We start from the raw sequence: 71428 nt of genomic DNA on the forward strand, positions 1-71428 counted from the left end.
AGCGCCATCTGAGCTACCCGTCTGCCCAGCGCCATCTGAACTACCCATCTGCCCGGCGCCATCTGAGCTACCCGTCTGCCCGGCGCCGCCTGAGTCGCCAGTCTGCCCGGCGCCGCCTGAGTCGCCAGTCTGCCCGGCGCCGCCAGTGCCGCCAGTCTGCCAGGGGCCGCCAGTGCCGCCAGTCTGCCAGGGGCCGCCAGTGCCGCCAGTCTGCCAGGGGCCGCCAGTGCCGCCAGTCAGCCAGGGGCCGCCAGTGCCGCCAGTCAGCCAGGGGCCGCCAGTGCCGCCAGTCTGCCAGGGGCCGCCAGTGCCGCCAGAGCCCCGAGGCGCCAGAGCCCCTCAGCCCGAGCTTCCGCCCCTCTGTCCCGAGCTTCCGCCCCTCTGTCCCGAGCTTCCACCCCTCTGTCCCGAGCTTCCGCACCTCTGTCCCGAGCTGCCGCCCCTCTGTCCCGAGCTGCCACCCCTCTGTCCCGAGCTGCTGCCCCTCTGTCCCAAGCTGCCGCCCCTCTGTCCCGAGCTGCCCCTCAGTCCAGTGGGGTCATTTAGTAGGGTCGCCGTGGTTAGGAGGCCACGGAAGCGGACAAGGTGGCGGACTAAGACTATGGTGAAGTGGGGGCCACGTCCAGCACCAGAGCCACCACCGCGGACAGATGCTCACCCAGACCCTCCCCATTAGGTTCAGGTTTTGCGGCCGGAGTCCGCACCTTGGGGGGGGTACTGTCACACCCTGACCATAGTTTGCTTTGTATGTTTCTATGTTTTGGTCAGGGTGTGATCTGCTTTGGTCAGGGTGTGATCTGAGTGGGCATTCTATGTTGGATGTCTTGTTTGTCTATATCTATGTCTGGCCTGATATGGTTCTCAATCAGAGGCAGGTGTTAGTCATTGTCTCTGATTGGGAACCATATTTAGGTAGCCTGTTTGGTGTTGGGTTTTGTGGGTGATTGTTCCTGTCTCTGTGTTTGCACCAGATAGGGCTGTTTTGTTTTTTTCCACATTTCTTGTTTTGTTAGTTTATTCATGTCTAGTGTCTATATTAAAGAACCATGAATAACCACCACTCTGCGTTTTGGTCCGCCTCTCCTTCACCACAAGAAAACCGTTACACTGTGTAACGCTTTGTCATCTTCTACACATGCCCGCTGTCATGTTTTGTCATTTATTATCATGTCTTGTCCCTGTGCTTCCCATTCTATTCGTTTCCCTCTGCTGGTCTTATTAGGTTCTTTCCCTCTTTCTATCCCTCTCTCTCCCCCTCCCTCTCTCACTCTCTCGCTCTCTCTTCTCTCTATCGTTCCGTTCCTGCTCCCAGCTGTTCCTATTCCCCTAATCATCATTTAGTCTTCCCACACCTGTTCCCGATCCTTTTCCCTGATTAGAGTCCCTATTTCTCTCCTTGTTTCCCGTACCTGCCCTGTCGGATCCTCATATATAATTCACCGTGCTGTGTCTATGTTTTGCCCTGTCGTGTCGTGTTTCCCTCAGATGCTGCGTGGTGAGCAGGTGTCTGAGTCTGCTAGGTTCAAGTGCCTTCCCGAGGCAACCTGCAGTTCTCGATCAAGTCTCCAGTCTGTTCTCGTCTTTACGTGTAGTATTATGCTTTTTGTTTTGTAAAGTTTATTCTGGATTAAATACTCTGTTTTCGCCAAGTCGCTTTTGGGTCCTCATTCACCTGCATGACAGAAGGATCCGACCAAGGAATGGACCCAGCGACTACAGACGCTCGTAACACTGCCGTCGAGATCAAGGAGCCATGCTCGGCAGACACGAGCAGGAATTGTCTGCTGCTCGCCATGCCGTGGAGAGCCTGGCCGCTCAGGTTTCCGACCTCTCTGGACAGTTCCAGAGTCTTCGTCTCGTGCCACCTGTTACTTCCTGGCCTGCCGAGTCTCCAGAACCTAGGGTTAATAACCCACCTTGCTACTCCGGGCAGCCCACTGAGTGCCGCTCCTTTCTCACCCAGTGTGAGATTGTGTTCTCTCTCCAACCCAACACATACTCTAGAGAGAGCTCGGGTTGCTTACGTCATTTCACTCCTTACTGGCCGGGCCCGAGAGTGGGGCACAGCTATCTGGGAGGCAAGGGCTGATTGTTCTAACAATTACCAGAACTTTAAAGAGGAGATGATTCGGGTTTTTGACCGTTCAGTTTTTGGTGGGGAGGCTTCTAGGGTCCTGGCTTCCCTATGCCAAGGTGATCGATCCATAACGGATTACTCTATAGAGTTTCGTACTCTTGCTGCCTCTAGTGACTGGAACGAGCCGGCGCTGCTCGCTCGTTTTCTGGAGGGACTCCACACAGTGGTCAAAGATGAGATTCTCTCTCGGGAGGTTCCTTCCAGTGTGGACTCTTTGATTGCTCTCGCCATCCGCATAGAACGACGGGTAGATCTTCGTCACCAGGCTCGTGGAAGAGAGCTCGCATCAACGGTGTTTCCCTGCTCCGCATCGCAACCATCTCCCTCCTCTGGCTCTGAGACTGAGCCCATGCAGCTGGGAGGGATTCGCATCTCGACTAAGGAGAGGGAACGGAGGATCACCAACCGCCTGTGCCTCTATTGCGGATTTGATGGACATTTTGTTAATTCATGTCCAGTAAGAGGCCAGAGCCCATCAGTAAGCGGAGGGCTACTGGTGAGCGCTACTACTCAGGTCTCTTCATCTAGATCTTGTACTACTATGTCGGTCCATCTACGCTGGACCGGTTCGGGTGCTACATGCAGTGCCTTGATTGACTCTGGGGCTGAGGGTTGTTTCATGGACGAAGCATGGGTTCGGAAACATAACATTCCTTTCAGACAGTTAGACAAGCCTACGCCCATGTTTGCCTTAGATGGTAGTCATCTTCCCAGTATCAGATTTGAAACACTACCTTTAACTCTCACAGTATCTGGTAACCACAGTGAGACTATTTCTTTTGATTTTTCGTTCACCTTTCACACCTGTTGTTTTGGGTCATCCCTGGCTAGTATGTCATAATCCTTCTATTAATTGGTCTTGTAATTCTATCCTATCCTGGAACGTATCTTGTCATGTGAAGTGCTTAATGTCTGCCATCCCTCCCATTTCTTCTGTCCCCACTTCTCAGGAGGAACCTGGCGATTTGACAGGAGTGCCGGAGGAATATCATGATCTGCGCACGGTCTTCAGTCGGTCCCGAGCCAACTCCCTTCCTCCTCACCGGTCGTATGATTGTAGTATTGATCTCCTTCCGGGGACCACTCCTCCTCGGGGTAGACTATACTCTCTGTCGGCTCCCGAACGTAAGGCTCTCGAGGATTATTTATCTGTGTCTCTTGAGCCGGTACCATAGTGCCTTCTTCCTCTCCGGCCGGGGCGGGGTTCTTTTTGTTAAGAAGAAGGACGGTACTCTGCGCCCCTGCGTGGATTATCGAGGAGCTGAATGACATAACGGTTAAGAATCGTTATCCGCTTCCCCTTATGTCATCAGCCTTCGAGATTCTGCAGGGAGCCAGGTGCTTTACTAAGTTGGACCTTCGTAACGCTTACCATCTCGTGCGCATCAGAGAGGGGCTGGAAAACGGAACACTCCGTTAGGGCATTTTGAGTACCGGGTTCTGCCGTTTGGTCTCGCCAATGCGCCAGCTGTTTTTCAGGCATTAGTTAATGATGTTCTGAGAGACATGCTGAACATCTTTGTTTTTGTCTATCTTGACGATATCCTGATTTTTTCACCGTCACTCGAGATTCATGTTCAGCACGTTCGACGTGTTCTACAGCGCCTTTTAGAGAATTGTCTCTACGTAAAGGCTGAGAAGTGCTCTTTTCATGTCTCCTCCGTTACTTTTCTCGGTTCCGTTATTTCCGCTGAAGGCATTCAGATGGATTCCGCTAAGGTCCAAGCTGTCAGTGATTGGCCCGTTCCAAGGTCACGTGTCGAGTTGCAGCGCTTTTTAGGTTTCGCTAATTTCTATCGGCGTTTCATTCGTAATTTCGGTCAAGTTGCTGCCCCTCTCACAGCTCTTACTTCTGTCAAGACGTGTTTTAAGTGGTCCCACCGCCCAGGGAGCTTTTGATCTTCTAAAAGAACGTTTTACGTCCGCTCCTATCCTCGTTACTCCTGACGTCACTAGACAATTCATTGTCGAGGTTGGCCAGAGGTGGCGTGGGAGCCATTCTATCCCAGCGCTTCCAGTCTGACGATAAGGTTCATCCTTGCGCTTATTTTTCTCATCGCCTGTCGCCATCTGAGCGCAACTATGATGTGGGTAACCGTGAACTGCTCGCCATCCGCTTAGCCCTAGGCGAATGGCGACAGTGGTTGGAGGGGGCGACCGTTCCTTTTGTCGTTTGGACAGACCATAAGAACCTTGAGTACATCCGTTCTGCCAAACGACTTAATGCCCGTCAAGCTCGTTGGGCGTTGTTTTTCGCTCGTTTCAAGTTTGTGATTTCTTACCGTCCGGGTAGCAAGAACACCAAGCCTGATGCCTTATCCCGTCTGTTTAGTTCTTCTGTGGCTTCTACTGATCCCGAGGGGATTCTTCCTTATGGGCGTGTTGTCGGGTTGACAGTCTGGGGAATTGAAAGACAGGTTAAGCAAGCACTCACGCACACTGCGTCGCCGCGCGCTTGTCCTAGTAACCTCCTTTTCGTTCCTGTTTCCACTCGTCTGGCTGTTCTTCAGTGGGCTCACTCTGCCAAGTTAGCTGGTCATCCCGGTGTTCGAGGCACTCTTGCGTCTATTCGCCAGCGATTTTGGTGGCCGACTCAGGAGCGTGACACGCCCGTTTCGTGGCTGCTTGTTCGGACTGCGCGCAGACTAGTCGGGTAACTCTCCTCCTGCCGGTCGTCTCAGACCGCTCCCCATTCCTTCTCGACCATGGTCTCACATCGCCCTAGACTTCATTACCGGTCTGCCTTTGTCTGCGGGGAAGACTGTGATTCTTACGGTTGTCGATAGGTTCTCTAGGCGGCACATTTCATTCCCCTCGCTAAACTTCCTTCCGCTAAGGAGACGGCACAAATCATTATCGAGAATGTGTTCAGAATTCATGGCCTCCCGTTAGACGCCGTTTCAGACAGAGGCCCGCAATTCACGTCACAGTTTTGGAGGAGTTCTGTCGTTTGATTGGTGCGTCCGTCAGTCTCTCTTCCGGGTTTCATCCCCAGTCTAACGGTCAAGCAGAGAGGGCCAATCAGACGATTGGTCGCATACTACGCAGCCTTTCTTTCAGAAACCCTGCGTCTTGGGCAGAACAGCTCCCCTGGGCAGAATACGCTCACAACTCGCTTCCTTCGTCTGCTACCGGGTTATCTCCGTTTCAGAGTAGTCTGGGTTACCAGCCTCCTCTATTCTCTTCCCAGCTTGCCGAGTCCAGCGTTCCCTCCGCTCAAGCGTTTGTCCAACGTTGTGAGCGCACCTGGAGGAGGCTGAGGTCTGCACTTTGCCGCTACAGGGCACAGACTGTGAGAGCCGCCAATAAACGCAGGATTAAGAGTCCTAGGTATTGTTGCGGCCAGAGAGTGTGGCTTTCCACTCGCAACCTTCCTCTTACGACAGCTTCAAGTTGACTCCGCCATTGGTCCGTTCCGTGTCTCCCAGGTGCGTCAATCCTGTCGCTGTGCGACTGCTTCTTCCGCAACATCTTCGTCGCGTCCATCCTGTCTTCCATGTCTCCTGTGTTAAGCCCTTTCTTCGCACCCCCGTTCGTCTTCCCTCCCCCTCCCATCCTTGTCGAGAGCGCACCTATTTACAAGGTACATAAGATCATGGACATGCGTTCTCGGGGACGGGGTCACCAATACTTAGTGGATTGGGAGGGTTACGGTCCTGAGGAGAGGAGTTGGGTTCCGTCTCGGGGCACGTGCTGGACCGTTCACTCATTGATGATTTCCTCCGTTGCCGCCAGGATTCCTCCTCGAGTGCGCCAGGAGGCGCTCGGTGAGTGGGGGGTACTGTCATGTTTTGTCATTTATTATCATGTCTTGTCCCTGTGCTTCCCATTCTATTCGTTTCCCTCTGCTGGTCTTATTAGGTTCTTTCCCTCTTTCTATCCCTCTCTCTCCCCCTCCCTCTCTCACTCTCTCGCTCTCTCTTCTCTCTATCGTTCCGTTCCTGCTCCCAGCTGTTCCTATTCCCCTAATCATCATTTAGTCTTCCCACACCTGTTCCCGATCCTTTTCCCTGATTAGAGTCCCTATTTCTCTCCTTGTTTCCCGTACCTGCCCTGTCGGATCCTCATATATAATTCACCGTGCTGTGTCTATGTTTTGCCCTGTCGTGTCGTGTTTCCCTCAGATGCTGCGTGGTGAGCAGGTGTCTGAGTCTGCTAGGTTCAAGTGCCTTCCCGAGGCAACCTGCAGTTCTCGATCAAGTCTCCAGTCTGTTCTCGTCTTTACGTGTAGTATTATGCTTTTTGTTTTGTAAAGTTTATTCTGGATTAAATACTCTGTTTTCGCCAAGTCGCTTTTGGGTCCTCATTCACCTGCATGACACCCGCGGCCAGGTCGCATCAAAATGACTAGTTCCTGCAAAGATATTGAGAAATGCAAGATGTCTGGCATGTAAAATGTTGAAGAAACTCCTCACTCGGTGCAAAATGTGGATTTATATATTCTCTCGTTTTTGGAGAACCACCTGCAACTGAACACAGACTTTTAGAAGAGACACTTTTCTTCTGAATCAAAAAGGAAGAAAGTAGCGCCAAGAAGAGGTTAGAAAAATTCCTTCCGAGGCTTTACACTAGCTAAACTTTAACAGGTAGTGGAGCATCAAATATCCTGTTACAATTCTGTAGCTAGTCTGGGACAATTACCATGTTACAGTGATTGTTTGATTGTACATAAGACAGAGGCGACCACCTGTTCTAATTAGCTATCGAAGCATCTCCGAACGCCTGTGTGTAACGGAAGAAGGACAAAAATAGTGTTGCAACTAAAAAGTGCTGTCAGTTGCAACAGTGTTACATTATTTTGATGTGAAAGTAGAGGACTTTATGTTTCCAACATCATATTGCAAGTAGGGATTATTAATATTTCCATACTTTTAAACAGAGTTTTTGTAGTTACAGGATTGTAGTTCACATGGAGCCAGCTTTGGTCCATACCTTCAGCTGAGAACCGAAGAGGAAGCTGTGAAGCCCCTTTTGGGTTCTCGAGAGCTACCTATAGTTACATTTCATGTGCCGAGAATGAATCATTTGTTTGCCTTCATTTCAATGGCATCAATGCCCAGAAGGATGGGCAGGCCATCCTTAAGTGGGACAGTTAGATTTCATATTTCCATGTTTATTTTAAAGAATGCGTGAAAATGTTCTGTTCAGATCAAAATGAAGAGCGGAAGAATTTAAGGAATTAATCCGTGCCTTGGTTTTATCTCTATTCCGGTGAGCCACTGTGTTCATTGGCCTTGTCAGGCGTGATTCTAATGTTCTTCAGTGGAGGGAGCTAGTGCACGAAGTCCCGATATGTGTGTTGTACCAAGTTGACTGACTAAAAGGGAACTCTCAAATTGAGGATTTTTTTTTCTCTCACTATAACCGTACAGCTAGTTTCAATCAAGTTTGTGTGTGGGTTTTGTCTAAGTCAGTGTTCTGTGTTGGTATCTTTTAGTGCTGTGCAGTGTGGTCGGTCAGGTGCTTCTGTGAGCAATGTTGTTAGCACATGAGTGGTCACATGTTGTGCAGCTTGAAAAATCTCACTACCAACCTAAGGCAATTGGAATGGCAAGATCATATGTCACTGTCAGCTACACACAGACTTACCATTGAATGCACCTCAAGTTTTTTTTAAAACATTTTTTAAGGACTTGTGGCTGCAGAGGCCTCCACATCAACCTGCCTTTGTGTGTCCATACATCAACTGAATAATTTGTTTAAACATTTTACCAGATTTAAGTAAATACTGAGTTTCATGCATGTTATTTTATTTCATGGTGTTTAGTTGTTAGATTGTTAGATATTACTGCATGGTTGGAACTAGAAGCACAAGCTTTTGGCTACACTCGCATTAACATCTGCTAACCATGTGTATGTGACCAATAAAATTTGATTTGAGTACATTCAGTATTTTTCTGAATAAAAAATATATATATATTCATTCAACCTTTAAAACTTTTGATAATACTGTACCGAAACAATTGGAGTAGCACAAAGTTGAGAGATGTGATTTGGGGGTCCAGAGCCAAACACATTACCACTGTTCCTAGAAATATAGGTTTTAATTATTTTTTTAACCTTTATTTAACTAGGCAAGTCAGTTAAGAACAAATTCTTATTTTCAATGACGGCCTAGGAACAGTGGGTTAACTGCCGGTTCAGGGGCAGAACGACGGATTTGTACCTTGTCAGCTCGGGGATTTGAACTTGCAACCTTGCTAGTCCAACACTCTAACCACTAGGCTACCTTGCCCCCCCCGGGTAATTGTTCTTGTCAATCAAAGGTCATCACAATACCATGTTTTCCCACACGAATCGTCACACTGGTCAAAGTTGTGGTGTTTTTAACCATTAAGACCTTTATTTCTACCTCATTAGTTCAATAATGACTTAGTCTGTTTGACTGAATCGTTCTGGAATGCGGAAGCGTTAAAAAGCAAGCACAAGTGTTTCCCAGCGTATGTGGATTGCTTCGAGCATAGATCATTTTAATTGGTATGAGGCCCATGGCACTGAAAGGAGAATATGGGGAAAGAGGGGAGTAAAAGGATGCTATTGATTTGCCATCCCCACACGCTGATCTTGTGATTCCCATGTACGCACAGCTGTAAGGTCGGACGTCAGGGCAGGCATGATTGCAGCTAAGCCAATTCTTCCAGGCATCCCTATAAGGAACAGACATTACATATAGTACATTAAATTACATTTGTTTGAAATCTGTCAGAATAGGATAGATGGTGCTCGTATTTGAAAAGTGATATTCATGAAAAAAAGTGAAGTGAAGTTAGAGTGACGTTAGAGCATATGGTGGAGTCATGGAATCTGGCCGAAAATTGTCTTTAAAACAAGTGTAGAGCAAATCATCAAAGGAACAAGACTCAACTTATGCATGGCAATTGCAATATTAGAACAAACACATTATGCAAAAAGTAAGAGATTAAACTTGAAAGGGTCAAATTAGTAATTAAAGAGTACAGAAGAAATCGAAAAGTATGTTTCTTTATGGCCCTTCCTGGGAGGGGAGAGTAACGAATGCCAATACATAACTATGACTTCATATCAAGGGTGTGTCCCAATAATCGCTCCTTCTTTCTGAAGTGTACAGTTGTTCACTACTTCCCACACATTTAATAGCATTGGATTGGTGTAGGCATTGGGTATAGAGTTTCCATATACCAGTTAATTCCCTTCAAATTCATGAAGTGTACACTTCGGTAGAAATGAGAGATTATTGGGACACACACCGTGATTCAATTCTCAACTTCCTATAGTGACCGTTGACCTTTGCAACTCCATGAGACAACATTAGCAAAGAACTTCCTGCCTGTTCACAGGCCATAGGGCAATTCAATGGTAAAAGATTCAGGTTTTTCACTTAGAATTGGACGTCTCAGACACGAGACGTATGTGGCAGGGTCTACAGACGATCATGGATAAAATAAAGGGGAAACCAGCCACGTCGTGGACACCGACATCTTGCTCCCGGACAAGTTAAACACCTTCTTCGCCCGCTTTGAGGATAACACAGTGCCATTGACATGGTCTGCTCTCAAGGAATGTGGGCTCTCGTTCTCCATGGCCGACGTGAGTAAGACATTTAAGCGTGTTAACCCTGGCAAGGCTGCTGGTCCAGACGTTATTCCTAGTCGCGTCCTCAGAGCATGCATAGACCAGATGGCTGGAGTGTTTATGGACATATTCAATCTCTCCCTATCCCAGTCGGATGTCCCCACTTGCTTTAAGATGTCCACCATTGTTCCCGTACCCAAAAAAGCAAAGGTAACTGATTTAAATGAATATCGCCCGGGGGGAGCACTCATTCTGTCACGTGAAGTGCTTTGAGAGGCTAGTTAAGGATCATATCACCTCCACCTTACCTGACACCCTAGACCCACTTCAATTTGCTTACCTCCTCAACACATCCACAGACATTTTGCATTGCACACTGCCCTATCCCATCTGGACAAAATAAATACCCATGTAAGAATGCTGTTCATTGACTATAGCTCAGCCTTCAACACCCTCCAAGCTCATCATTTAGCTTGGGGCCTTGGTTCCTAACCCCCACCCTGTGCAACTGGGTCCTGGACTTCCTGAAGGGCCTCCCCCAGGTGGTGAAGGTAGAAAACACCTCCACCTCATTGATCCTCAACACAGGGGCCCCACAAGGGTGCGTGTTCAGCCCCCTCCTGTACTCCCTGTTCACCCATGACCCAGTGACCACATACGTCCCCAACTCAATCATCAAGTTTGCAGATGACACAACCATAGTAGGCCTGATTACCAACCATGATGAGACAGCCTACAAGGAGGTGAGGGCTCTGGCGGAGTGGTGCCAGGAAAACAAACTCTCCCTCAACGTCAACAAAATCAAGGAGCTGATTGTGGATTTCAGGAAAAAACAGAGGGAGCACGCCCCTATCCACATTGACGGGACCGCAGTGGAGAAGGTGGAAACCTTCAAGTTCATCGGCGTACACATCACTGACAATCTGAAATGGTCCAACCACACAGACAGTGTGGTGAAGAAGGTGCAACAGTGCTAAACCCCTCACAAACTTGTACAGATGCACAGTTGAGAGAATCCTATCGGGCTGTATCTCTGCCTGGTACGGCAACTGCACTGCCGGCAACCACAGGGCTCTCCAGAGGGTGGTGCAGTCTGCCCAACATATCACTACAGCACCCGATGTCACAGGAATGCCAAAAAGATCATCACGGACATCAACCATCAAAGCCACTGCCTTTTCACCCCGCTATTATACAGAAGGCGAGGTCAGTACAGGTGCATCAAAGCAGGGACTGAGAGACTGAAAAACAGCTTCTATCTCAAGGCCATCAGACTGTTAAATAGCCATCACTAGCCGGCTACCACCAGGTTACTCAAACCTGCACCTTTAGAGACTACTGCCCTATATACATAGACATGAAATCACTGGTCACTTTAATAATGTTTACACACTTCTTTACTAATTTCATATATATTTTTCACACCGTTTACTTTTACTTCACTACATTCCTAATAACAATAATGTACCTTTTACTCCATACATTTGCCCTGACACCCAAAAGTACTCATTCCATTTTGAATGCTTAGCAGGACAGGAAAATAGTCTAATTCACACACTTATCAAGACAACAGCCCTGGTCATGTCTACTGACTATGATCTGGTATACTCATTAAGCACAAATACTTTGTTTGTAAATTATGTCTGAATGTTGGTGTGTCTCCCTGGCTATCCGTAAATGTCAAAAACACGATTTGTGCTGTCTGGTTAGCTTAATATAAGTCATTTGAAATGATTTATACACTGCTCAAAAAAATAAAGGGAACACTTAAACAACACAATGTTTTATATATATATATATGTGTGTGTGTGTGTGTGTGTGTGTGTGTGTGTGTGTGTGTGTGTGTGTGTGTGTGTGTGTGTGTGTGTGTGTGTGTGTGTGTGTGTGTGTGTGTGTGTGTGTGTGTGTGTGTGTGTGTGTGTGTGTGTGTGTGTGTATAGGGCAGCAGTCTCTAAGGTCCAGGGTAGAATACCGGGTGGTAGCCGGCTAGTGACAGTGTCTAAAGTGCAAGGCAGGGTACCGAGCGGATGCCAGCTAGTGATGACTGTTTAACAGTCGGAAGGCTTGGAGATAGAAGATGCTTTTCATTCTCTCTGTCCCAGCTTTGATACTACCTGTATTGTCTTTGCATGCTAGATTGTACCATGCAGTCATGGATGTACAGGAGAGGGCTGGGAACACACTCCTGTGGGGGCCCCGTGTTGAGAATTAGTGTGGCAGAGGTGGTTTTGCTTACCTTCACCACCTGGGGTTGGCCCGTCAGGAAGTCAAGGACCTAGTTTCACATGGAGGGTTTCAGACCCACGACCCTGAGCGTAGTGATGAGCTTGGAGGCTGAGCTGTAGTCAATGAACAGCATTCTCACATAAGTATTCATCTTGTCCAGGTGGGATTGGGCAGTTTGCAGTGCAATGGCGATTGCGTTGTCCGTGGATCTGTTGCAACAGTATGCAAATTGTAGTGTAAGTTTAGGTGATATTGCCCTTAACTAGCCTCTCAGCACTTCTTGATGACAGAAGTGAGTGCTAGGGGGCGATAGGCATTTAGTTCAGTTACCTTCACTTTCTTGGGTACAGGAACAATGGTGGGTATCTTGAAGCAAGTGGGGACAACAGACTGGGATAGGGAGAGATTGAATATGTCCATAAACACTCCAGCCAGCTGGTCTGCACATGCTCTTAGGATGTGGCATGGGATGCCGTCTGGCCCGGCAGCCTTGCAAGCCAGAGGGTTATCACGCTTGAATGTCTTACTCACTTCAGCCACAGAGATTGGGAGCATACAGTCCTCGTGAGCGGTGATGGCCTACCTCGGCATATCTGTGTTTTCCTCAAAGCGGGCGAAGAAGAAGTTCTAATCGTCACAGTAAGAACAACATCCTCTATGCACTTCTTTACAAAACCATTTAGTGTGTACGTCAATACTTTTCCAGAGGCGACCGAGAACATTTCCCAGTCCGCGTGATCAAAACAATCCTAAAGCATACATTCCGATTGGTCAGTACAAAGTTGAACAGTCTTTACCATGGTTGTTTCCTGTTTAAGTTTCTGCCTATAGGAGCAGGATGGAGGCGTGATCTGATTTGCCAAAAGGGGGGCGGGAGAGGGCCTTGTAGCCATCCCGGAATGGAGAGTTACAATGGTCAAGCGTGTTCTCTCTACGTGTAGCACAGGAGATGTGTTGGTAGAATTGAATCTTTTCCTCAGATTTCCTTTTTTTAATTCCCCAGCTACAATAAATGTGGCCTCAGGATATGCAGTTTCCAGTTTGTGCAAAGTCCAGTGTAGTTCCTTTAGAGCTGTCACAGTGTCTGCTTGACGGCAAAGTACATGGCAGTGACAATAACCAAAGACGATTATCTCAGGAGGTAATGCTGTCTGCATTCGATGGTGAGGTATTCCAGATCGGGAGAGAAAAAGGACTTGAGTTCGTGTACGTTACTACATTCACACCATGAGTTGTTAATCATGAGACATACCCCTCAAGCTTTGTTTTTCCCGGAGAGTTCTTTCTTTCTGTGCGCACGATGTATGATGAACCCCACTGGCTGTATGCACGGGGACAATATATCTGCAGAGAATCATGATTTTGTTAAACAGAGTTTGTTACAGTCCCCTTTGTCTACTTTAAAATAATCGGAATTGGTGGATGGTTTGCTCGCCGCCCGAGCCTGATTAGAACGTCACCTCTCCTCCCTCTCTGATTGTGGACAATAGGAGATATTATAGTGTGCAGTAATATTTGACGTGTATATGATATTATAGATACCTCACATGTGACTCGTAATAAGACTAAGCAATTAGCGTATTAAAATGTTTATCTGACTACATAAAGATAATTAAAATATACACTCAAGTAAGTGTTAGGCAATGAGTTGACGTTGACTAGCAAGAACTGGTCTGAGAATTGTCTATATCAAAGGCAGATATTTAATTAACATTGTACAATGAATGGATTCGCATACAAGGCATAAAGCTTATGTTACAAGTATTAAAAAGCATTAAAAAGCATACTTCTAGGTATTTACAGTACCAGTCAAAAGTTTGGACACACCTACTCATTCAAGGCTTTTTCTTTATTTTTACTATTTTTTACATTGTAAAATAATAGTGAAGACATCAAAACTATGAAATAACACATATGGAATCATGTAGCAACTGTTCACCCAGCTACCATCTAGCAGACGGAGACAGTACAGATGTATCAAAGCCGGGACCGAGAAACTGTTTTATCCACTTTATATGTATATACTGTATTCTAGCCATGGCTCATCCTCATGGATTGTGTATGTATTGTATTGGTAGACGTTACTGCACTGTTGGAGCTAAAAACATAAGCATTTTCCTCCACCTGCAATAACATCTGGTGGGTTAAGAGTGTTGGGACAGTAATCAAAAGGTCACTGGTTCCGAATCCCCAAGCCTAATGGGGGAAAAATCTGTGGACGTGCCCTTGAGCAAGGCACTTAACCCAATTGCTCCTGTAAGTTGTTCTGGATAAGAGCGTCTGCTAAATTACTAAAATGTAAAATTGGCAAATCTATATATGTTTTATTTATTTCACCTTTATTTAACCAGGTTGGCAAGTTGAGAACAAATTCTAATTTACAACTGCGACCTGACCAAGATAAAGCAAAGGAGTTCGACACATATAACAACACAGAGTTACACATGGAGTAAAACAAACATACAGTCAATAATACAGTAGAAAAATACATCTATAATGTGATTAAATGAGGTGAGATAAGGGAGGTAAAGGCAATAAATAGGCCATGGTGGAGAAGTAAATACAATATAGCAATTAAAACACTGGAATGGTAGATTTGACTGTAGCTGAGTGTGCAAAGTAGAAATACTGGGGTGCAAAGGAGCAAAATAAATACAGTAGGGGAAGAGGTAGTTGTTTGGGCTATTTGTAGATTGGATATGTATAGGTGCAGTGATCTGTGAGCTGCTCTGACAGCTGGAGCTTAAAGCTAGTGAGGGAGATAAGTGTTTCCAGTTTCAGAGATTTTTGTAGTTCGTTCCAATCATTAGCAGCAGAGAACTGGAAGGAGAGGCGGCCAAAGGAGGAATTGGCTTTGGGGGTGACAAGTGAGATATACCTGCTGGAACGCGTGATACTGGTGGGTGCTGCTATGGTGACCAGCGAGCAGAGATAAGGCGGGACTTTACCTAGCAGAGTCTTGTAGATGACCTGGAGCCAGTGGGTTTGGCGACGAATATGAAGCGAGGGCCAGCCAATGAGAGCGTACAGGTCGCAGTATATGGGGCTTTGGTGACAAAACGGATGGCACTGTGATAGACTGCATCCAATTTGTTGAGTAGGGTGTTGGAGGCTATTTTGTAAATGACGTCGCCAAAGTCGAGGATCGGTAAGATGGTCAATTTTACGAGGGTATGTTTGGCAGCATGAGTGAAGGATGCCTTGTTGCGAAATAGGAAACCAATTCTAGATTTAACTTTGGATTGGAGATGTTTTATGTGAGTCTGGAAGGAGAGTTTACAGTCTAACCAGACACCTAGGTATTTGTAGTTGACCACATATTCTGTCAGAACCGTCCAGAGTAGTAATGCTGGACGGGCAGGCAGGTGCAGGTAGCAATCGATTGAAGAGCATGCATTTAGTTTTACTTGTATTTAAGAGCAGTTGGAGGCCACGGAAGGAGAGTTATATGGCATTGAAGCTTGTCGGGAGGTTAGTTAACACAGTGTCCAAAGGGCCAGAAGTATACAGAATGTATACGTAGTATATGTAGACGACCAATAAACTTTGATTTATTGCGTTTTTCTACCACAACCACTAAGCCATTAATTCCATAAGGTTCCAACTGTCTTGTAAAAATTGGAGAAGTATCACTCTTTACTTGTTGGAGAACATTGTATGTTCGAAATCACATCATTTCCTAAATTCTTCAAAAGAAATGAAAGAGTTTTATGTCTCATCTTTCTTTCAAGCACCAGTGCAAAGATAGCATTTTTAAAAATACATTCTGACATGTAGAAATATTTTGGGGGGATTGATGGTAACACTACATTAAGGTTCATCCTTTTAGCTACTGTAATTATCCAATAAAACATTTGAAAACATAATAGCATTGCTAATAAAGTGTGTCTGTCTCTTCACACTGTTGATTATAGTGGGAGGGGCTGAGTTGTAGCCTCCCTAAGATCAGATGCGAGAGGCAAGTTTATGGTAATTAAGGGTCCAAGACTCTTTTATAATGAATCAGAATCCTACCACAAGTCTCTCTGGGTGTGTTGTTGGGTTTTTAAGACTAGGATAAGGGTAAGGAACTGGGCAGAGAAAGGACACACAACCACGGACAATGAGGACTTTACTGGCGGTACTGGTGTTGGCTATCTCATCAGCAGCTTTAGAAGCAAGTGAGTATATATGAATTACTTTATAAATTACTATTTGATCAAACACTGGTTGCTCCATCCCGTCTTTCTTGAGTTATGTGCAGTGTTGGACGGGAGAGGGGGCTGAGGTAGAATGAATTGAAATAATGGAAATATTCTCACTGGGCAATGACATTTGTGCAAACAATCCCTTTTAGTAGTGAAATGTTTGTTCTATATTTTCCCAAAATATAAACTAATTGCATGTTTTGTATTCCAAAAACTCTTACATTTGACTAATCAATACATATGATATAACTTGTCTGAGGATCTGTCAATCATCATATTATTAATGAGAAACAATAACAGTTCATTGTATGGTTGTTTACACACTAATGGTACTTGGACAAGCTCAACAAACATAAGTAATGGCGAGTAAGTGGTCTCCCTCATATCTTGAACTTAGTTTTTTTAAATGGTTTTCTTTATTCTGAGGGTCTTTATAGAAACTGAGCTTTAAAGCCTGAACTTTGTATTTTGCATTGCCATTGAAAAGGATGAATAATAATCTATGCATTACTGCCTCCTCAATACACTGCATATGTACTCAATAAATATCTGTATATAGTAAAACGTTTCAATACTTGGTGAATATACAGGACCACCAGTGTCTGAAATTACAACATTTATACCGGTATAATCTTCTAAATAACACAATTTTTTCCAGTTCAACTTTAAAGTGTGGAGAATTGAATTAAGAAGATCCTGAGTAAATTCATGTTAAGCTTCGACATGAGCTCATCATGCAATTCATTTTGGAAGTACATTTAGGGAATAATTCTGTAGACCAAAAAAAATGTTCTTGGCGTGCCTTGTCTACATTAATCTCACATTAGCAAGAACTCCACCACTGTGTAATATACAGTAGGATAGCATGTCTATTAACTACTGACAGGGTGGGTCACAGATTACATGCTTGTAATCAAGAATAGCGCAATCACATGCCAAGTTGATCTCCAAACCCTACAACTCTTCTGTGCATCCTGTAGTTTCAATAGTAAGGTGAACATTTTCTCAGCTCTCAACAATAGAACAGAATAACTATGTTTTTTTCACTGAGGAAACGTTAGTACTAAAGTTGTTGTTTCACTATCAATCATGAGGTTCAAAGTATTATCTACCAATGTGTTGCATTTAATGGATATCCAAACCAAACCACAAGCTGTAATTCACTTGGTAGGAGATATCAGTCTTTTCATTGGCAATCAGTTTGAAGGGTGACTATGTGATTAATGACTGCATATGATAATGATATTATGGCTTGTCATTATGAGTGAGTAATTTTAGAGGATGCGTTCCTGGGATTGTATGATAGTACTGTTTATGCCAAGGGGAATACAAGGGGCTCATAATAACAGAAGATAATGTAGTTGTTGTGGTTTCCTAAATCCTGAATTTGCACCTTATGATACATAATCACGATTTCAGTCATATATCACACACTCGCGCGTGCGCACACACTCGTATGTGTGACGTGCACACACAAACACACACACAGTGGTAGCAGAGTGAGCTCGCCCTGGTGTCTGAACTCCACAGAGGCTCTCCTCCTTCCAGCATTTGGGATTACGGCTGCCTGTGCTCAATTGACAGTCACATGAAAGGGATTGACCGGGATTGCAGGGGCCGTGTGACTCGCCTGGAACCTCCACCTCGCTCTCCCCCTTCCACAACCATCAAAGAAATACCTGAACTACCCACCACCGCTATCTACCCCCTCAAACAACTATATTTGATGCTTCTTTAAGTAAAATGGCAGTAAATGTCTTTTCCCACACACCATCTTGTGCCCATTTGCCAAGCTGTAACATCATTATGATAACTTTTCCTCTACCCAGGGTAGGCAACAGGGCAGCGAACACTTCACCATATAATACGGTCAAAAAAAAAATGGAATAGCTATGGTTGTATTTTCAGGAAGGAGGGGTCAGATCCTGTAGGTTTGGAGAAGTAGAAATTGTGTCAACATGTTCAATAAGCATTTGAGCCATGGTTATACACATTGCAGGTCTGAGTAGTAGATCTTTGTATGACATTCACTCAAAGGACATTGTAAAATAAATGCTAATTAATTAGCCCGGTAGGTAGAGAGTTCTGGGTGCCAGGATCCTGTTCCTGAGTAATGTCTAGACAATAGCAATGTTTTAATAAAATACTATTTTCAACCTCAGATTTACAACTAGATTGAATTGTGCAGTGGTCAATTGGCAATTGGCCAAGTGGTCTTACAAACAGATTTACATTTAGGGTTTTTGCTGTTGCCTAATGGGAATACCATAACCACTGCCACTGGTGATGTTACATCACTGATTAAACCTCAATAATATGATAAATATGAATGTAGTAGTTCACTACAGTACCAGTCGAAAGTTTGGACACACCTACTCATTCAAGGGTTTTCTGTATTTCTGCTATTTTCTACATTGTAGAATAATAGTGAGACATCAAAACTATAAAATAGCACATATGGAATCATGTAGTAACCAAAAAAGTGTTAAGCGAATCAAAATATATTTTATATTTGAGATTCTTCAAAGTAGCCTTGTTGACAGCTTTGCACACTCTTGTCATTCTCTCACCCCGCTTCATGAGGTAGTGCCTTAACAGGTGTGCCTTGATTAATTTGTGGAATTTCTTTCCTTAATGCATTTGAGCCAATCAGTTGTGTTGTGACAAGGTAAGGTTGGTATGCAGAAGATAACCCTATTTGGTAAAAGACCAAGTCCATATTATGGCAAGAACAGCTCAAATAAGAAAAGAGAAATGACAGTCCATCATTACTTTAAGACATGTTTTTTCAAGTGCAGTCGCAAAAACCATCAAGCACTATAATGAAACTGGCTCTCATGAGGACCGCCACAGCAAAGGAAGACCCAGAGTTACCTCTGCTGCAGAGGATAAGTTCATTAGCGTTACCAGCCTCAGAAATTGCAGCCCAAATAAATGCTTCACAGAGTTCAAGTAACAGACACATCTCAACATCAACTGTTCAGAGGAGACTGCATGAATCAGGCCTTCGTGGTCTAATTGCTGCAAAGAAACCACTACTAACCACTACCAATAAAAAAAAGAGAGACTTGCTTGGGCCAAGAAACACAAGCAATGATGAGTCCAAATTTGAGATCTTTGGTTCCAACCGCCGTGTCTTTGTGAGATGCAGAGTAGGTGAATGGATGATCTCCGCATGTATAGTTCCCACCGTGAAGTATAGAGGAGGAGGTGTGATGGTGTGGGGTGCTTTGCTGGTGACACTGGACAATGACCCAAAACACACCAGCAGGCTGTGTTAGGGATATTTTACCAAGGAGAGTGATGGAGTGCTGCATCAGATGACCTGGCCTCCCCAATCACCCGACCTTAACCCAATTGAGATGGTTTGGGATGAGTTGGACTGCAGAGTGAAGGAAAAGCAGCCAACAAGTGCTCAGTATATGTGGGAACTCCTTCAAGACTGTTGGAAAAGCATTCCTCATGAAGCTGGTTGAGAGAATGCCAAGAGTGTGCAAAGCTGTCATCAAGGCAAAGGGTGGCTACTTTGAGGAATATCAAATATCAAATATATTTTTGATTTGTGTAACACTTTTTTGGTTACAACATGATTCCATGTGTGTTATTTCATAGTTTTGATGTCTTCACTATTATTCTACAATGTAGAAAATAGTCAAAATAAAGAAAAACATTTGAACGAGTAGGTGTGTCCAAACTTTTGACTGGTACTGTATGTCAAAGTGTGATTAACAAAAACATTGTTTCAATTTGGAGAACGAGAGAAAAAATACCCTAAAACTTCAACCCTTTCTTTTTTCAGAGCCTAAAACACGTTTCACACGCTACCGCTCATGGAACTCACAAATGTATCCAGTGTGGAAAGATGGGGACTCCCGATACAGAGACTGTTGGACAGGTGTGTTCTCAATTAATGCACGTTTCTATAGACCAATCAACTTCTATCGAAATGTTTACCTCTTTCTATTGATGTATTTATCACTCTCTGTCACCAGGTGGCGAAGTTACATTCGATGTGAAAAACGATGCACCCACACTGATTGGCTCAAAGGCAACCTTTAACATCAACCTTCGCCTTCCGTCAAACCAGACAGTACGTCCTGATGGACAGGTGGTGTGGGTGCGTAACTGCACTGTCAATGGTGAGCTTTCCTTTCAAATTCAACCACTATACCATACCATCGACCCCACAGTTTTTTTTTTGTCGTATAGGCCTACAATCTTTTTTCTAGTGTTCCTAACCTTTTATGTTAAACTGGGTGTGATCCTCTTCTCCTACAGGAACACAGTACCGTCAGGGCCAGGCTGTGTACCCCGACCAGGTCTCTGGTCATTCAGGAGAGTACAGTGGTGTCTTCCCTGATGGCACCCCCTTCACTGGGACAGCAGACAGGAAACCCCACTACGTGTTTGTGTGGAAGACATGGGGTAAAAACAAGCTCTTTCATTTACAGACATTGATGTGAGAAAGTGCCAACACAATAACCCAATGCATTCTGGTATTGACCAAGCTGTGCGCAGTGTGCGCTGGGAAATCATTCCTTTGATAAGAGGTTTTAAAGGATTAGTAAAGCAGCTGCTGTTCCTCTGAGCTTTGTCAACTCAAGGTTTGATCATCAGGCCATTCAGTTAAATTTTATAACCGTTGCTGTGTTTTCTAACTACTGCTGCTTTGGATCCCAGGACGTTACTGGCAGGTGGCAGGCGGGCCCTCCTCTTCTCTCACCATCGGCACAGACAATGTGCCCATAGGCTCTTACAACATGGAGGTGGTCATCTACCACTGCCGTGGCAAGGACAAGTTCATCCCTCTGGGCTACGCCTCCACAACCTTCTCCATCACAGGTGGGCAGCTGTTTAAGAGGAAACACTTGCCAAATTTAAATGCACAAAGTATTATTTTAATTTAAACAGCAAATCAATCAACCCTAATTTGACTTCAATTGATCATCTTAGATCCTTTGAATTTATTCTCACGATCTTTCACAACATTAACTTGACATGTTTTGCCTTGTGCTGCCCCAGACCAGATCCCCTTCACGGTGTCGCTAACCCAAATTAACGATGTGAACCAGGCTGACCAGAGCTTCATCCAGAACCGGGCCATTGTCTTCAGCATCAGCCTCCATGACCCCAGCCAGTACCTCAGCACCTCAGACGTCACCTTTAACTGGGACTTTGGTGACAACAGCGGCACCCTCATCTCCAAGGAGCGCCAGGTCACACACATGTACCTCACCGCTGGCACCTACAGGCCTCAGGTGGTCCTGATGGCAAGCATCCCCAACGGCTGTGACACGCCTGCAGACCCCACCACTGCTAACCCCACTGGTGAGAGACATAGTTTTCTATTTTAAAGCGCATTCAATTATCAAAAACAATATTTCCTTTACCAAAGACATTTCATATTCGGTGCATATAACATACGTAACAGTTGTAAGTAAAATGTGTTGTTTTTGTGTTTTCAACCAGTATTGGCCAGAGCCCCTGGCATGGTTGTGGTGGTCTCTACTCCAGAGGCAGCTCCAGCTGACATCGCCCTGGATCTACTCGCCTCTGATGTTGCCCCTGCTGAGGCTGCAGATGCAGTTGCAGCCAATGACACAGATGCAGTCGAAGCCGATGCCGCAGTCGAACCCGCGGACACAACCAATGCCGCAGCCGAACCCACTGCCGAAGGCACAGCCTCAGAGGGAGTCGAGGCAGTTGCCACAGTGGCCCCTGCGACAGAGGATGCCACCGTTGTCCCAGCAGCAGAAGATCCAGTTGTTGTCTCGGCAACAGAGGACAATGCCGCTGTCCCTGCAGTAGAAAACGACGCCACAGCAGAAAACACGGCTGCTCCAGGCGTTGAGGACCCCGCCGCTGTCCTGGCTGTGGAGGGAGCCACAACTGTCGCTCCAGCAACTGAAGAGGCAGTTGCTGAAACCTCAGTGGGAGAGGCTACGGCCGCAGATGTGCCCGTCATCGACACTGCTGCTTCAGTAGCTCCAGTTGCAGAGGGAGAGGAGGCTATAGTGGACCTGATGGCCACAGTCCTCCCAGAGATCCCAGTCGTAGCCTCCGTTGCTGCCACGGCGGAGGAGGCCTTGGTTGCCGATACTGGAGTGGAGGTTGCGGCTGCAACACAGGTGGCCCAGGCTGAGATGGTGGCCCCTGCTGCTAACGTCATTGTTCCTGCCGACACTGAGGCTGCCGCTGTGGTGGAGGTGGTGCCAGCTGAACCTGCTCTTGAGACCGAGGCAGCGCTGGAGGCAGAGGTCGTAGAGACTGTGAATGAGGTTGCAGCTGACGATACTGCCGGTGATCACTTACTTAGTTACTTACTCATTATATATATATATAAACAAAAACACTTAATCAATCAATTTGAGTCTTTTCATAATATTAATAACTTACTGTGTCTTTGTTTTCTTCAGCGCCAGCAGCAGAGGCTGAGATAGAGTCAGGCACAGAGACACAGGTGGCTCTTGTTGTGGCTAAAAGGCAGGTTCCGGAACTTACAGCAACTGACAACTGTATGATATACCGCTATGGCTCCTTCTCGACCTCAGTGGATGTCGTCCGTAAGTCCACATATGTCCAGATACTGTTGACGTGTTTTCAATACAGTCGCAGCTGAGATGTAAAATGCAGGTGACGGTTGCTGATAATGATCTCACAATCTATCTAATTTCTCAGAGGGTATTGAGAGTGTGGAGATCACCCAGGTGGCCAACGTGGTGTCTCTGGCCACTGAGGTGGTGCAGAATGCTGTGGACCTGACCATCACCTGCCAGGGGAGGTGAGTAGCCAGCCAGCAGTGGAGACAGGACCCAAGGGACCGTACACATTCTATTGACATTAGCATTTTGAACATTGCCATCCCCTGCACTTCATATCTCCACCTTCTCTTTACTTAGCCTGCCCAATGAAGTGTGCACCATTATCTCGGACGCAGACTGCATCACCCCTGTGGAGACCGTTTGTAACAACGTGACACCCTCCCCAGATTGTCAGATGATACTTCGACAGTTTTTCAACGAATCTGGAGTGTTCTGCATCAATGTTTCCCTGACAAATGATGTTAGTCTGGCTGTGGCCAGTGCTAAAGTCAGTGTGACAGTGGGTGAGCGAAATTTAACGAACAACCGTACATAAAGCTTTATGAACCCCAAAAAAACGTTTTTCTATTACATTTCACTGATCTGCGGAGTGTACTGTACCATACCTTACTCATACTGTGGGTTGTGGTTGCAGGCTCCAACTCCTCCACAGCAGGCACTGTGGCCGCGGTTCTGGGTGTCTTGGTCCTTGTCTGTGTTGTTGGTGCCATTGCTTTGACCTACAAGTGAGTGAAAGACAGTTTTAACCACCGTAAACTTTTCACGATGCAATGAAAGTCACACAATTCCTGGTTTCTCAAAATTGATACTTGATTTATGATCCACAAAAATGATTGACCCATAGTGGTCCAATAAAAAAAGATCCCATGCCATTATTATGTGCATTATATAAAAGACTGCACATAATAATGTCATGCCATCTTTTTTTTTGTTGGACCACTATGGATCTTCTTTTTTAAAACTCTACAATGAATGTCAGCTAACTTGTGTTTTCCAACCAGGAGGTTTAAGCAGTATCGCCCACTGAGGGAGGACTCCACAGGTGGCAGCATGGGCAGCTCTGGAATCACGTTTGTGCCGATGCTGCTGTGGGATCTTCTGAGCCAACAGACACCAGGAGAAAGAAGCCCACTGCTTCAGGGAAGCGTGGTGTGAACACTCAGAACCATCTGCAATGATACAGCACAAACCCATGCATGTAAATATCACTCAGACACACACATCCACTCAGCATGCATGTGTACCCATAAAGACAGATACTGTACACTTGCAGACTCAGACACACACACAGCCACCCTAATGCGGAGACAAACTGCAACAAGAACAAGCAATATAAAGCAGTTGTTTTCTGTATTGTTACACTGAAAGCAAATTTAATAAAAACGATCGTGTATTGCTAATGTTTTTCAACATAGAACAAAAAAGAAACCCCCAAAGGCAAAATTAACGTTTGTTTCTGGCATTGCATTACTTGTGACAAAATATAATATTTATTTTGACCCACATACTTTTTTATTTAAGAAAAACGGATTAAAGTTGTCAAAAATCTAATAATTGATGCTGTACTTTTTGTGTACTTGTTACGCACTGTTCTTTAGAATGTAATCATAACAATGAATGATTGTCTTTTAAGCTTCCAACATATTAATTTGCTTTGCTAACTGTTCTCATTTGAATTGCCAATAACATCACAGCAATTTTGTTTTTATAACATATTTATTGTCCCCTCTAAAGGAAGTATTTACATTTCAGTGACGTAAGAATTTTCAACTATGCCTCAAAATTATAACGTTCCGAGTCCTAACTAATCTTGCATCCTTGATTTTGTCCTCCATGCCCTTACGAGTTGAGTGGTTTATATATATTATATATATAAAAAAGTAGCTTATTGTTGAAAGGTAAAGTCTATTCAACATTTAACTGTTATGGGTTTTTTCATTACATAGCTACGAATAAAGAGAAGGAACCCATTCCTGAAGTAGCACAGAGGTTTGGCCACAGGGTGTCATGGTAGAAGTACTGTAACATTAAAAGGGATTGATTGAAGTATAAGGAAAATGTAAGTATTGAAAGGAATTAGGTTAAATCCAAGTAAGTTAAGGAAAATTATCTCAAGACTGAATAGAGCTCTAATTGTCATCACATTCAATACTAAAGTGTCCTCTTCTTAATGTAAACCAGTTGCTGTCCAAGGTAAGATTATATGATTTTTTTCATGAATCCTCATTAAATATAAATTACAAGCTATTGCTTTTATGTTATATTTTTCAGATTTAAAAAAAGAATCGCAGGAAATTATCTCAGGGATTCTTGAAAGTCGGGACAATCCTTGTCTGGCAGTGAAACATTTTTTACAGTTTAAAAAAATGAATTCTGGTATATTATTTGATATTAGAATGTACATTTAGGGACATTTTATAAGGGAAAGATTTGTTTTTAGAATTGTCTAAGTAGTTTCAATATTATTCATTTCCATGTAGACTTCATTCATGGAAATGCCCTTGTCCAGAGCAAAGGATCCCAATTTCAACAAAAAATATATATTCTAATAACTGTCAATTATGGATTTTAACAGAAAAATGATCTTATGTAGTTTTCTAGCAATAGCCCTCTGTGACTAAAGTATATCTCTATCAAAACTGTGATTCCAAAAAGATGTCTGAATACGTGGTCAACTCTGTCAGATTTGTCTAATATCCTAAAAGAATCAGGAATGAGCAGGGTCCACTATAGTGCCTTCTGAAAGTATTCACACCCCTTTACTTTTCCCACATTTAGTTGTGTTACAGCCTGAATTTAAAATGGATTACATTTAGATTTTGTGTCACTAATCTACACACAATACCCCATAATGTCAAAGTGGAAGTATTTTATTTTAGACATTTTATTTTATTTTAATGTCAACCTGAACTGTATTGAGTCAATAAGTATTCAACTCCTTTGTTATAGCAAACCCCTATAAGTTCAGGAGTAACAATGTGCTTAACACATTATGCATAATAAGTTGCATGGACTCATTCCGTGTTCAATAATAGTGGTTAACAACATTTTGAAAGCTACCTCATCTCTGTACCCAACACACATACAATTATCTGTAAGGTAGTAGTTAATTTCAAGCACAGATTCAACCATGAAGACCAGGGAGGTTTTTCAATGCCTCGCAAAGAAGGGCACCGATTGGTAGTAGTCTAAAAAATGTAAAAGCAGACGCTAAATATCCCTTTGAGCATGGTGACGTTATTAATTAGGCTTTGGATAGTATGTCAATACACCCAGTCACTACAAAGATATAGACATCCTTCCTGCTGGAGAGGAAGGAAACTGCTCAGGGATTTCGCCATGAGGCCAATGGTGATTTTAAATAGTGACAGAGTTTAATGGTTGTGATATGAGAACTGAGGATGGATCAACAACATTGTAGTTACTATGCAATACTAACCTAAATGACAGAGTGAAAAGAAGGAAGCCTGTACATAATACAAATAAATAAATGTACTTTTTCTCCTTGAATTAGAAGTGTTATGTTGGGGCAAATCCAACACAATACATCACTGAGTACCACTCTTCACTTGTTCAAGCATGGTGGTGGCTGCATCATGTTACTTGTCATCTGCAAGGACTAGGGAGTTTTTTAAAATCAAAATAAACAGAAAACAGCTATCAGCACTGGCAAAATCCTACAGGAAAATCTGGTTCAGTCTGCTTCCAACAGACACTGGGAGACAAAGTCACCTTTCAGCAGGACAATAACCTCAAACAAAAGGCCAAATCTACGCTGGAGTTGCTTACCAAGACAACTTAAATCGGCTTGACAAATCTATTTCAAGAATTGAAAATGGCTGTCTTAGCAATGATCAACAATTAACTTGACGTAGCTTGAATGTTTTTTTAAAGAATAATGGGCAATATATTGTACAATCCAGGTGTGCAAAGCTCTTAGAGACCTACCCAAAAAGACTCAGATATAATCACCGCAAAGGTTGCTTCTGCAAAGTATTGACTCAGGTGTGTGAATACTTATGTAAGTGAGATATTTCTTAATTTCATTGTCAATAAATTAGCAGAAAATTCTCACACATGTTCTCACTTTGTCGTTATGGGGTATTCTGTGTAGATGGGTGAGAATGTATTTTTATTTAATTTAAATATCGGGCTGTAACAACATGTGAAATAAGTGAAGGAGTATGAATACTTTCTGAAGGCACTGTATACCACAAGGACCCCTTATTCATGTCCTCATTACATGTAATGCAACAAGACCACTCATGGTCTGGAAAGTTCTCTGCCTTTGATAGATTTAAACAAACAATATTGGAATCACCATGGTCACAAGTTCACAGCCATAAACTGTAAACTCCATCTGCCTGACAGAATATGCATTTTGGTTCAAATATGTAATTAGGATTGATATTTAATTAGGATTTAGAGTCATAAAGCAACTGAGAAAAAAAGGTTGCTGCTGTGTATACCACTTGAATGAAGAAGAAAAAACATTTTTGTCAACTCTGTCAGAGTGCTGAAATATCTGATCGAATGGTTATGTTTTTATTGGGGATTTTCAACTCTGTCACTGATGGCTAACCCCCTTAATTAAGATATTTTTTTCTGCAATATTGTGAAGAAAACATTTTTTTCCACTGTTCTGTAACACATGCTTAAATAATTGAAGTATTTGCTGTGCTCGACCGAATGGATCATGTTTTCTTTAAATGTTGTTTAATGTTCCACATCTAGAAAAACATGCCAAATGGTAACCAAATTAACCCTGGAGCAGTAGTGCTATAAAACAAAACAAGAAGTTTAGAGATTTGTATTACATAATCTAATGTTAGAATGAAACAATCAAGGCCTTTAAACACTTGTGGACAGTAAATGAAATGCCTTTTATGGTGTCTGACGGAGGTTACATAAATCCAGTTAGTTGCATTTTATGTTCCTTTACATGGTGTGATAGCTGATACTTTGGTCTATCAAAATTCAGTACCAAAAAAAAAGTGTTAAACAAATCAAAATATATTTTAGATTTGAATTTCTTCAAAGTAGCAACCCTTTGCCTTGATGACAGCGTTGCACTCTCTTGGCATTCTCTCAATCATCTTCATGAGGAAAGTTTTTCAACAGTCTTGAAGAAGTTCACATATGCTGAGCACTTGGAGCATTAGTGCTATAGAACAAAACAAAAATAAGTATAGAGATTTGTATTACATATTTAAATAATCAAATGTTAGAATTAAACAATCAAGGCCTTTAAACATTTTTGGACAGTAAATGAAGTTCACAAATGCTGAGCACTTGTTGGCTGCTTTTCCTTCACTCTGCGGTCCAACTCATCCCAAACCATCTCAATTGGGTTGAGGTTGAGTGATTGTGGAGGACAGGTCATCTGATGCAGCCCTCTCCTTCTTGGTCAAATAGCCCTTGAGTCATTGTCCTGTTAAAAAAAACAAATGGTACCACTAAGTGCAAACCAGATGGGATGGCATATTGTTGCAGAATGCTGTCGTAACCATGCTGGTTAGGTGTGCCTTGAATTCTAAATAAATTACTGACCGTGTCACCAGCAAAGCACCATCACACGTCCTCCCCCATGCTTCACAGCGGGTACCATCCGTTCACCTACTCTGCGTCTCACAAAGACACAGCAGTCGGAACCAAAAATCTCAAATTTAGACTCAACAAAACCTCATTCCAAATTTCCACCGGTCTAATGTCCATTGCTCATGTTTCTTTGCCAAAGCAAGTCTCTTCTTATTATTGGTGTCCTTTAGTAGTGGTTTCATTGCAGAAATTTGACCATGAAGGCCTGATTCACGCAGTCTCCTCTGAAAAGTTAATGTTGAGAGGTGCCTGTTACTTGACCTCTGTGAAGCATTTATTTAGGCTGCAATTTAAGAGGCTGGTAACTCTAATGAACTTATCCTCTGCAGCAGAGGTAACTCTGGGTCTTCCTTTCCTGTGGCTGTCCTCATGAAAGCCAGTTTCATCATAGTGCTTGATGGTTTTTGCAACTGCACTTGAAGAAAGGTGTCTTAAAGTAATGATGGACTGTCATTTCTCTTTGCTTATTTGAGCTGTACTTGGCATAATATGGACCTGGTCTTTTACCAAATAGGGTAAATTCTTCTGTATACCATCCCTACCTTGCCACAACACAACTGATTGGCTCAAATGCATTTGAAAGAACTTCTACAAATAAACTTTTAACAAGGCTCACCTGTTAATTGAAATGCATTCCAGGTGACTACCTCATGAAGCTGGTTGAGAGAATGCCAAGCGTGTGCAAAGCTGTCATTTTTTAAATTTAATTAGGCAGGTCAGTTTAGAACAGATTCCTATTTACAATGATGGCCAACCCCGGCCAAACCCTGACCTAACCTGGACGACACTGGATCAATTGTGTGCATAGCTATGGGACCCCCGATCACGGTTGATTGTGATACCAGGATCGAACCAGGGTCTGTATGGACACCTCTAGCACTGCGATGCAGTGCCTTAAGACTGCTGTGCCGCTCGGGAGCCTCAGTCATTTTTTTTTTATTTCACCTTTATTTAACCAGGTAGGCTAGTTGAGAACAGGTTCTCATTTGCAACTGCGACCTGGCCAAGATAAAGCATAGCAGTGTGAACAGACAACACAGAGTTACACATGGAGTAAACAATTAACAAGTCAATAACACAGAGAAAAAAAGGGGAGTCTATATACAATGTGTGCAAAAGGCATGAGGAGGTAGGCGAATAATTACAATATTGCAGATTAACACTGAAGTGATAAATGATCATGTACAGGTAGAGATATTGGTGTGCAAAAGAGCAGAAAAGTAAATAAATAAAAACTGTGGGGATGAGGTAGGTGAAAATGGGTGTGCTATTTACCAATAGATGTCATAAGGTGAATGCACCAATTTGTAAGTCGCTCTGGATAAGAGCGTCTGCTAAATGACTTAAATGTAAATAGATTATGTACAGCTGCAGTGATCGGTTAGCTGCTCAGCTAGCTGATGTTTGAAGTTGGTGAGGGAGATAAAAGTCTCCAGTCATCAAGGCGAAGGGTGGCTACTTGGAAGAATCTCAAACATAACATATATTTAGATTTGTTTGATGTCTTCACTATTATTCAACAATATAGAAAATAGTAAAAATAAAGAAAAACCCTGGAATGAGTAGGTGTGTACAAACTTTTGACTGGTACTGTATGTTCATGAAGGCTTGTCCCATATTGTCTCTGAACTTTGACTCTCACTCTATCACAGTGCCAGTCATTGTTGAGACTCTGCTTAACGTTGCTTAGCAACACCACCCATACACATTGGTGGTGGTTGCTGTAGGTAGATATGTCTGAAGAATAAAATCTATATTTGAATGCAGATGGTTGTGCTATATTATAGGTTATTAGCACTTCTGGAAAGCAAGTTGCACCACTTTTCAGTAAATGTTATGTTAATTACATGTTCATTTCCTAATGTAATTACAGTGTTTTAGGTACACATTGTTACATAGTTATGTCTTCTTGCAATATGCACTTTGAAAGATTTGTACCCAGATATAAAACAATAATTTTAGGGTGAGGTTCAGCTAAATATATACATATAGATTGTTAATGTGTAATTACACAAACAGCTAGTTGTAGAACTAACAATATGTACCTACCACCTACATTGTTATTACACTTCAACAATCAAATGATTCCTTCTTGAGAAACACTGTGGTAAGTTTTAGTGAGTGAAGAAAAAAACAAATAAATACATTAAGAAAGAAAGACAAGAAGCAAAAGTCCTCCAGTAATTTATTGTATATAACAGACAAAAGAGGACAGACCGCTGCAGTGTAAAATAACATAAAACCGTAAAAAGTAAAACCATTGCAACACAATGACATTCCCTGAACACAACCACAGCAAATTTCATTAACAGCTTTCGGTGCCAATGGGATGCATGAATATCTATGATGTGTGACAGTGATTTCTAGCCATTTCCAACGCTAATAAGGAAAGCTGAGCCATGTAAACTTCTGACCAGTGATAAGCATGCTAGTGATATGACTAGGGTGAATCAAGTCACTTCACTTTAATACTCCTCTCCCTCCTCCTCTCCCTCTCCCTCAATGGAGTCGACACCCACTTCCTCATAATCTTTCTCCAGGGCAGCCATGTCTTCCCTGGCCTCAGAGAACTCTCCCTCCTCCATACCCTCACCTACGTACCAATGCACGAAAGCACGTTTGGCATACATCAGGTCAAACTTGTGGTCAAGGCGGGCCCAGGCCTCTGCAATAGCAGTGGTGTTGCTAAGCATACACACTGCCCTCTGGACCTTGGCCAGATCTCCACCAGGTACCACAGTTGGGGGCTGGTAGTTAATACCAACCTTGAAACCAGTTGGGCACCAGTCTACAAACTGGATGGAGCGTTTTGTTTTGATGGTGGCAATGGCAGCGTTAACGTCTTTGGGCACAACGTCACCACGATACAGCAGACAGCAGGCCATGTACTTGCCGTGACGTGGGTCACATTTTACCATCTGATTACATGGCTCAAAGCAAGCATTGGTGATCTCAGACACAGAGAGCTGCTCATGGTAAGCCCTCTCTGCTGAGATCACTGGGGCATAGGTGGCCAAGGGGAAGTGGATACGGGGATAGGGCACCAAGTTGGTCTGGAACTCTGTCAGATCAACATTGAGGGCACCATCGAATCGGAGGGAAGCAGTGATGGAGGACACAATCTGGCTGATTAACCTGTTAAGATTAGTGTAGGTGGGACGCTCGATATCGAGGTTCCTACGGCAGATGTCATAGATAGCCTCATTGTCTACCATGAAAGCACAGTCTGAATGTTCCAGGGTGGTGTGGGTGGTCAGTATGGCGTTGTAGGGCTCAACAACAGCTGTGGATACCTGGGGAGCTGGGTAGATTGAGAACTCAAGCTTGGACTTCTTGCCATAGTCAACAGACAGGCGTTCCATCAACAGGGAGGTGAAACCAGAACCGGTGCCACCTCCAAAGCTGTGGAAGACCAGGAAGCCCTGGAGGCCAGTGCACTGGTCAGCCTGGAGAGGAGGATAAGTGTTCAGATCATTATGGAGGGATAAAGGTGCAGGATTTTCAGAAATGTGGGCAGAGTGTATGTTAATACAACATTATATGTAAGTTCTCACCAGTTTGCGAGTCCTGTCCAAAACCAAGTCTATGATCTCTTTGCCGATGGTGTAATGCCCACGGGCGTAGTTGTTCGCTGCATCCTCCTTCCCAGTGATCAGCTGCTCAGGATGGAAGAGTTGGCGGTAAGTTCCAGTTCGCACCTCATCTGGAAAAAGAAAGACCTGTAAGCTGAGGGCTTAAAGACAAAGGGGATACCATAGTGTCATCATCATTGTATCAAGACAAAGAGATCGTACCAATGACAGTGGGCTCCAGATCCACAAACACAGCCCTGGGGACATGCTTGCCAGCTCCAGTCTCACTGAAGAAGGTGTTGAAGGAGTCGTCTCCTCCTCCGATGGTCTTGTCACTGGGCATCTGACCATCTGGCTGGATCCCGTGCTCCAGACAATAGAGCTCCCAGCAGGCATTGCCAATCTGGACACCAGCCTGACCCACATGGATGGAGATACACTCACGCTTGAGAAAGAGAAGAGAGCGCAATTAAATTGGATCACACTGTACATAATCAAGGTAAATGTCAACGATGTCACCAAAGCATTGGCATCTGCATTTATGAGAGGAGAGCCAATGGAAAGAGGGCACACATTATCCGGTCTCCATTATATCTAATCCAATGCAAATCAGATTCTTGCACTCTTTTCATCTGAAGGGCAAACTGTATCGTGCTACATTTTTCCCCATGATTGAATGCACATCACTAAGTACTTAACATGGTCCACACACACCCGCACAGTCTTGAAGAGTGCATGGTAGAGCTTCTTCCCCCTCAGGAGGCTGAAAAAAATTTGGCAAGTTCTACAGCTGCACCATCAAGAGCAACTTGACTGGCTGCATCCCCACTTGGTATGGCAAATGCACCGCCCTCGACCGCAAAGCGCTACAGAGGGTGGTGCGGACAGCCCAGTACATCATTGGGGCCGAGCTCCCTGCCATCCGGGATCTCTATGTCATGCGTTGTCAGATGAAGGCCCAAAAATGTGCCTAATTTCCAGCCACCCAAGCCATAGACTGTTCACTCTGCTACTGTCCAGCAAACACTTCCCGGGCATCGGGGCGCAGGTAGCCTAGTGGTTAGAGCATTGGCCCAGTAACCAAAATATTGCTAGATAAAATCCCTGAGCTGACAAGGTAAATATCTGTTGTTCTGCCCCTGAATAAGGCAGTTAACCCACTGTTCCTAGGACATCATTGTAAATAAGAATTTGTTCTTAACTGGCTTGCGTAGTTAAATAAAGGTTAAAAATTCACAAATTAAAAATCGGCTCTTGGACCAACAGGCTCCGAGACAGCTTCTACTGCCCAATCCATAAGACTGCTAAATAGTACATTTATGGTTGCCCAAACTATCTGCACTGACCCTACACATACTCACTAGACTATATACACTACATATACAATACATACACACACATGCATACTGACACACACTTTTACACTCATCATTTGCTGCTGCTACTCTGTCCTTTATTTTACTCGCATTATTATCTATCCTGATGATTTGTCACTTTACCCTGCCTTCGTGTAGGGTAGATGCTTGCTAAAAAACTTTAATGGTATAGAATCAGCTTGAAGACGCTTGGACCTTATTTTTTAAATATTTTCAGTGGTATTGTTAACAAACACACCCCCATAAAGAAAATGAGAATTATAAACAGGTTCAGCCCCTGGTTCGACTGTGATCTTGCAGAGTTACTCCACCTTAAGAATTGCAATTGGCGAAAGGCTCGGCACACGCACACTCAGGCTGACTGGCTATCATTCAGGGGCAAATGATAAATAAGTGCACTCAGGCTATCTGGAAGGCCAAAGTTAGTTACTTTAAGGAGCAGTTCTCTCTCTATGGGTCTAACCCCAAGAAATTCTGGGAAACAGTTAAAGACCTGGAGAATAAACCTTCTCCTCACAGCTGCCCATGTCCTTTAATGTTGATGATGTGGTTGTTACTGACAAGAAGCGTATGGCTGAGCTCTTTAATTACCAGTTCATTAAGTCAGGATTCCTATTTACTCAGCCATCCTCGATGCTTCTCCCTCTTTTCCCCCTGTCCCGCTACAAAGTTTCTCCCTGCAGGAAGTCACTGAGTCCGAGGTGCTAAAGGAGCTCCTTAAACTTGACCCCCAAAAAAAACATCTGGGTCAGATGGTTAAGACCCTTTCTTCTTTAAGGATGCTGCCCCTATCATCGCCAAGCCTATCTCCAAACTTTTTAACCTGTCTCTTCTTTCTGGGGAGGTTACCATTGCTTGGAAGGCAGCCACGGTTCCTCCTGAATTTCAAGGGGAGATCAAGCTGATCCTAAGTGTTATAGGCCTATTACTATTTTCCCCTGTTCATCAAAAGTGTTGTAAAAACTTGGCAATAATCAACTGACTGGATTTCTTGATGTCTATAGTATTCTCTCAGGTATGCAATCTGGTTTACAGTCAGATAAAAGATGTGTCACTGCAACCTTAAAGGTCCTCAATGATGTCACCATTGCCCTTGATTCTAAGCAATATTGTGCTGCTATTTTCATTGACTTGTCCAAAGCTTTTGATACGGTAGACCATTTCATTCTTGTGGGCCGGGTAAGGAGTATTGGTGTCTCTGAGGGGTCTTTGGTCTGGTGTGCTAACTACTTCTCTCAAAGATTGCAGTGTATAAAGTCAGAAAATCTGCTGTCTCAGTCACTGCCTGTCACCAAGGGAGTACACCAAGGCTCATTCCTAGGCCCCACGCTCTTCTCATTTTACATCAACAACATAGCTCAGGCAGTAGGAAGCTCTCTCATCCATTTATATGTAGATGATACAGTCTTATACTCAGCTGGCCCCTCCCGAGATTTACAACAAAGCTTTCTTAAGTGTCCAATATGCTTTCTCTACCCTTAACCTTGTTCTGAACACCTCCAAAACAAAGGTCATGTGATTTAGTAAGAAGAATGCCCCTCTTCACACAGATGTTATTACTACCTCTGAGGGTTTAGAGCTTGAGGTGGTCACCTCATACAAGTACTTGGGAGTATGGCTAGACAGTGCACTGCCCTTCTATCAGCACATATCAACGCTGCAGGCTGAAGTTAAATCTAGACTTGGTTTCCTCTATCATAATCGCTCCTCTTTCCCCCCAGCTGCCAAACTAACCCTGATTCAGATTACCATCCTACCCATGCTAGATTACGGAGACATCATTTATAGATCAGCAGTTAAGAGTGCTCTCGAGCGGCTTGCCACCAATGTTCATTATAGGATACATCACTGCACTCTATACTCCTCTGTAAACTGGTCATCTCTGTATACTTATTTATTAAACCCTCTTAGGCCTCACTCCCCTCTATCTGAGATATCTACTGCAGCCCTCATCCTCCACATACAACACCCGTTCTGCCAGTCACATTCTGTTAAAGGTCCCCAAAGTACACACATCCCTGGGTCGCTCATTTTTCAGTTCGCTGCAGCTAGCGACTGGAACGAGCTGCAACAAACACTCAAACTGGACAGTTTTATCTCAATCTCTTCATTCAAAGACTCAATCATGGACAATCTTACTGACAGTTGGGGCTGCTTTGTGTGATGCATTTTTGTCTCTACCTTCTTGCCCTTTGTGCTGTTGTCTGTGCCCAATAATGATTGTACCATGTTTTGTGCTGCTACCACGTTGTGTTGCTACCATGTTGTTGTTATGTTGTGTTGCTACCATGCTGTGTTGTCATGTGTTACTGCCTTGCTATAATGTTGTCTTTAGGTCTCTCTTTATGTAGTGTTGTGTTGTCTCTCTTGATGTGATGTGTGTTTTGTCCTATATTTATATTGTATTTATTTGTATCTTTAATCCCAGTCCCTCGTCCCCGCAGGAAACCTTTTGTCTTTTGGTAGGCCGTCATTGTAAAAAATAATTTGTTCTTAACTGACTTGCCTAGTTAAATAAGGTTAAATTAAAAATAAAAATAAAAAATGTACACACAGTATCTACCTCCAATATATCGTACCTCTGCACATTGATCAGGTACTGGTACTCCCTGTATATAGTAGCTCCATTCTTTTGCATTTCATTTTATTACTCTGCTGTTACTATTATTATTGTTAAACTCTGCATCATTGGGAAGGGATCGTAAGCAATTCTTTCATGGTAATGGCTACACCAGTTGTATTCAGCGCATGTGAAAAATAACATTTGATTTGATTTGCAGAGGGCTGGGATGAAATACAGTTAGGCTGCATTTTCCCCCACACTGCAGCACTGCAGCTATTCCACACAATCATCCCCTCTGATCTGAGAGCACAAATTAATTTGGAAAAAGTGGGAATTATGCCATGAAGAGGGACCGCACTGAACTGCAGTCTGCAGGAGGTGAGAGAGAGAGAGAGAGAGAGAGAGAGAGAGAGAGAGAGAGAGAGAGAGAGAGAGAGAGAGAGAGAGAGAGAGAGCGGGAGAGCAAGAGGACCAAAAGCTGCAGCATGACCAGGACGAATGACGCAACCATCCCCCCACCTCCGCCCTCTCTCTCCTCCCCTTCCCTCCTCCCTTCTTCGCCGCAGCTTCACCCTGCTGTTACCAAGGAATTTGCTTGCATATTTCCGTTGCTAAGCAACTTGGCCCTAGTAGGAATCTGTTTGAGGTTTTGCACAGGAGGGGGTGGTTTGTGCACTTTCCATTAAAAAATAACGATTTAGATTTGTCTATGAGGTACACTTGCCCAGTGATGCTCAAGAGCTATGGCGCTTTATTTTCAACAACCCTCAGTGCACCAATACTCTTTAGGGCAAATCATTGACATCTCATGTTGCAAAATGGAAGACTATACAGATTCTACAGTGCATAGACTTAACAGTAATGCCATCATAGGAATAGTAGCCTTTATGTGTAGCGATAACACTTAAACCGGTGACTGTTATATCAAATGTGCTTGTCTCTGGTTGGAAAGCAGGTGCCAGGAAGGCTAAACTAAACATGAACATGGAAAGACAAGGGTGCAGCTGGCTACAATGGTTTAAACACAGATCCATCTGCATAAGACCACTTCAGACACAAAGATCTTTTCCTTCCCCCTGTCAGGTCTCATCCTGGAGACCATATGCACCAGCAGAGATTAAGGATGACGCAGCTCCCCACCAGCTTTCAGTGTTAATCAATGAACGCGGTTCACCTGAGTCTGTTTTTTTTTTCCTATGAATATTATAGTGTATATACTTTCCTCCAAAAAGAAAGAGTTAGATCATCTGAAATGACCATTGGAACTTCAATATGGATGAAACTGTTCCACAATATCTGTAATGGATTGGTAATGTTGGTTTGTTCCTGTGTTAGAACCATCGGGTACATTTTGTCAATGTTATCTGCTTTACTCATTTAACCTTGTAGGCCTATCTCTGGAAGGATGCACAATTTGACTTATTTTTCCTTTATTTTTAACTACGCAAGTCAGTTAAGAACAAATTCTTATTTTCAATGATGGCCTAGGAACAGTGGGTGAACTGCCTTGTTCAGGGGCAGAACGACAGATTTTTACCTTGTCAACTCTGGGATTCGATCTTGAAACCTTTTGGTTACTAGTCCAATGCTCTAACCACTAGGCTATCTGCCGCCCCAATGATGACATAGTGGGATGTAGGGGTGCTGATGGTGCTGCAGCACCCCCTGAACAATAAGAATAAAAAATATATATATATCTATTTAAAAAATAGAAATACGTTGACATTTTTTTTTCCTCCACAAAAAGTAGTTCACTTGGCCTTTACTGGTATTAGCTGTAATATAGACATCTGTAGAACAGGCCCACTTTTTTTATCTTCAGGATCTCGGCTTTGGCAAAAAAAGGTAGTTGTATAATTAAGAACAGTATCTTGCAGGACTCAATAGCTGGAATTGTAAGAGCTGTGGCCCTGTCCGTTTCTCTGCGATTGTCATTCTAATGGATCTTGAAAGAACAAAACCCTGTCCTCAAACATTTACAAGTTATGGGCAAAGACACAAAACATCCACATCAAATTAAATGTTTTTCGTGATCAAATAACATGGAAAACACCCATTTTTTGTGCATTATTAATTTAACATCCTTACAAACCACTTAATGTAAATTTACATTTACATTTAAGTCATTTAGCAGACGCTCTTATCCAGAGCGACTTGTACATTACTGTATTATAGGCTGGTCATCTACAGTGCATTCAGAAAGTATTCAGTCCCCTTCCTTTTTTCCACATTTTGTTACGTTTCAGCCTTATTCTAAAATTGATTAAATCATCATCAATCTACACACAATACCCCATAATGACGAAGTGAAACCGTGTTTAGAAACATTTTTTCAAATGTATTACAAATAAAAACAGTAATACCTTATTTACATAAGTACATAAGACCCTATGCTATGTATGACACTCAAAATTGAGCTCAAGTGCATCCTGTTTCCATTGATCATCAACTTTATTGGAGTCCACCTGTGATTGATTGGACATGATTTGGAAAGGCACATACCTGCCTATATAAGGTAGAAAATCAGAGAAAAAACCAGGACATGAGGTCAAAGGAATTGTTCATAGAGCTCAGAGACAGGATTATGACTAGGCACCGATCTGGAGAAGGGTAGCAAAACATTTATTCAGTATTGAAGGTCCCCAAGAACACAGTAGCCTCCATCATTCTTAAATGAAAGAATGTTGGAACCACCAAGACTCTTCCTAGAGCTGGCCGCCCGGCCAAACTGAGCAACCAGGGGAGAAGGGCCTTGGTCAGGGAGGTGACCAAGAACCCGATGGTCACTCTGACAGAGCTCCAGAGTACCTCTGTGGAGATGGGAGAACCTTCCAGAAGGACAACCATCTCTGCAGCACTCCACCAATCAGGCCTTCATGGTAGAGTGGCCAGAAGGAAGCCATTCCTCAGTAAAAGGCACATGACATTCCTCTTGGAGTTTGCCAAAAGGCACCTAAAGGACTCTCAGACCATGAGAAACAAGATTCGCTGGTCTGATGAAACCATAAATACTTTCCGAATGCACTGTATGTTTGTACCTGTAGACTTTCATTGTCCATGAAGAAAAACAATGCTAAATACAGTAATTGAGTACATTGAGACATCAAGTGGTTTGTGATGATGTGATGATGTCATGTGATGATGTGGCTCAGTTGGTAGGGCATGGCACTTGCAATGCTAGGGTTGTCGATTCAATTCACATGGGGGACCAGTACGAAAATGTATGCACTCACTACTAAGTTGCTCTGGGTATGAGCGTCTAATAAAAAGGAATGAATAGACCATTTTAGTTTTCAAATAGAAATAAGTTGGACTTGCAAAGTATTACAACAAACTGGAAAACATATATCAAGCAAGTATTTTTATATTACACAAGTATTATCAGATGAACTGTTTTGTACAGATAATTATCAGACTCAAGTTACCAATGCTGGTAAACACTCAAATACATTTAGTTTAAAACATTTCACAAAAGTAGTGCACTGGGCCTTTACTAGTCCTGTATTAGCTGACCAATACAGCAGCACCCCCCACCCCCAAACAAACTAATTCCCGCGCTATGCATAATACATTTGATGAAGATGCCAACAGAATGCCTAAACGTCCATATGCGCTGAGGCACCAAAGATAAGAGTCGCTTATATAACGCATATTATAGACTCATTAATAGGCTACATTATTCTTACTAGCTATTAAACAGGCAAAACGGGTGAAAATGATGACTATTAGAATAAAGCTCTTCTGAGCTTAAGACTTTTCAAGGTGGGCGCGTCACACGACCATGACAACGCCGAATTCCATCAAGGCAGAAGAGGTTGTGATTAGAATATATCTGAAACGTTCTCATTTCTATCTCAGGTTCGTTAAACGCAAATTGAGATATTCGGAAGTCAAACTTGAACTTGCCACTATTTTATGATAGCAAATTATATTCAAATGACAATTAAGTATAAGATAATGGGGGTTAATTGGAACCAAAGTTTCTTTCTCGTCCTCCATCCGTAGCATCAATTCACCTCAATCACATGGGCTTTCATTTTCCAGCAAAGCGACAATGTAATATTTGTTTTATTGAGTCGACATGAGGATACACCTTCAGTATATAAGATACACCTTCACTATATAACTTCGTAATAAGCCTAAAATTGAAAATAGGGTTCCATGGGGAATAGGGTATTTCCTCGACAGTTTGAAGCATAGCCTATCTATCATATTCCTGTAGTCAAATAAATCAGTGACCACTGATTTAAGCGATAAAATGCAATTCCAGCCACAATATGAATGAAGCCATATACATATTATGCAACAACATGCTAGGCTATGCAAAGTTACATTGATGGAATGGACGAGTAGCTATAGCACCACCATCAGTAGAATGAGAGATGCACACACCACATAAAGAAATGAATAGACTACTTTCAGCATTTCTGTGATAAACTGTACTCACCATTTTACTGACGGAGAGGAATTTTAGAGTAATATATCAAAAGAAAGTTCCTACAATTTTATCTTCGGATGAGAGAGAAGTTACTTTATGCGACAGCTAAGAGTCGATGTAGTAACTGAACTCAAACATCGTGGCGCGCTAATATTTGTAGTATCGCGAGGAGGGCTGATCCAGCATACATTAATAAATTTGGAAGAGGAAAGGATCAAGACTGCAGGCCTAGGCGTGAGGCCTATGGTGGGAGAGATGCAGCACGTAACACTGTACATTTCCCCCTACCTTGTGAAAACAGTTGCATTGGTCCTGTTTGTTTTTTTAACAATAGTTAAAATCAAATTGGATGTAAGCTTCCCTGCATTATGGATTTTAAATGGATTTAAGTTTCCCTGCATTAAAGTCCTGGGCCCTAGGAGTGCCACCTCTGGATGAGCATTTTCTTGTTTGCTTATAGCCTTATACAGCTTGTTGAGTGCAGTCTTAATGCCAGCATCGATTTGTGGTGGTAAATAGACAGCTATGAAAAATATAGATGAAAACTCTCTTGGTAAATAGTGTGGTCTACAGCTTATCATGATATACTCTACCTCAGGCGAGCAAAACATAGAGACTTCCTTAATAATAGATTTTGTGCACCAGCTGTTATTGACAAATAGACACAGACCGCCACTCCTTGTCTTACAGTAGGCAGCTGTTCAATCCTACTGATGCACGGAAAACCCAGCCAGCTGTATGTTATCCATGTCGTCATTCAGCAACGACTCAGTGAAACATAAGATATTACAGTTTTTAATGTCTCGTTGGTATGATAGTCTCGATCGGAGCTCATCCATTTTGTTATCCAATGATTTCACGTTGGCTAATAGGACTGATAGAGGCGGATTACGCACTCGCTGTCGAGTGCCATTTGGAGTACTTTCAGCATAAAAATGTAAGCCTATTGTGATATGACAGAATTATTTGTTAGTTTGTTAGAGTCAGTCAAATTTGAACCACAGTATCTGCAAATTTAGAACCCCATTGTAGTCAATACCAGGCAAAATACATTAAAATATATAGGCTATATACAGAGGTCCTGTTCACAAAGACCTAATCTGGCATCAACCCCTTTCAGCACCATGAAGGCAGGTTAGCGTTTTTCATCATGAATCTTGTTCTGGAGGCAGCTCTGAAGAATGGTCACTAGCTAGCACAGCCACATAGTCATAAAATCTGATTTTGAACCACAGGAGCTTGGTGGTGCCTTAATTGGGGAGGACGGGCTCGTGGTAATGGCTGGAGCGGAATGGGTGGAATGGTTCCATGTATTTGATGCTATTCCATTGACTCCGTTCCAGACATTATTATGAGCCGTCCTCCCCTCAGCAGCCTCCACTGTTTTAAACCTATCCCTAACCTTACCCATACTTCTAACCCTAATGCCCAACTCTAATCTTAAATTAAGAACAAAAAGCACATTTTTGTTTTCCTACATTTTTACAGTATAGCCAATTTTGACTTTGCAGCTAGCCCATCTAGCGGATATCACTCAGTTCTGCCTCCAGGACAAGACTCATCCCAATAAATGTCAACCTACCACGCAATTTTTAAAATTGATTTCACCTTTATTTAACCAGGTAGGCTAGTTGAGAACAAGTTCTTATTTACAACTGCGACCTGGCCAAGATAAAGCAAAGCAGTGCGACACAAACAACAACACAGATTTACACATGGAATTAACAAGTGTACAGTCAATAACACAATAGAAAAAAAGAAAGTCTATATACAGTGTGTGCAAATGGCTTGAGGAGGTAAGGCAATAAATAGGCCATAGTAGCGGAGTAATTACAATTTAGCAAATTAACACTGGAGTGACAGATGAGCAGATGATGATGTGCAAATAGAAATACTGGTGTGCAAAAGAGCAGAAAAGTAAATAAAAACATTGGTTAGCTGCTCAGATAGCTGATGTTTAAAGTTGGTGAGGGAAATATAAGTCTCCAGCTTCAACAATTTTTGCAATTCGTTCCAGTCATTGGCAGCAGAGAACTGGAAGGAAAGACGGCCAAAGGAGGTGTTGGCTTTGGGGATGACCAGTGAGATATACCTGCTGGAGTAGGTGCTACGGGTGGGTGTTGTTATCGTGACCAGTGAGCTGAGATAAGGCGGAGCTTTACCTAGCATAGACTTATAGATGACCTGGAACCAGTAGGTCTGTGTTGTGCAGGTGAATGAGGACCCAAAAGCGACTTGGCGAAAACAGAGTTTTTAATCCAGTAAAGTAACTTTACAAACAAAAGGCATAATACTACTCGTAATAGTTTGCGGACGACACCACAGTGGTAGGCATGATTACCAACAACGACGAGACGGCCTACAGGGAGGAGGTGAGGGCCCTCGGAGTGTGGTGTCAGGAAAATAACCTCACACTCAATGTCAACAAAACTAAGGAGATGATTGTGGACTTCAGGAAACAGCAGAGGGAACACTCTACAACATCCTCTACAACATCCATGCTCTACAACATCCGCAGAGTACGACCCTGCCTCACACAGGAAGCGGCGCAGGTCCTAATCCAGGCACTTGTCATCTCCCGTCTGGATTACTGCAACTCGCTGTTGGCTGGGCTCCCTGCCTGTGCCATTAAACCCCTACAACTCATCCAGAACGCCGCAGCCCGTCTAGTGTTCAACCTTCCCAAGTTCTCTCACGTCACCCCGCTCCTCCGCTCTCTCCACTGGCTTCCAGTTAACTCGCATCCGCTACAAGACCATGGTGCTTGCCTACGGAGCTGTGAGGGGAACGGCACCTCAGTACCTCCAGGCTCTGATCAGGCCTTACACCCAAATAAGGGCACTGCGTTCATCCACCTCTGGCCTGCTCGCCTCCCTACCACTGAGGAAGTACAGTTCCCGCTCAGCCCAGTCAAAACTGTTCGCTGCTCTGGCTCCCCAATGGTGGAACAAACTCCCTCATGACGCCAGGACAGCGGAGTCAATCACCACCTTCCGGAGACACCTGAAACCCCACCTCTTTAAGGAATACCTAGGATAGGATAAAGTAATCCTTCTCACCCCCCCCCTTAAAATATTTAGATGCACTATTGTAAAGTGGTTGTTCCACTGGATGTCATAAGGTGAATGCACCAATTTGTAAGTCGCTCTGGATAAGAGCGTCTGCTAAATGACTTAAATGTAAATGTAATGTAAATGTAATGACGAGAACAGACTGGAGACTTGATCAAGAACTGCAGGTTGCCTCGGGAAGGCACTTGAACGTAGCAGTCTCAGACACCTGCTCACCACGCAGCATCTGAGGGAAACACGACACGACAGGGCAATACATAGACACAGCACGGTGAATAATAGACAAGGATCCGACAGGGCAGGAACGGAAAACAAGGAGAGAAATAGGGACTCTAATCAGGGAAAAGGATCGGGAACAGGTGTGGGAAGACTAAATGATTGATTAGGGGAATAGGAACAGCTGGGAGCAGGAACGGAACGATAGAGAGAAGAGAGAGCGAGAGAGTGAGAGAGGGAGGGGGAGAGAGAGGGATAGAAAGAGGGAAAGAACCTAATAAGACCAGCAGAGGGAAACGAATAGAAGGGGAAGCACAGGGACAAGACATGATAATCAATGACAAAACATGACAGTACCCCCCACTCACCGAGCGCCTCCTGGCGCACTCGAGGAGGAACCCTGGCGGCAACGGAGGAAATCATCAATAAGCGAACGGTCCAGCACGTCCCGAGACGGAACCCAACTCCTCTCCTCAGGACCGTAACCCTCCCAATCCACTAAGTATTGGTGACCCCGTCCCCGAGAACGCATGTCCATGATCTTACGTACCTTGTAAATAGGTGCGCTCTCGACAAGGACGGGAGGGGGAGGGAAGACGAACGGGGTGCGAAGAAAGGGCTTGACACAGGAGACATGGAAGACAGGATGGACGCGACGAAGATGTCGCGGAAGAAGCAGTCGCACAGCGACAGGATTGACGACCTGGGAGACACGGAACGGACCAATGAACCGCGGAGTCAACTTACGAGAAGCTGTCGTAAGAGGAAGGTTGCGAGTGGAAAGCCACACTCTCTGGCCGCAACAATACCTTGGACTCTTAATCCTGCGTTTATTGGCGGCTCTCACAGTCTGTGCCCTGTAACGGCAAAGTGCAGACCTCACCCTCCTCCAGGTGCGCTCACAACGTTGGACAAACGCTTGAGCGGAGGGAACGCTGGACTCGGCAAGCTGGGATGAGAACAGAGGAGGCTGGTAACCCAGACTACTCTGAAACGGAGATAACCCGGTAGCAGACGAAGGAAGCGAGTTGTGAGCGTATTCTGCCCAGGGAGCTGTTCTGCCCAAGACGCAGGGTTTCTGAAAGAAAGGCTGCGTAGTATGCGACCAATCGTCTGATTGGCCCTCTCTGCTTGACCGTTAGACTGGGGATGAAACCCGGAAGAGAGACTGACGGACGCACCAATCAAACGACAGAACTCCCTCCAAAACTGTGACGTGAATTGCGGGCCTCTGTCTGAAACGGCGTCTAACGGGAGGCCATGAATTCTGAACACATTCTCGATGATGATTTGTGCCGTCTCCTTAGCGGAAGGAAGTTTAGCGAGGGGAATGAAATGTGCCGCCTTAGAGAACCTATCGACAACCGTAAGAATCACAGTCTTCCCCGCAGACAAAGGCAGACCGGTAATGAAGTCTAGGGCGATGTGAGACCATGGTCGAGAAGGAATGGGGAGCGGTCTGAGACGACCGGCAGGAGGAGAGTTACCCGACTTAGTCTGCGCGCAGTCCGAACAAGCAGCCACGAAACGGCGCGTGTCACGCTCCTGAGTCGGCCACCAAAAGCGCTGGCGAATAGACGCAAGAGTGCCTCGAACACCGGGATGACCAGCTAACTTGGCAGAGTGAGCCCACTGAAGAACAGCCAGACGAGTGGAAACAGGAACGAAAAGGAGGTTACTAGGACAAGCGCGCGCGACGCAGTGTGCGTGAGTGCTTGCTTAACCTGTCTTTCAATTCCCCAGACTGTCAACCCGACAACACGCCCATAAGGAAGAATCCCTCGGGATCAGTAGAAGCCACAGAAGAACTAAACAGACGGGATAAGGCATCAGGCTTGGTGTTTTTGCTACCCGGACGGTAAGAAATCACAAACTCGAAACGAGCGAAAAACAACGCCCAACGAGCTTGACGGGCATTAAGTCGTTTGGCAGAACGGATGTACTCAAGGTTCTTATGGTCTGTCCAAACGACAAAAGGAACGGTCGCCCCTCCAACCACTGTCGCCATTCGCCTAGGGCTAAGCGGATGGCGAGCAGTTCACGGTTACCCACATCATAGTTGCGCTCAGATGGCGACAGGCGATGAGAAAAATAAGCGCAAGGATGAACCTTATCGTCAGACTGGAAGCGCTGGGATAGAATGGCTCCCACGCCTACCTCTGAAGCGTCAACCTCGACAATGAATTGTCTAGTGACGTCAGGAGTAACGAGGATAGGAGCGGACGTAAAACGTTCTTTTAGAAGATCAAAAGCTCCCTGGGCGGAACCGGACCACTTAAAACACGTCTTGACAGAAGTAAGAGCTGTGAGAGGGGCAGCAACTTGACCGAAATTACGAATGAAACGCCGATAGAAATTAGCGAAACCTAAAAAGCGCTGCAACTCGACACGTGACCTTGGAACGGGCCAATCACTGACAGCTTGGACCTTAGCGGAATCCATCTGAATGCCTTCAGCGGAAATAACGGAACCGAGAAAAGTAACGGAGGAGACATGAAAAGAGCACTTCTCAGCCTTTACGTAGAGACAATTCTCTAAAAGGCGCTGTAGAACACGTCGAACGTGCTGAACATGAATCTCGAGTGACGGTGAAAAAATCAGGATATCGTCAAGATAGACAAAAACAAAGATGTTCAGCATGTCTCTCAGAACATCATTAACTAATGCCTGAAAAACAGCTGGCGCATTGGCGAGACCAAACGGCAGAACCCGGTACTCAAAATGCCCTAACGGAGTGTTAAACGCCGTTTTCCACTCGTCCCCCTCTCTGATGCGCACGAGATGGTAAGCGTTACGAAGGTCCAACTTAGTAAAGCACCTGGCTCCCTGCAGAATCTCGAAGGCTGATGACATAAGGGGAAGCGGATAACGATTCTTAACCGTTATGTCATTCAGCCCTCGATAATCCACGCAGGGGCGCAGAGTACCGTCCTTCTTCTTAACAAAAAGAACCCCGCCCCGGCCGGAGAGGAAGAAGGCACTATGGTACCGGCGTCAAGAGACACAGATAAATAATCCTCGAGAGCCTTACGTTCGGGAGCCGACAGAGAGTATAGTCTACCCCGAGGAGGAGTGGTCCCCGGAAGGAGATCAATACTACAATCATACGACCGGTGAGGAGGAAGGGAGTTGGCTCGGGACCGACTGAAGACCGTGCGCAGATCATGATATTCCTCCGGCACTCCTGTCAAATCGCCAGGTTCCTCCTGAGAAGTGGGGACAGAAGAAATGGGAGGGATGGCAGACATTAAACACTTCACATGACAAGAAACGTTCCAGGATAGGATAGAATTACTAGACCAATTAATAGAAGGATTATGACATACTAGCCAGGGATGACCCAAAACAACAGGTGTAAAAGGTGAACGAAAAATCAAAAAGAAATAGTCTCACTGTGGTTACCAGATACTGTGAGAGTTAAAGGTAGTGTCTCAAATCTGATACTGGGAAGATGACTACCATCTAAGGCAAACATGGGCGTAGGCTTGTCTAACTGTCTGAAAGGAATGTCATGTTTCCGAGCCCATGCTTCGTCCATGAAACAACCCTCAGCCCCAGAGTCAATCAAGGCACTGCATGTAGCACCCGAACCGGTCCAGCGTAGATGGACCGACATAGTAGTACAGGATCTAGATGAAGAGACCTGAGTAGTAGCGCTCACCAGTAGCCCTCCGCTTACTGATGAGCTCTGGCCTTTACTGGACATGAATTGACAAAATGTCCATCAAATCCGCAATAGAGGCACAGGCGGTTGGTGATCCTCCGTTCCCTCTCCTTGGTCGAGATGCGAATACCTCCCAGCTGCATGGGCTCAGTCTCTGAGCCAGAGGAGGGAGATGGTTGCGATGCGGAGCAGGGAAACACCGTTGACGCGAGCTCTCTTCCATGAGCTTGGTGACGAAGATCTACCCGTCGTTCTATGCGGATGGCGAGAGCAATCAAAGAGTCCACACTGGAAGGAACCTCCCGAGAGAGAATCTCATCTTTGACCACTGCGTGGAGTCCCTCCAGAAAACGAGCGAGCAGCGCCGGCTCGTTCCAGTCACTAGAGGCAGCAAGAGTGCGAAACTCTATAGAGTAATCCGTTATGGATCGATCACCTTGGCATAGGGAAGCCAGGGCCCTAGAAGCCTCCCTACCAAAAACTGAACGGTCAAAAACCCGAATCATCTCCTCTTTAAAGTTCTGGTAATTGTTAGAACAATCAGCCCTTGCCTCCCAGATAGCTGTGCCCCACTCTCGAGCCCGGCCAGTAAGGAGTGAAATGACGTAAGCAACCCGAGCTCTCTCGCTAGAGTATGTGTTGGGTTGGAGAGAGAACACAATATCACACTGGGTGAGAAAGGAGCGGCACTCCGTGGGCTGCCCGGAGTAGCAAGGTGGGTTATTAACCCTAGGTTCCGGAGGCTCGGCAGGCCAGGAAGTAACAGGTGGCACGAGACGAAGACTCTGGAACTGTCCAGAGAGGTCGGAAACCTGAGCGGCCAGGTTCTCCACGGCATGGCGAGCAGCAGACAATTCCTGCTCGTGTCTGCCGAGCATGGCTCCTTGGATCTCGACGGCAGTGTTACGAGCATCTGTAGTCGCTGGGTCCATTCCTTGGTCGGATCCTTCTGTTGTGCAGGTGAATGAGGACCCAAAAGCGACTTGGCGAAAACAGAGTTTTTAATCCAGTAAAGTAACTTTACAAACAAAAGGCATAATACTACTCGTAATGACGAGAACAGACTGGAGACTTGATCAAGAACTGCAGGTTGCCTCGGGAAGGCACTTGAACGTAGCAGTCTCAGACACCTGCTCACCACGCAGCATCTGAGGGAAACACGACACGACAGGGCAATACATAGACACAGCACGGTGAATAATAGACAAGGATCCGACAGGGCAGGAACGGAAAACAAGGAGAGAAATAGGGACTCTAATCAGGGAAAAGGATCGGGAACAGGTGTGGGAAGACTAAATGATTGATTAGGGGAATAGGAACAGCTGGGAGCAGGAACGGAACGATAGAGAGAAGAGAGAGCGAGAGAGTGAGAGAGGGAGGGGGAGAGAGAGGGATAGAAAGAGGGAAAGAACCTAATAAGACCAGCAGAGGGAAACGAATAGAAGGGGAAGCACAGGGACAAGACATGATAATCAATGACAAAACATGACAGTCTGGCGACAAATATGTAGCGAGGGCCAGCTGACTAGAGCATACAGGTCGCAGTGGTGGGTGAAATAAGGGGCTTTGGTGACAAAACAGATGGCACTGTGATAAACTGCATGCAGTTTGCTGAGTAGAGTATTGGAAGATATTTTGTAAATGACATCGCCGAAGTCGAGGATCGGTAGGATAGTCAGTTTTACGAGGGTATGTTTGGCAGCGTGAGTGAAGGAGGCTTTGTTGCGAAATAGGAAGCCGATTCTAGATTTCATTTTGGATTTGAGATGTTTAATGTGAGTCTGGAAGGAGAGTTTACAGTCTAGCCAAACACCTAGATATTTGTAGTTGTCCACATATTCTACGTCAGAACCGTCCAGAGTAGTGATGCTAGTCGGGCGGGCGGGTGCGGGCAGCGAAAGGTTGAAAAGCATGCATTTGGTTTTTACTAGTGTTTAAGGGCAGTTGGAGGCCACGGAAGGAGTGGTGTATGGCATTGAAGCTAGTTTGGAGGTTAGTTAACACAGTGTCCAAAGAGGGGCGAGATGTGTACAGAATGGCGTCGTCGGCGTAGAGGTGGATCGGGGAATCATCCGCAGCAAGAGCGACATCGTTGATATATACAGAGAAAAGAGTCGGCCCAAGATTTGAACCCTGTGGAACCCCTACAGAGACTTCCAGAGGTCCGGACAACAGGCACTCCGATTTGACACACTGAACTCTGTCTGATAAGTAGTTGGTGAACCAGGTGAGGCAGTTATATGAGAAACCAAGGCTGTTGAGTCTGCCGATAAGAATATGGTGATTGACAGAGTCGAAAACCTTGGCCAGGTCGATGAAAACGGCTGCACAGTACTGTCTTTTATCGATGGTGGCAATCAAACATCAGATCAGTATTGTAGGCCTATTTAAGCAACTGATTATACGGGACCTAATCCCATGTACTTGAGATGTTCAAATATCTTCCATTTGAGAGTATTAAATCATCTTGCTGCAGAGATAAGTACATGAGTAAACACATTCAAGGGAAACCCAGCTCCTGGATCCCTGCTGATCTATTAGAGAGAATCACATTCAACATTCAGGTTCTACTAGAACATGTTACCAATAGCCCAATTGTCTGCCACACACCCTGCAGAGCCCCACACACAAATCCATGTATAACAATCACTAACACACATTCATCATCATCATCATCACTTGTTTTGTTTTTTATATAGCCATGTGGTTTGACTTCTGGTCTATTTAGGCCTAAATGCATTTTCTCTTTGTTCAGCATTCAGATACATGATGGGGATATTGATTCAATTTAAACTTTTCCTGTCATATTCTTCCATAGATTATCATCAAAGGCTTGTAGCGGCTATAGATTCATGGCATAGGTCTACTTGTGTTTCAGGAGTAAACTAAAATACTTGTAATTTGTTTCTTCATAACAGCATCCTTCCTGACCATAAATAAGATGCACCTGCTAACATACACTAAGAACACAGTTAGACTATTTACTCATTCATGCTCAACATCTTGATGTGTTTTACAGGATTTCATCCATGTTTCGGCCAATCCTAAAGGGAAGTAAAGTATAAGTGGTCCATCTGTCTGGGATTGTTGAGTTGGGTTGCAAGTCAGGCAGACGGGCAGGGAGGGGCAGTCAGGAGAATCTGATGCAGCTGTCTCTTTCAAACACTGTAAGTCGCTTTGGATAAAAGCGTCTGCTAAATGGCATATATTATTATTATTATTATAAACACAGCCCATCTCTTACTTTATCCCCTCGCCCTCAGTCCGATATTAGTGAAATGATGAATGTGTGTGTGTGTGTGTGTGTGTGTGTGTGTGTGTGTGTGTGTGTGTGTGTGTGTGTGTGTGTGTGTGTGTGTGTGTGTGTGTGTGTGTGTGTGTGTGTGTGTGTGTGTGTGTGTGTGTGTGTGTGTGTGTGTGTGTGTGTGTGTGTGTGTGTGTGTGTGTTGAGGGGTATTCACAGGGAGAGGAAGCGAGGTGACAGACAGCTGGGCCAGGGAGAGGAGAGGGCAGACAGCTGAGGGGCCATGTGTTTGATGGTAACTAACCACAGTGACACATCAGTCACATGATTCACTGCAGAGGAGTGACGTCACTGCAGCAAAATCTTGAACAAAGAGGGGCGGAGGTCTGGCCAGGCAGACTAGGGAAGCGGGGGTTAGAAGAAGGAGGTTGGTGCAGCAAAAGTCATACTCTAATTTAATACATGAATTAACTCCTTGTTAGAGTCTGGCCTCTGAAAATTTCTGTCAAGCATCTTCAACTTCTTTTTTAAAATTTTATTTTTATTTTTATGGAATCCTATTTTGGTAACCTTTTTTCCACTTTATGTTAAATTGGCATGAATGTCTTGTCATGCACTTGAATGAACATGCTGTCTTTTGTGAGATTTTATACTGGTTTGCATCCTCTCCATCTCAGTACATTTCATTTGTATTTGAATGGCATCAAATGACAGAGGCGATATGTCTAATGTGGTGCTAGATATTCTGCTCCACATTTTATAACAGGGCTGTATTGTTGGCACAGAATTTAGTTCAGCACCCGAAGCTTAAAGAGATTTGGGACTAAATGATTAATTGACTTACAAAATAGAGTGCATGTGGCGCAATGTGTGCGTGTGTGTGTCTTTGTTTTGAACGGGTTAGATTTTACCATTCAGCACCTTACTGAAGCCTGTCTTCATTTCTTTATTTTTTTACATGGGATATACAGTATCTCATGTAGACCCTATGTGCAATGTCATCCAGCAAAAGGCACTCTATAAACGGTGTGTCCATTACTGCTATTTAGACCTTTGTAATGGCTTAAGATACTACAAAACATATTTTACATAACATTTTATAACCCTCATAATGTTTTTCATGAAAGCAATAATAATAATATTCACATAAACAAATCATTTTCAGTCACCATAGACTGGTCACTTAATCACTCTCATTGAGCTAAATTCCATCTACAATGTATATTAGGCCTACATATTTCATTTCGACTTCAAAATTATAATAATATTGTAATAAAACTAAAAACAACGTAATTATCTGCAAACATGCTTTGTCTTTTGTCATCGAATCTGGGCTGTGGCTGTGTGTCGCTGTCTGGTTCATTGAATGAGAAAGCACCGCCTCCGCCTCCTCCCGCAGTGGCCAGCGCACTCTGAAGCTGTCTAGAGAAGTGTGCACTGTTCGTCTTTCCGGCGCCTCTATCCCAGCATCATACCTTTCCTCATAAAGCAATCAAAATGGTGAGCCGTTCATTTAATTAAAAAAAAACATTTGTATTGTATCATTATTTTTTAAATATTTTTTTACAATTGGGTATACAATTTCTGAGATGTTCCATTTTGAGACAGTGATTAGGGTACATTTGCAATTACATTTTGATTATGGGTGGGTGGCTAGAAAGGATGCACTGGTCTTGTAGGTCGAGAATGTTCTATTATTCTTAAACGCGCGTTTAGTAGCAGCCTACAGAGTTGGTGTTGATGTTCAGTTTAGTTGAAAAATGGTTTGTTCAAACCCACGTTTTTATAGGAACATCCTAAATGGCATCTATTTTAAAACAAGTGTAGGCTAATTTAGAAACAGACACGCAAAATGTAATAGACTGCTCTGCCACACAAAGCAAGCCACTCCCTAAGGAAATTTGGGAATGGTGTGAAATCAGTCATACAAAAGCCCAATGCATGTGTTGGCCAAATCCAAACAGTTTGATTAAGCCTATGTGCAATATAATTATAATAGACTGTTATGTGTAATTTATCAGATAAATATTCTGTTATTGAAAAATAAAATACATGTAAGGTAAATGTTTTATAGTGTAGCCTTTACTGAAATTCAGAATGTCCACATGAATTATTCATATTGCACTCAGTGAGGTAGGCTAGCATCTGCCACAACATTTAGCACATCGTACATTTATTTTTAGTCTTTCAGCATGTTTTTGTCTGTGCAGAATGGGACCAAATCTGACTTGGTATTTCAAATTTATATTTTTTAATGATATCAGCAGTTATGACCCTTGTAACAGGTGCTAGGCTAGCATATTGAAAGTGACTCATGCAGACATCAAGGGCAGGTTTCCCTGACTCAGTTAAACCTAGTGCTGGATTACAAAGCATGGTCAATGGAGAATCTCCATTGAAATACCTTTTTAGTCCATGACTAAAGATGAAGCTGTGTCCGGGAAACCGGCGCAAAAGCACACATCCAGACTCTAAAGGTCTCATTATGACTTTTTTTTAAATGGTCTGGTTGTAATTTACTATACATTTCTTGGAATGTGATTATAAGAAGTTAGGACACTTGCCTCAATTACATTTATTTTTTAAATGAATTATACACTTTTGAATTTTTTGAACCAGCGTGAATGTATCTCAGTACACGTGGGTCAGGCTGGAGTCCAGATGGGCAATGCATGCTGGGAACTCTACTGTCTGGAGCACGGGATCCAGCCTGATGGTCAGATGCCCAGTGACAAGACCATTGGAGGAGGAGACGACTCCTTCAACACCTTCTTCAGTGAGACTGGAGCAGGCAAGCATGTCCCCAGGGCTGTGTTTGTGGATCTGGAGCCCACTGTCATTGGTAAGATCACTTTGTCTTGAAACAATAATGATGACACTGTGCAACACACTAAAAACAAATGAGTGCCAAATACATAATAGCATAACACAACAGATTAGATCAACTGGAACAACACTCACTCACGGCTGCACAAAAATAATTCATTTTATAATCAGCCGCCACCCCTACATTTTAATTATCACATAGAACCATCACCCTTCCCAAAGAACCTTCATTTTTGTGTGTGTATCATTCTTGACTTCTTCAGATAAAAGCGCTTTTTTTGTTCCAGATGAGGTGCGCACAGGAACTTACCGCCAACTCTTCCATCCTGAGCAGTTGATCACTGGGAAGGAGGATGCAGCCAACAACTACGCCCGTGGGCATTACACCATCGGCAAAGAGATCATAGACATGGTTCTGGACAGGACTCGCAAACTGGTGAGAATCTCCAACAACCTCTGGTGATGCCTTATTGTACATCCTTTAAATTTCTTGTCGTTGTCCAATCATAATGATCTGAACATCTCTCCTTCTCTCCAGGCTGACCAGTGCACTGGCCTCCAGGGCTTCCTGGTCTTCCACAGCTTTGGAGGTGGCACCGGTTCCGGTTTCACCTCCCTGTTAATGGAACGCCTGTCTGTTGACTATGGCAAGAAGTCCAAGCTTGAGTTCTCCATCTACCCAGCTCCCCAGGTATCCACAGCTGTTGTTGAGCCCTACAACGCCATCCTCACCACCCACACCACCCTGGAACATTCAGACTGTGCTTTCATGGTAGACAATGAGGCTATCTATGACATCTGCCGTAGGAACCTTGATATTGAGCGTCCGTCCTATACTAATCTTAACAGGTTGATTGGCCAGATTGTGTCCTCCATCACTGCTTCCCTCCGATTCGATGGTGCCCTCAATGTTGATCTGACAGAGTTCCAGACCAACTTGGTGCCCTATCCCCGTATCCACTTCCCTCTGGCCACCTATGCCCCAGTGATCTCAGCAGAGAGGGCTTACCATGAGCAACTATCTGTGTCTGAGATCACCAATGCTTGCTTTGAGCCATGTAATCAGATGGTAAAATGTGACCCACGTCACGGCAAGTACATGGCCTGCTGTCTGCTGTATCGTGGTGACGTTGTGCCCAAAGATGTTAACGCTGCCATTGCCACCATCAAAACAAAACGCTCCATCCAGTTTGTAGACTGGTGCCCAACTGGTTTCAAGGTTGGTATCAACTACCAGCCCCCAACTGTGGTACCTGGTGGAGATCTGGCCAAGGTCCAGAGGGCAGTGTGTATGCTTAGCAACACCACTGCTATTGCAGAGGCCTGGGCCCGCCTTGACCACAAGTTTGACCTGATGTATGCCAAGCGTGCTTTCGTGCATTGGTACGTAGGTGAGGGTATGGAGGAGGGAGAGTTCTCTGAGGCCAGGGAAGACATGGCTGCCCTGGAGAAAGATTATGAGGAGGTGGGTGTCGACTCCATTGAGGGAGAGGGAGAGGAGGAGGGAGAGGAGTATTAAATACCCTGCCAAATTCACACATTCCTATGTGACCCAGAGCTGAGAATGACTGAATTGTTTCCACTACACTTTTGGAAAAAGGGTTAAAAAAGGGTTCTTCGACCATCCCCATAGGATAACCCTTTTTGCTTCCAGGTGAATCATTTTTGGTTCCAGGTAAAAAAAACATTTGAGTTCCAAAAGGGTTCAACCGTGAACCAAAAAGAGTTCTTCAAAGGGTTCTCTAACAGGGACAGCCAAAGAACCCTTTTAGGTTCTAGATATAACCTTTTTTTCTAAGAGTGTATGATTCTGTCTTGAACAACCAATATAATGAAGTAGCAGGATGGTAAGGTGTAGTCTACAAGTCTTAAAATATGCTCACTCACAAAGGCTGATGTCCTTGCTTAATCTGTGCTTTTGTAGCGAGATCCTAATAAAATGATCATCAATAAAGGAGTTTGTTCTCTGTCTCTGTTATGCCATCATGTAACAATGTTATAAGTCACATACAGATCAGTGACCACAGAGTAAATTGATATCAGTAGGTTTATATACCCAAGTAAAATACTTATTTTGCAAACATTACTTTTATCAAGACTAAGCAAGTCTGTCTCTGTCTAAGCTCAGTTTTCATACTGATGAAACATTTGTAATGTTATATTCTTCAGCAGGCAATTTGACATATTGTTATCCTCAGCAGTTTGCTAATGTAGTTGGGCTGGTAGATAGAGATTGATAGATAGACCACTAATATTTGTACAGTCCCTTCAGAAAGTATTCAAACTGCTTGAATTTTTCCACATTTTGTTACGTTACAGCCTTGTTCTAAAGTGGATTAAATAAATAAAACATCTCAGTAATCTACAGACAATACCCCATAATGACAAATCGAAAACTGTTTTTTAGATTTGTTGCAAATGTATTACAAATGTAAAACAGACATACCTTATTTACATACAGTTGAAGTCGGAGGTTTACATACGCTTAGGTTGGAGTCATTAAAACTTGTTTGTCAACCACTCCACAAATTTCTTGTTACCAAACTATAGTTTGGCAAGTATGTTAGGACATCTACTTTGTGCATGACACAAGTAATTTGTCCAACAATTGTTTACAGACAGATTGTTTCACTTATAATTCACTGTATCACAATTTCAGTGGGTCATAAGTTTACATAGACTAAGTTGACTGTGCCTTTAAACATCCAGAAAATGATGTCATGGCTTTAGAAGCTCCTGATAGGCTAATTGACATAATTTGAGTCAATTGGAGGTGTACCTGTGGATGTATTTCAATGCCTACCTTTTGAAGGTACCACGTTCATCTGTACAAACAATAGTACGCAAGTATAAACACCATGGGATCACACAGCCGTTTTTTGGAGAAATGTCCTCTGGTCTGATGAAACCAAAATGAAACTGTTTGTCCATGATGACAATTGTTATGTTTGGAGGAAAAAGGTGGAGGCTTGCAAGTCGAAGAACACCATCCCAACCATGAAGCACGGGGGTGGCAGCATCATGTTGTGGGGGTGCTTTGCTGCAGGAGGGATTGGTGCACTTCACAAAATAGATGGCATCATGAGTAGGGACAATTATGTGGCTATATTGAAGCAACATCTCAAGACATCAGTCAGGAAGTTAAAGCTTGGTCACAAATGGGTCTTCCATATGGACATTGACCCCAAGCATACTTCCAAAGTTGTGGGAAAATGGCTTAAGGGCAACAAAGTCAAGGTACAACAAAGCCCTGACCTCAATCTTGTAGAAAATGTGTGGGCAGAACTGAAAAAGCACGTGCGAGCAGGGAGGCCTACAAACCTGACTCAGTGACACCAGCTCTGTCAGGAGGAATGGGCTAACATTCACCCAATTTATTGTGGGAAGCTTGTGGAAGGCTACCCGTAACGTTTGACCCAAGTTAAACAATTTAAAGGCAATGCTACCAAATACTAATTGAGTGTATGTAAAACTTCTGACCCACTGGGAATGTGATGAAAGAAATAAAAGCTGAAATAAATCATTCTCTCTACTATTATTCTGAAATTTCACATTCTTAAAATAAAGTGGTTTTCTGCAGCATTTCTGCAGCATTGAAAGTCCCCAAAAACATAGTGGCCTCCATCATTCTTAAATGGAAGAAGTTTGGAACCACCAAGACTCTTCCTAGAGCTGGCCACCCAGTCAAACTGAGCATTTGGGGGAGAAGGGCCTTGGTCAGGGAGGTGACCAAGAACTCGATGATCACTATGACAGAGCTCTTGAGTTCCTCTGTGGAGATGGGAGAACATTCCAGAAGGACAACCATCTCTGCAGCACTCCACCAATCAGGCCTTTATGGTAGTGGCCAGACAGAAGCCACTCCTCAGTAAAAAGCACCTGACACCCTGCTTGGAGTTTGCCAAAAGGCACCTAAAGACTCTTATACCATGAGAAACAAGATTCTCTGGTCTGATGAAACCAAGATTGAACTCTTTGTCCTGAATGCCAAGCGTCACATCTGGAGGAAACCTGGCACCATCCCTATGGTGAAGCATGGTGGTGGCAGAATTATGCTGTGGGAATATTTCTCAGTGGCAGGGACTGGGAGACTAGTCAGGATCGAGGCAAAGATGAACGGAGCAAAGTACAGAGATCCTTGATGAAAACCTGCTCCAGAGCTCTCAGGACCTTAGACTGGGGTGAAGGTTAACCTTCCAACAGGACAACAACATTTGTTTTGTCATTTAGCAGATGCTCTTACCCAGAGCGACGTACAGGAGCAATTAGGGTTAAGTGCCTTACTCAAGGGCACATCAACCTTTTGGTTACTGGGCCAACACTCTTAACCTCTTACACTCTTAAGGGGCGGAAGGTAGCCTAGTGGTTAGAGCGTTGGACTAGTAACCCGAAAGGTTGCAAGATCAAATCCCTGAGATGACAAGGTAAAAAAGCTGTTGTTCTTCCCCTGAACAATGCAGTTAACCCACTGTCCCTAGGCTGTCATTGAAAACAGACTTGCCTTGTTAAATAAAGATAAAAAAGACTAGGCTACCTGCTGCCCCATGACTCCAACATGTCATGGTGGGATCAGCCAATGGTCACCAGGTGGGATTAGCCAATGAAGTTGGAAGTCCCACCCAGTTGACTACATTAAAATGTTGGAAGCCCTCAATGGCACTGCCCATGCTAATATTTGGCCAATAGAGGCCTCTATCCTTCTCTATGGACTGCTGCAAGACTTTATAAAAATATCTATGATGAGATTCATATTCAAAAACTCTGGCTCCATCCTGTGGTTTGGTATGTGTCTAGTGTCTGCTGTTTCCTGAGTAAGCCTGCACTGTACCTGTCACGCCTTGGTCTTTGTATTTTGTGTTTTCTTTAATTATTTTATCAGGCCAGGGTGTGACATGGGTTTATATTATATTGTATGTTCGTATTGGGGTTTGTAGTATTTGGGATCGCGGCTGATTAGGGGTGTTGTATAGGCTTGGCTGCCTGAGGCGGTTCTCAATCAGAGTCAGGTGATTCTCGTTGTCTCTGATTGGGAACCGTATTTAGGTAGCCTGGTTTCGCTTTGTATTTTGTGGGTGATTGTTCCTGTCTCTGTGTAGTTTCACCAGATAGGCTGTAATTAGGTTTCACGTTCCGTTTGTTGTTTTGTATTTTGTATCGTTATTTCATGTGTCACTTTTTCTATTAAAGTCATGAGTAACCACTACGCTGCATTTCGGTCCGACTCTCTTTCTACAAACAAAGAACGCCATTACAGTACCAGAAATACTCCACTGGCAGATCACTGTCCATGCAATAGCAAGGTTATTATAGTAAACTGAAATGAAAAAATATATTTCATAAACTGAAATACAATAATTAACAAACCCGTTTGAAAAACTAAAACTATACTGAAACTATTATCTTTGACTTTAAAACTAACTCTAATAAAATGTAAAACATCATGAATTATGTCCAGAAATCGAATGGGGTTTCCAAATTGGGGTTTTCAAGCTAATGAATCTGGTGGGTAAATGCTGCCAGGAGATGATGTTTGAAATAGGCTTAGTTTGCATCACTATTAGTCTCTCTTGAATACGGGAGAACAACTTCCCCCTCTTAAGTGAGGACTTCAAGTTCAAGGCCTACCGGGGGACTGCAGGCAATGTTTTCCAAAAGCAAGATCGTGGTCAATATTAATGGGTATACATTTTTTATCTGAACACAATCATGGTATCAATACTTGCTTCTATTTCACCAGAAGTATGTCCTTGAAGTTATAAGGATAATTTGCAGCCTGCAGTACCCCGGTCGGCCTTCAACTTGAGATACTCAATGAGAGGCAGCAGCAATAAGCTAGCCTGCAACGTCACGTCCTAGAGTAGATGGAGCTGGGGAAATGTAACCGCTCTAAAATTCATAGAGAGCTATGGATTCAAAGACTGACCATCCATGATATCCAAAATGATAGTTTCACCCATGTTTTGAGGCTTTACAATATTTGTTTATATTTACTTTGTTTATAAACATTGGAGTAAAAAAGCTTATATGTTGGGTTGTGATGGGTATCGACAGTTGAACTAAGCTCATGAGGCATTTATAAGTTATATTCTTCAATAATCAATGGGTACATATCATTAATTTATAAGTCCAAAAATGTATGAAGCAATTGCTGATTGTACCTTTAAACCTAACAAAACCTATAACCCTTCACGCTATGTATTACTGCCCCCAGGCTGCAAGTAGTGACATCCCAAAAAACACAAACTATATAACACAAATCGCTCCTAGCCTGGCCCATGCATGCTTTCTGTCCATAAAACTAAAACTAAATAATACAAAAACGAAATATAAATATTTGTATATAACTGAAACTAAATAAAAAGGAGCAAGTCAGTGTAATGGTTTTCCTCCTCTTCCTCTGCAGAGGTGTATAGCAAGGATCGGACCAAGATGCGGCATGGTAGGTGTCCATGGTTTTTAATATGAAAAACTCAACATGAACACAAATACAAAACAATAAACGTGAACAAAACCGAAACAGTACCGTGTGGCAAACAAACAGACACGGAAACAATCACCCACAAAACAACAGTGAAACCCAGGCTACCTAAATATGATTCTCAATCAGAGACAACTAACGACACCTGCCTCTGATTGAGAACCATACTAGGCCGAACACAGAAAACCAACCTAGAAACACAAAACATAGAATGCCCACCCAACTCACGTCCTGACCAACTAAAACAAACAAATAACACACGAACTAGGGTCAGAATAGCTGTAAAACCTTGCTGTGGGAATTTACTTATCTTCACAGCATTGTACTTTGGTTGTAGGATCATGGCTGGAGAATATCCAGCTTTTGTCAGAATGTACTTTTCGTAGCAGGTTTAGAAGAGCTTAAGCAGCAGGTTAGGTGAATTAACATGGCATGTTAGGACAATTAGGTTAAGTTTAGGAAAAAGGTTAGAGTTAGGTAAAATGCAAAAAAAGCAGAAAAACTTTTGAAGTTAATTTGACAAAAGATGGATCCATTTAGGCATGATATGGTTGGTCGTAGGTAACACTTTCACGCCATTTCCTTCTTTCGTGGTCCTCAAATGGTCCTCCGTCAAATGGTCCAATAGAACGAGCAAAAACGCCTATTCTTTTCCCCAGGTGGGCGGTAAAATTTCAGTCTAAAGCCCGCCCAAATGTGGCGGACCGTCATAATCAGTAGCCTATATAAAGCCCCACCCTTACACATTACTGAAACTTCTCACATTAGACTCCTAAACGTCCGTCTGTGAGAGTTGGTCTTTAATCTACTGGTCCTTATTTTATCTTTACTGCTCTTATAAAACTCCTCATCTTAGACATGGTAAGTTTGAATATGAAAATGACGAGAATTGTAATATAGACGTCTTTAAATGTGGTGTCATGATCGTGTAATAAAATTAGATTATGGTTTATCAACAAAACATGACACCATAATTAATACCTGTTGCCTATATCTTCTATTGTCTAACACTTTTATATTTTGTATGATTTTTTTTCTCCCACAGTGACAGACATTATTCGACACAAATAGTTAGGACTGCGCCACAGATTGAGGTCTTTGATTCCTTATGTAGGGCGGCATTTAGACCTTTCCTCCTCTCCCGGCTCATTGACCATAGTAGGCTATTCTTGCTTTGTTGCATTGCGGAAAGTGGCATGCCTTTGTTGTGAACATGTGTCGTGGTCATATTCATAACTAGTCTACAATGCAAAAGCAGTAAAATAGAAAATGATCTGACACACCATCGAGATGACTTAAACGTGATTTATTTCAGATATTTTTTTTATAGTCTGTTGCCGGTGGAAGTTCGAGGGGCAGGACCTTGTATAGAATAATAATCAAATGTCTGGGTAGGCAGATGTCGTTACATTCTTGTCAATACCTGAATAAACCGAGAGTCAGACCACGTAGTCCTTTCTCATCTTGTGCAAATAAAGGAAACTAGACGGGCTGCTCCAGCCTATATCAATCATGATAACCCGATTATATTGTAGTCCTTTATACTCCAGAGGCATAGACCTGTATACTTTTATTTTAGACGACGCCATTTCGTTTCGTTGGAAAGTGGAGTTGCCCATTCAATGTCATAGCCTATTTGGCTCAATCTGAATCAATTTAGATAAACCAAAAAATATCAAGGTCGCTTAAAAAAAACAACTCAACTCTTCAGAGTAGGCTAGTGTCAATTGTGCCATATCAGGGATTTTTCTGCCAACCCATACATAGCTAATCCTTGCCACGCTGATTTTCAGTAACGTTACATCGAGGATTACCACAGTCAACAGCTATAATCACTCCCATTGTCATGAGCACCGAATGACAGTGCCATAGCTAATAACACAGATGTAGCACGTAAATCCTGTCAATTATTTCTCATGGTTTGATTAGGCCACATTGATTTAAATATAAATCTTTAAAATGAGTCATTGACATGCAGTAGCCTAAATTATACACTAATAATAACCTAAACTTATTTTAATAATGGTCTGGAAGAGTATCCTTTAATTTCTGTCTAAATCTTATTAAATTTAGAAGAGGCTAAACCCCTCAATAATTTAGAGCCATGAATAGACTTACTCTACTCCAAAATCTGCTGCCTGTAGTCATGTGCTTCTCTGCAGCACCAACACAGAGCAGGTCTGTCTCCCTCATAGCTGCATATAATCACTTACACACTGAGTCAGGTGACCAGGGTGTGCTTGATTTAGATCCAAAGCTATACATAACTTGAAAACATACAGGTACACAAGCCCATACAGCCAAAATGTCTTCGTCGTGAAAAGGCTTTTTAAAATAACTGGAACTCCTCTTTAGGAAAGACTGCTAATATCTGAGCACTCAATTTTACGTGACTGTTCATTTTCCCACAGCGTGAGTGTATCTCGGTCCATGTGGGCCAGGCTGGAGTCCAGATCGGCAATGCATGCTGGGAGCTGTACTGTCTTGAGCATGGGATCCAACCAGATGGCAAGATGCCCAGTGACAAGACCATTGGAGGAGGTGATGACTCCTTTAACACCTTCTTCAGTGAGACTGGAGCTGGCAAGCACGTCCCCAGGGCTGTGTTTGTGGATCTGGAGCCCACTGTCATTGGTAAGATCACTGTCTTGAAGCAATGAGGTTATGCCAACATTGGTATATCTCCTTAGTCTTGAGAAAAGCTAACTGATCTTTCTCCAGATGAGGTGCGATCTGGAATTTACCGCCAGCTCTTCCACCCTGAGCAGCTGATCACTGGGAAGGAGGATGCAGCCAACAACTACGCCCGTGGGCATTACACCATCGGCAAAGAGATCATCGACTTGGTTCTGGACAGGATCCGCAAACTGGTGAGAATCTCAAAGAACCTTTAGTGATGTCTTATTGTACATGGTACAACCTGCCTACTTTACTCAATTAACAATACATTTGAAACATCTCCTCCTTCTCTCCAGGCTGACCAGTGCACTGGCCTCCAGGGCTTCCTGGTCTTCCACAGCTTTGGAGGTGGCACCGGTTCTGGTTTCACTTCCCTGTTGATGGAACGCCTGTCTGTTGACTATGGCAAGAAGTCCAAGCTTGAGTTCTCCATATACCCAGCTCCCCAGGTATCCACAGCTGTTGTTGAGCCCTACAACTCAATCCTGACCACCCACACCACCCTGGAGCATTCTGACTGTGCTTTCATGGTAGACAATGAGGCCATCTATGACATCTGCCGTAGGAACCTCGATATCGAGCGTCCTTCCTACACCAACCTGAACAGGTTGATCAGCCAGATTGTGTCCTCAATCACTGCTTCCCTCCGATTCGATGGTGCCCTCAATGTTGATCTGACAGAGTTCCAGACCAACTTGGTGCCCTATCCCCGTATCCACTTCCCCCTTGCCACCTATGCCCCAGTGATCTCAGCAGAGAAGGCTTACCATGAGCAGCTGACTGTTTCAGAGATCACAAATGCCTGTTTTGAGCCATGTAATCAGATGGTGAAATGTGACCCACGTCACGGCAAGTACATGGCCTGCTGTCTGCTGTACCGTGGTGACGTTGTGCCCAAAGATGTTAACGCTGCCATTGCCACCATCAAAACAAAACGCTCCATCCAGTTTGTAGACTGGTGCCCAACTGGTTTCAAGGTTGGTATCAACTACCAGCCCCCAACTGTGGTACCTGGTGGAGATCTGGCCAAGGTCCAGAGGGCAGTGTGCATGCTTAGCAACACCACTGCAGTGGCTGAGGCTTGGGCCCGCCTTGATCACAAGTTTGACCTGATGTATGCCAAGCGTGCATTCGTGCACTGGTACGTAGGTGAGGGTATGGAGGAGGGAGAGTTCTCTGAGGCCAGGGAAGACATGGCTGCTCTGGAGAAAGATTATGAGGAGGTGGGTGCAGATAGCGTGGAAGGAGAGGATGAGGGAGAAGAGTACTAAGAAGTGTCAGGAAACTTCAGCCTGTCTCAACACATTCAACCATTCCTCATGGAACAATGTTTTTCTGTCCCTTTGTAACCTTGACTTTTAAATATTGCTCTATTTTCTTGCAATAAAAGTCCATTTCAATGTTTGTAAACTTGTTTGTGGTTCATTACCCTGCATACAAAATCAAATGATAACTTGGCATCCACATAAAATGAAGTAATGTCTCATAATACAGCACTCACTATGATTGCTGTGTTGGATATCACAGCTTGCTCTGAATGAGGCTGAACATTGGGACTGTTTCATAAAATCTATGCAAATATAGTCGGAATAGGAGAACCAATGTGGGACAACAGTCTTTTGGTCCCTCTTCAGCAAAATTACTCATTTCTTCTTGATTGAGCAATTGACACATTCTGGTTTGATATAGAGGAAGTTTGTGTATGTCATCGATAATTGTGCGCTTAGGCTGTATGTGTGTATATATATTAGCTACCTTTCCTCAGTAATTTGATGTCAGTAAGGGGCACTTTGGATGGTATCCACATACCCTTCAATTACAAATAGTTGTCCTCTGAATTATTGTTAGCGGTGTTAATATTAAAGACCTCTGACCTGTACTTCAGAGCTATGTAGCATCTTATTACCATCATACCGGTGTCATCAACTCCCTGTGTGAGTGAAGTGAACATGTTCAAAACAAGCTACAATAGCATTTCCTATTCTCTTCCTTTACGGGCAATTGACTGCTGAGGTGAAAGGCCTGAACTTTGAATGTAAGGTCTTCAGTGGAGAGTGAAGGTTGCAGTGTCTACTGTATGCAAAATTATTTTGGAAACCTCTTGAGATTTGGAACATTTTAATTGTATTTTGTGGAAGTGGTCTGGGTCTGATTAAATAATCCTCTTAAGTATCCTGCATTGACATGAGGTATGGGCTGATATTTTCCTGGCATTTGTTTGGCTCTGCTAAAATGCCAGAGATGAGGACAAGAGTGTACACCAACCCCCAAAACAACTTCCTGCGGGGATGCGCCCAAAGTCTGAGACACATTATTTTAACATTCCAGACAGCAGCTCCGTTATGTATAAATATTGAGTAATCTGTGTATGACAAAATAATAGAATACAATGGCGTCTCCCTAGCATGGCATTTTCTTATGGATGGTTTACGGTACTGTTATAACACAAATACTTTATGAATTGAATTTATAATTTTTGTTCTTACTTGCAGATCATTAACTTAGAGCTTGACTGAGGTTAGATAAGCAGGAGGAGAATGGTAACATACAGAGCATGTTGCCTCATGCCAAATCAAATGGTATTGGTCACATACACATTTACATTTACATTTAAGTCATTTAGCAGACGCTCTTATCCAGAGCGACTTACAAATTGGTGCATTCACCTTATGACATCCAGTGGGACAGTCACTTAACAATAGTGCATCTAAAACTTAGGGGGGGGGTGGGTTGAGAGGGATTACTTAACCTATCCTAGGTATTCCTTAAAGAGGTGGGGTTTCAGGTGTCTCCGGAAGGTGGTGATTGACTCCGCTGTCCTGGCGTCGTGAGGGAGTTTGTTCCACCATTGGGGGGGCCAGGGCAGCGAACAGTTTTGACTGGGCTGAGCGGGAGCTGTACTTCCTCAGTGGTAGGGAGGCGAGCAGGCCAGAGGTGGATGAACGCAGTGCCCTTGTTTGGGTGTAGGGCCTGATCAGAGCCTGGAGGTACTGAGGTGCCGTTCCCCTCACAGCTCCGTAGGCAAGCACCATGGTCTTGTAGCGGATGCGAGCTTCAACTGGAAGCCAGTGGAGAGAACGGAGGAGCGGGGTGACGTGAGAGAACTTGGGAAGGTTGAACACCAGACGGGCTGCGGCGTTCTGGATGAGTTGAAGGGGTTTAATGGCACAGGCAGGGAGCCCAGCCAACAGCGAGTTGCAGTAATCCAGACGGGAGATGACAAGTGCCTGGATTAGGACCTGCGCCGCTTCCTGTGTGAGGCAGGGTCGTACTCTGCGGATGTTGTAGAGCATGAACCTACAGGAACGGGCCACCGCCTTGATGTTAGTTGAGAACGACAGGGTGTTGTCCAGGATCACGCCAAGGTTCTTGGCGCTCTGGGAGGAGGACACAATGGAGTTGTCAACCGTGATGGCGAGATCATGGAACGGGCAGTCCTTCCCCGGGAGGAAGAGCAGCTCCGTCTTGCCGAGGTTCAGCTTGAGGTGGTGATCCGTCATCCACACTGATATGTCTGCCAGACATGCAGAGATGCGATTCGCCACCTGGTCATCAGAAGGGGGAAAGGAGAAGATTAATTGTGTGTCGTCTGCATAGCAATGATAAGAGAGACCATGTGAGGTTATGACAGAGCCAAGTGACTTGGTGTATAGCGAGAATAGGAGAGGGCCAAGAACAGAGCCCTGGGGGACACCAGTGGTGAGAGCGCGTGGTGAGGAGACAGATTCTCGCCACGCCACCTGGTAGGAGCGACCTGTCAGGTAGGACGCAATCCAAGCGTGGGCCGCGCCGGAGATGCCCAACTCGGAGAGGGTGGAGAGGAGGATCTGATGGTTCACAGTATCGAAGGCAGCCGATAGATCTAGAAGGATGAGAGCAGAGGAGAGAGAGTTAGCTTTAGCAGTGCGGAGCGCCTCCGTGATACAGAGGAGAGCAGTCTCAGTTGAATGACTAGTCTTGAAACCTGACTGATTTGGATCAAGAAGGTCATTCAGAGAGAGATAGCGGGAGAGCTGGTTCAAGAGTTTTGGAGAGAAAAGAAAGAAGGGATACTGGTCTGTAATTGTTGACATCGGAGGGATCGAGTGTAGGTTTTTTCAGAAGGGGTGCAACTCTCGCTCTCTTGAAGACGGAAGGGACGTAGCCAACGGTCAGGGATGAGTTGATGAGCGAGGTGAGGTAAGGGAGAAGGTCTCCGGAAATGGTCTGGAGAAGAGAGGAGGGGATAGGGTCAAGCGGGCAGGTTGTTGGGCGGCCGGCCGTCACAAGACGCGAGATTTCATCTGGAGAGAGAGGGAGAAAGAGGTCAGAGCACAGGGTAGGGCAGTGTGAGCAGAACCAGCGGTGTCGTTTGACTTAGCAAACGAGGATCGGATGTCGTCGACCTTCTTTTCAAAATGGTTGACGAAGTCATCTGCAGAGAGGGGAGGAGGGGGAGGGGGCGGAGGATTCAGGAGGGAGGAGAAGGTGGCAAAGAGCTTCCTAGGGTTCAGAGGCAGATGCTTGGAATTTAGCGTGGTAGAAAGTGGCTTTAGCAGCAGAGACAGAGGAGGAAAATGTAGAGAGGAGGGAGTGAAAGGATGCCAGGTCCGCAGGGAGGCGAGTTTTCCTCCATTTCCGCTCGGCTGCCCGGAGCCCTGTTCTGTGAGCTCGCAATGAGTCATCGAGCCACGGAGCGGGAGGGGAGGACCGAGCCGGCCTGGAGGATAGGGGACATAGAGAGTCAAGGGATGCAGAGAGGGAGGAGAGGAGGGTTGAGGAGGCAGAATCAGGAGATAGGTGGGAGAAGGTTTGAGCGGAGGGAAGAGATGATAGGATGGAAGAGGAGAGAGTAGCGGGGGAGAGAGAGCGAAGGTTGGGACGGCGCGATACCATCCGAGTAGGGGCAGTGTGGGAGGTGTTGGATGAGAGCGAGAGGGAAAAGGATACAAGGCAGTGGTCGGAGACTTGGAGGGGAGTTGCAATGAGGTTAGTGGAAGAACAGCATCTAGTAAAGATGAGGTCGAGCGTATTGCCTGCCTTGTGAGTAGGGGGAAGGTGAGAGGGTGAGGTCAAAAGAGGAGAGGAGTGGAAAGAAGGAGGCAGAGAGGAAAGAGTCAAAGGTAGACGTGGGGAGGTTAAAGTCGCCCAGAACTGTGAGAGGTGAGCCGTCCTCAGGAAAGGAGCTTATCAAGGCATCAAGCTCATTGATGAACTCTCCGAGGAACCTGGAGGGCGATAAATGATAAGGATGTTAAGCTTGAAAGGGCTAGTAACTGTGACAGCATGGAATTCAAAGGAGGCGATAGACAGATGGGTAAGGGAGAAAGAGAGAATGACCACTTGGGAGAGATGAGGATCCCGGTGCCACCACCCCGCTGACCAGACGCTCTCGGGGTGTGCGAGAACACGTGGGCGGACGAAGAGAGAGCAGTAGGAGTAGCAGTGTTGTCTGTGGTGATCCATGTTTCCGTCAGTGCCAAGAAGTCGAGGGACTGGAGGGAGGCATAGGCTGAGATGAACTCTGCCTTGTTGACCGCAGATTGGCAGTTCCAGAGGCTACCGGAGACCTGGAACTCCACGTGGGTCGTGCGCGCTGGGACCACCAGAGTAGGGTGGCCGCGGCCACGCGGTGAGGAGCGTTTGTATGGTCTGTGCAGAGAGGAGAGAACAGGGATAAACAGACACATAGTTGACAGGCTACAGAAGAGGCTACGCTAATGCAAAGGAGATTGGAATGACAAGTGGACTACACGTCTCGAATGTTCAGAAAGTTAAGCTTACGTAGCAAGAATCTTATTGACTAAAATGATTAAAATGATACAGTACTGCTGAAGTAGGCCAGCTGGCAGTGGGTGCGTTGTTGACACTACACTAATCAAGTCGTTCCGTTGAGAGTAATAGTTTCTGCAGTGTTGCTATTCGGGGCTAGCAGGCTAGCTAGCAGTGTTGTTTACGTTACGTTGCGTTAAAAGAACGACAATAGATGGCTAGCGAACCTAGAAAATCGCTCTAGACTACACAATTATCTTTGATACAAAGACGGCTATGTAGCTAGCTAAGTAGCTAGCTACGATCAAACAAATCAAACCGTTGTACTGTAATGAAATGAAGTGAAAATGTGATACAACCTGTGAATGCGACCGGGTAGTTGAGTTCTATACAGAAGACGTTGGCTAGCGTTGGCTAGCTGTTGGCTAGCTAGCAGAGTCACCTACGTTAAGGACGACAAATAGCTGGCTAGCTAACCTCGGTAAATTAAGATAATCACTCTAAGACTACACACTCTAAACCTAAACAACACAATTATCTTGGATACGATGATACGAAGACAGCAAAGACAGCTATGTAGCTAGCTAACACTAAACTAATCAAGTCGTTCAGTTGAGTGTAATAGTTTTCCCAGTGCAGCTAATCAGTGGACGTTAGCTAGCTGGCTAGTGAAGACTACGTTAGGACGGCGAAATACGATAATTACGCAATTATCTTTGATACAAAGACGGCTATGTAGCTAGCTGAGAAGAAATTGCTAGGATAAGACAAATCAAACCGTTGTGATATAATGAAATATAATGAAAAAGTTATACTACCCGTTGGAGCGACGTGCAGATGCGACCACTCGCTCCAACCGGAACCGGAAGCATGGTTAGCAGATGTTCTGGCGAGTGTAGCGAAATGCTTGTGCTTCTAGTTCCGACTGCAGCAATATCAACAAGTAATCTAACAATTCCACAACAACTACCTAATACACACAAATCTAAGTAAAGGGATGGAATAAGAATATTACATATAAGTATATGGATGAGCAATGACCGAGCAGCATAGGCAATAGATGGTATAAAATTTGTATTTATTTTTTTACCTTTATTTAACCAGGCAGGTCAGTTAAGAACAAATTCTTATTTTCAATGACGGCCTAGGAACAGTGGGTTAACTGCCTGTTCAGGGGCAGAACGACAGATTTGTACCTTGCCAAATCAATCTTCCGGTTACTAGTCCAACGCTCTAACCACTAGGCTACCCTGCCGCCCCATTTCAGTAGCCTTTTTCTCAAATTTGCTTTGTTAAAATCCCCTAATGATATGTGGTTACCAGTTTCCAGAGCTTTGAAAGACTAGTCAAGGATCATATCACCTAGACCCACTGCATTTTGCATACTGCCCCAATAGGTCCACAGATGATGAAATCGCCATCACATCTGGACAAGAGGAATACCCATGTAAGAATGCTGTTCATTGACTACAGCTCAGTGTTCAACACCATAGTACCCTCCAAGCTCATCATTAGTTTTGAGGCCCTGGGTCTCAGCCCCGCACTGTGCGAATGGGTCCTGGACTTCCTGACGGGCCGACCCCAGGTGGTGAAGGAAGGAAACAACATCTCCACTTCGCTGATCCTCAACACTGGGACCCCACAAGGGTGTATGCTCAGCCCCCTCCTGTACTCCCTGTTCACCCATGACTGCAGGGCCATGCACGCCTCCAACTCGATCATCAAGTTTGCAGATGACTCAACAGTAGTAGGCTTGATCACCAACAACGACGAGACAACCTATAGGGAGGAGGTGAGGGCAATCGGAGTGTGGTGTCAGAAAAACAACCTCTGACTGAACGTCAACAAAACAAAGGAGATGATCGTTGTAGAAAAGGCCCATGGAGTTGGTGGAATACTCCTTTAATTAATTGCCATTTACTCAGCTGGGCCAGGGGCGCTTTAATTAGGTCAGGTGGAAATGTCCTACAGATCTCAACTCCATAAAAGGAGGAAATTGCCATCGCCTGATCTCGCTGCTTTCTCTTCCCTAAATCCATCTGATCCAGAAGTTCTGTGCGTCCATGAATCCACGTAAGTCCACCGACTCTTACCTTTCATCTGAATGATCTGTGGTGATCGGGAGAGTGGGCCATTCAGTTATTGTTTATAGTTATCACCGCGGAGCGCGGCTTGGAGCGCACGCTTCAAACATATTGTGTAATGTGAATTGTTAATAATGACTGCTATGATTTGAACTTTGATTATGAATTTGATTGTATACATGTTATTTGTTTCCTTTGTGATGCAGCAGACTACCAGTAAATATACCACTTTATGGTTAAAGGAATTCCTGCCTCAGTCTCATACATTCCTCTGTCACCTGACACGTGACCACCTGTTCACCTTCACTGTCAGTCATCCTACCTGTCCAGCAACCCACACAGATTCCACTAATCTTTCAATGGTCCTTTGAGCCGGATGATGACTGAACCAAAGACAGGTGAAAAGGAAATGGAGGCGGAGAGGGAAGAATTGTCTCCACTGGAAGGAAGAAGAGAGGAGGAGAGAGCAGCTGAGGGAAAGGTCTTGGAACAAAGGAAATATCCAGGAGCTAAGCCTAAAGCAACAAAGGCTTCATCCTCAACTACCAGGAGCACCAGAAGAACCAGGCAAGCACCTGGTTATCTTAAGGACTATGTGGTCGAGGTTCCGACATCAAAGGGCAAGCCCACCAGAGCTCAAAGAGTTGATGGATCAACTATATGTTTCAGCCATCAACCATCCCCTCTGAGCCAAGGACCGGAAACTGCTTTGGAGCAGGAAAGTGGTCGACGTGAGGAACCTATGGAAGAGGTAACTCCCACTGCACAGGTCAACCAGCTTCCAGAGGCAGGCTCCGCTCACCCCTTAACTAATGGGAAATCGTCGAAGCACTCTAGACGGAGTGGGAGTTCGACCAGTGGATACCCCTTTGGAAGTGGCCATGGCAGCCGCCATTCACTAGCCCTCAGCAATTCACAGAACGCTGTCCTACAAGAGAGGATGAAACTATTAGCTTTGGAGGAAATTGAGCGTCAGATTGAGGAGGAACGACAGGCTGACGAACGATGTCACCAATTGGATGTGCAGGCCCGTAGAGCTCTACAGGAAAGGGAATTCATTGCCAAGGACCTGGCACAGCAGCGACGGCACCGTCAAGCCAGAAGGGAATTAGAGGAGGCACGGATGGTCTCATCCTTCCTGGAGAGGAACGAACAGGGAGTTGAC

The 71428-nt window shown here is 44.2% G+C and overlaps 4 protein-coding genes across 4 annotated transcripts; 3 read left to right on the forward strand and 1 right to left on the reverse strand.

Moving 5' to 3' along the window:
• Positions 1-15921: 15921 nt before the first annotated feature.
• LOC124003265 (protein QNR-71-like) lies at positions 15922-24933 on the forward strand. Its single transcript, XM_046311363.1, has 12 exons — positions 15922-16074; positions 19901-19996; positions 20094-20240; positions 20380-20526; positions 20782-20943; positions 21124-21429; positions 21571-22401; positions 22518-22664; positions 22780-22882; positions 23001-23206; positions 23338-23428; positions 23705-24933. Exons 1-12 carry the CDS (start codon positions 16017-16019, stop codon positions 23856-23858), a joined length of 2448 nt encoding a protein of 815 aa, XP_046167319.1. The 5' UTR covers positions 15922-16016; the 3' UTR covers positions 23859-24933.
• A 5536-nt stretch (positions 24934-30469) lies between these two features.
• On the reverse strand, positions 30470-40391 carry LOC124003266 (tubulin alpha chain-like). The gene is made up of 4 exons (XM_046311364.1): positions 40260-40391; positions 32096-32318; positions 31856-32004; positions 30470-31747 (listed from the first exon to the last, which is right to left on the reverse strand). The coding sequence occupies exons 1-4, from the start codon at positions 40260-40262 to the stop codon at positions 30767-30769; spliced, it is 1356 nt and encodes a 451-aa protein (XP_046167320.1). The 5' UTR covers positions 40263-40391; the 3' UTR covers positions 30470-30766.
• Positions 40392-50847: 10456 nt separating this feature from the next.
• LOC124003070 (tubulin alpha chain-like) lies at positions 50848-55242 on the forward strand. The gene is made up of 5 exons (XM_046311102.1): positions 50848-51010; positions 51821-51945; positions 53065-53287; positions 53559-53707; positions 53810-55242. The coding sequence occupies exons 2-5, from the start codon at positions 51943-51945 to the stop codon at positions 54788-54790; spliced, it is 1356 nt and encodes a 451-aa protein (XP_046167058.1). The 5' UTR covers positions 50848-51010; positions 51821-51942; the 3' UTR covers positions 54791-55242.
• Positions 55243-60483: 5241 nt separating this feature from the next.
• On the forward strand, positions 60484-63832 carry LOC124003071 (tubulin alpha-1C chain-like). Its single transcript, XM_046311103.1, has 4 exons — positions 60484-60610; positions 62161-62383; positions 62471-62619; positions 62725-63832. Exons 1-4 carry the CDS (start codon positions 60608-60610, stop codon positions 63697-63699), a joined length of 1350 nt encoding a protein of 449 aa, XP_046167059.1. The 5' UTR covers positions 60484-60607; the 3' UTR covers positions 63700-63832.
• The last annotated feature ends 7596 nt before the right edge of the window (positions 63833-71428 follow it).

This window comes from Oncorhynchus gorbuscha, linkage group LG18, assembly GCF_021184085.1.
Source record: "Oncorhynchus gorbuscha isolate QuinsamMale2020 ecotype Even-year linkage group LG18, OgorEven_v1.0, whole genome shotgun sequence".
In the NCBI taxonomy this organism is placed as follows: Eukaryota; Metazoa; Chordata; class Actinopteri; order Salmoniformes; family Salmonidae; genus Oncorhynchus; species Oncorhynchus gorbuscha.

What these genes read in the sequence shown, in the direction of transcription:
- LOC124003265 (XM_046311363.1), top strand. Translation starts at nt 16,017, where the DNA reads ATGAGGACTTTACTGGCGGTACTGGTGTTGGCTATCTCATCAGCAGCT. An exon ending in GTTTGTGTGGAAGACATGGG is followed by an intron (nt 20,527 to 20,781) that starts GTAAAAACAAGC and finishes TTTGGATCCCAG; the next exon opens with GACGTTACTGGCAGGTGGCA. An exon ending in TAAAGTCAGTGTGACAGTGG is followed by an intron (nt 23,207 to 23,337) that starts GTGAGCGAAATT and finishes TTGTGGTTGCAG; the next exon opens with GCTCCAACTCCTCCACAGCA.
- LOC124003266 (XM_046311364.1), bottom strand. An exon ending in TCTGGAGCCCACTGTCATTG is followed by an intron (nt 32,005 to 32,095) that starts GTACGATCTCTT and finishes TTCTTTTTCCAG; the next exon opens with ATGAGGTGCGAACTGGAACT. An exon ending in TGGACAGGACTCGCAAACTG is followed by an intron (nt 31,748 to 31,855) that starts GTGAGAACTTAC and finishes CCTCCTCTCCAG; the next exon opens with GCTGACCAGTGCACTGGCCT.
- LOC124003070 (XM_046311102.1), top strand. An exon ending in TCTGGAGCCCACTGTCATTG is followed by an intron (nt 53,288 to 53,558) that starts GTAAGATCACTT and finishes TTTTTGTTCCAG; the next exon opens with ATGAGGTGCGCACAGGAACT. An exon ending in TGGACAGGACTCGCAAACTG is followed by an intron (nt 53,708 to 53,809) that starts GTGAGAATCTCC and finishes CCTTCTCTCCAG; the next exon opens with GCTGACCAGTGCACTGGCCT.
- LOC124003071 (XM_046311103.1), top strand. An exon ending in TCTGGAGCCCACTGTCATTG is followed by an intron (nt 62,384 to 62,470) that starts GTAAGATCACTG and finishes ATCTTTCTCCAG; the next exon opens with ATGAGGTGCGATCTGGAATT. An exon ending in TGGACAGGATCCGCAAACTG is followed by an intron (nt 62,620 to 62,724) that starts GTGAGAATCTCA and finishes CCTTCTCTCCAG; the next exon opens with GCTGACCAGTGCACTGGCCT.